This window comes from Numenius arquata, chromosome 4 (assembly GCF_964106895.1).
Source record: "Numenius arquata chromosome 4, bNumArq3.hap1.1, whole genome shotgun sequence".
NCBI classification, from domain to species: domain Eukaryota; kingdom Metazoa; phylum Chordata; class Aves; order Charadriiformes; family Scolopacidae; genus Numenius; species Numenius arquata.
The window spans coordinates 26,198,387-26,270,205 of NC_133579.1; the positions used below are offsets into that span (position 1 = coordinate 26,198,387).

At 40.4% G+C, this 71,819-nt stretch overlaps 2 protein-coding genes across 3 annotated transcripts; one reads left to right on the plus strand and one right to left on the minus strand.

Moving 5' to 3' along the window:
• Positions 1 to 7,693: 7,693 nt before the first annotated feature.
• Positions 7,694 to 16,144, minus strand: FAM210A (family with sequence similarity 210 member A). The gene is made up of 4 exons (XM_074146560.1): positions 16,037 to 16,144; positions 14,329 to 14,801; positions 12,047 to 12,158; positions 7,694 to 9,633 (listed from the first exon to the last, which is right to left on the minus strand). The coding sequence occupies exons 2-4, from the start codon at positions 14,775 to 14,777 to the stop codon at positions 9,367 to 9,369; spliced, it is 828 nt and encodes a 275-aa protein (XP_074002661.1). The 5' UTR covers positions 14,778 to 14,801; positions 16,037 to 16,144; the 3' UTR covers positions 7,694 to 9,366.
• Positions 16,145 to 28,203: 12,059 nt separating this feature from the next.
• On the plus strand, positions 28,204 to 45,792 carry RNMT (RNA guanine-7 methyltransferase). 2 transcript variants are annotated; one of them, XM_074146443.1, is made up of 11 exons: positions 28,204 to 28,254; positions 29,661 to 29,937; positions 32,221 to 32,353; positions 33,817 to 33,939; positions 35,183 to 35,298; positions 36,432 to 36,613; positions 37,221 to 37,385; positions 38,523 to 38,640; positions 40,727 to 40,828; positions 42,170 to 42,203; positions 44,069 to 45,792. In XM_074146443.1, exons 2-11 carry the CDS (start codon positions 29,704 to 29,706, stop codon positions 44,104 to 44,106), a joined length of 1,245 nt encoding a protein of 414 aa, XP_074002544.1. In that variant the 5' UTR covers positions 28,204 to 28,254; positions 29,661 to 29,703; the 3' UTR covers positions 44,107 to 45,792. The 2 variants fall into 2 exon arrangements, with proteins under 2 accessions (XP_074002544.1, XP_074002543.1); XM_074146442.1 differs by lacking the exon at positions 28,204 to 28,254 and having other exon boundaries at positions 29,704 to 29,943.
• The last annotated feature ends 26,027 nt before the right edge of the window (positions 45,793 to 71,819 follow it).

A 71,819-nucleotide genomic window follows, 5' to 3' on the forward strand; every position in this document is an offset into this window, starting at 1 on the left:
TCCCCCACTAAAATTCTTAAGTGTCTCCTTCCACACTGAAACATGGCTGCCTCACCTGGGAGGTGGCTGAAGGCCACCTGCTTTTGGGGGAAAGGTGCTCTGAGTCAGCTCTCGGGGAGTGCCTGGATAAAGAGCAGCGCTGTCGGTGCAAAGGTGCTGGTGGGAAGTGCTAGATGGTGCCAGCTGAGGGCACCTCCCACTGCTTACTGCAGAGCCTATTAAGCATGAAGGGCGAGTACAGCATTACTTCTTGTCTCTTAACTTCTCTTGTATTCTCTCAGCTCCACATCCTTATTAGCTCTCTGGCAACTCTTTTGGCATTAATAGGCAAATCCATGTGAAATAATAATTAAAAAACTCGTGTGGTAAACTTGCAGCTTGTGTATTTAGAGGCTAATGGTGGATCTGCATCTTGTCTCCATCTGCTTTGTGACTGCATTTGGGAAGACATCAGTAAGCACAAGGGCCGGGTGAACGCAGAGTTTGCAAGGAGCCCATGCTGTCTCCCAACGCCTGCTTTACCACAGAGGGGCTGCCCAAGCAGCGTTTTGTAGTTACAAATATTGGATCCGTTCCACTGCTGACTGTCCAGCAGTACAGTTTTGGTTTGGACTAGGTGTAGGATCACGACTGCATTTCAGATGAATCCAACACAGCACCTCATGTGGAAATTATGTCAGTTTTATGACTTTATTCTGATTGCAAGAGAATGTAAGGTCCTTGATTCAGCATGAGATTAAAAGGAGGAGGACACAGACTGTTTGATTCTGAAATGAGTCAGTCTGCCAATGGAGTTGACTCAAAAACTGTAACATGTGAGCAACATGAGATCACATGTGTCAGGAAGCCATGGGACATACAATCTGGCACTAAGTATGCTAAACCTGGGGTTAGCCCATAGGTGAACCAACATTATCGAAACAGTATTTGGCAGCAGCCCAACACTTCAGCCACTCCAGTATGAAGCTGCGTAACACCAATATTGCCACACGGTTCATGAGTTGCTCCTGGGGCGTGCTGAAGCCCAGAGGTTGCAAATGAAATCTTGCCAAGAGCACCGGTTGCTTTCTCCCTAAGCCCATCCATGTGCTGCTTTCTCAGAGCTGGGACATAGGAGTTGTGCCAGTGTGAACCTGTTTTCCCATGGAGGACAGTTCTTTAAGGTAATAAACAAGGTTTAGAGAAATGGGGCGTCACCTTCAGAGGTGGTCGCTATCATGACCACCATTACCCCACCCCCCCGGCTCCTGGCCAGAGATCTGTGTTCACTGCCGTGCCTGTGAGGAGCAAGTGCTCTCCGGGCACTCACGGAGCTGCCCCACATCATGAGGATGTCTCACGTCTGGCACCTGAAAAGAACTGAGCAGCTTTCAGTTGTACCAGTTCTGCGCACAAAACCCAACAGATTTACAGGCTACTTTTTTCTTTTTTTAAACACTACATTTAAAAAAAATAAGAAAAACTTTTAAAAACAGTACTGGAGAATTTATCTGAGGTAGGTTCTCCTCTGATTGTGGTTTAGTCTCTGGCCACTTGGCCAGACACAGAAGCAGTTAGAAATCTTTTTTTAATTATGTATTTTTATGAAGCCCTTTCCCTGTTGTATTGGAATTGGTTTCTTTTTTTATCTTTTTTCATTCCTAAGCAAGCCTGTGTAGCCTCCCCTGTGTTCCATCCTCTGTGATTGTCCAATCAATTAATCAAACTCAACCCCAAACTTAATGCTACATGTTGCCCTGCAGGCGTATGAAATGAAGACATATTCTTTCTATTTAAGAAGATCATCTTCATCAAAATAGCCAGATAATTGTCAGAGGATAATTATGATTCTCTAATTACTATTGTTGCTGACGGTAAGTGATGAATAAGGATGACTGCAGTGTGAATGCTCTAAGCTGACACCCTGAAGGGGAAACAATCAGAAAATGTGTTTTGCCTTTGGCTCCAGCTCCACCTTGGGCCACTGTTTTGTCTCTGGCCCATTATAGGGTCACAGCGTCGGCTGCAGCCCTGTTCTGGAGACTAGTGGGGTTCCAGCCCCTATCTGGGCTGCACCTTCAGCTCTGGCACTAACTTCAGCCACAACTGGCTCTGATCCGTTTAGGCCGTTATTTTGACTGGCCCCATTTTTTGGCCATTGCCTGGGCTCCAGCCAATTGCTCAGGCCATGATCGCAGCTCCAGCCTCATCTTGGGCTGAGGCTTTGGATCCAACCTGATGCCATGGCATGTCTTTGGCTCCAGCCAAAGGCTGGACAAAGTCAGGCTATGACTTTGGTTCTTGCTCCATCTTGGGCCATGATTTTGACTCTGGCCTCTGCTCAGGCTGTAACGTCAGCTGCAGCCCAATACTAGGCTGCAATTTTGGCTTGGCCCCATCTTGGTCTGCAACTTTACTCCAGCCCTAACTCAGGCTGATATTTGGACTCTGGCCCCATGTTGGTAACAACCTTGGCTCTGCTGTGAGTTTGGCTCCAGCCCCTACTTTGGCTGTGACTTCAGCACCAGTTCCATCTTGGATCACAACTTCAGCTCCAGGCTGGTATCAGGCCATGACGCCAGCTCTGGATCCTTACTGGGCTGCAATTTTGGATCTGGGCCCATCTTGGGCTGTGGCTTCAGCTCTGACCTCTGTTCAGGCTGTCAGTGAAGATCTGGAGCCATTTTGGGCCACTACCATGGCTCCTGCCTCATTTTGAGCAGTGACTTAGGCTCTGGCCCTATCTTGGGCCAAAATTTTGTCTCTGATCCCTGCTCTGATCATGCATCCCCATCTCAGACTGCAACTTTGGCTCTGGCCCCTGTTTCAGCTCTGGTTTCAGTTCCTTCCTCTATCTGTGCCACTGCTTTGGCTGCAGACCTATCTCAGGCTGTGACTTTGCCTCCAGTCCAATCTTGGGACATGGTCTCTGCTCTGACCCTGGGTTGGGCTGCCACTTCAGCTCATTCCAATCTCAGGTCGCAACTTCAGCTCTGGCCCCTTCTTGAGTCACAAATTTGCTTCTGACTCAGGCTCAGGGCATGACTTCAGCTCCAGACCTGTATGGGGGTGTGACTTCAGCTTCTGCCCTATCTTGGACTGCTGCTCTCCTCCAAGCCAAATTCAGCTCTGGTCCATGCTTAGGCAGCTACTGTTCAGGCAGCCTGAAATCAGAGTGTAACTGGCTCTGGCCCTGCTTGGGAGGCAGTTGCAGGTTCTGGGCCCATCTCTGTCCTCATCTTTGTCTCTGGTCCGATACGGGGCTGCAACTTTGGCTCTGGCCCTTGGTCAGTCCTTGACTTTTGCTCCAGCACTACTTCAGGCTGCAGCTTCAGCTTTTGCCTGGTATCAGGCTGTGATTTTGGCTCTGGTCCATTCTTGGGCAGTGATTTCAGCTCTAGCCTCTGCTTGGGATGCATCTTTAGCTCAGGCCCCATCTTGGGTCACAGATTTGGCTCTGGCCCCTTATGGGACTGTGATTTTTGGCTCTAGGCCCTTCTTGGGGAGTGATTTCAACCCTGTTCCATGTTTGGGTTGTAACTTCTGCTTTAGCCCCACCTTGAACCATGAGCGCAGTGGTGGCCTCATATTCAGCTCCTGTCCAATATCAGGCCATGACTTTGTCTCTGGCACAATATTGGGTTATGACTTCAGCTCTGGTCCCTGCTCAGGAGGCTACTGCGGCTCCTACTCCTATTTAGGTCATGACTTCAACTCCAGACCCATCTTGGGCTGCGACTTTGGCTCTGGCCCCATTTCAAGCCACAAGTTTGGCTCTAGCCCCATATTGGTCTGTGATTTCAACCCTAATGCCGTCTTGAGCCACATCTTTGGCTCTGGCCCAGTCTCAGGCCATATCTTTGGCTCCAGCCCCTGCTTGGCTTGTTAATTTGTGCCTGGCCACATCTTGGGCTATGATTTTCACTCCAGCCAAAATCTTGGGCCATGGCTTCAGCTCTGGCCCCAGCTCTAGATGTGACTTCAGCTCCATTCCAACTTCAGGTTGTGATTTCAGCTCCAGACCACCTCTAGCCCCTGACTCAGGTCTGCCTGATACTGGATTGCTACTTCAGCTCCAGTGCCTGCTCAATCTGCGACTTTGGCTAGGGCCTGCTAGCAGGTTGTGAGTTTGACTCCAACCCCCATGTCGGTCTGCAGCTTCATCTCCGATGCTGTCTCCAGTCATGATTTTGGCTCTAGCCCAATATTGGGCTGTGACTTCAGCTCCTGCCCCATCTTGGGCAGTAAACTTAGGGTCTGGCACCATCCCTGGCCATGGCTTTGGCTCCAGCCCATCTTGAGTCATGACTTTGGCTCCAGCTGCATATTAGCTTGTGATGTCGGCTCCGGCCCCTGCTTGAGCTGTGACACTGGATCCAGTCTCACATTGGTTTGCAACTTCCACTCCAGACCCATCTTGGGCTATGATTGCAGCTCCAGCCTCTGCTCACATCATGACATCCACTCCAATCCCATCTTGAAGCAACAATTTTGGCACTGATCCCTGCTCTGATCCCAACATGTAATACAGCCCCACCTTAGTCTATGACTTCATCTCTGGCCTCATCTCAGTCTGTGAATTTGGCTTTGGACCCGTATTGGGTGGTGAATTCAGCTCCTGCCTTAGCTTGGGCTTCTATTCACCTCCAACCCAAATTCAGCTCTGGTCCATGCTCAGGCAGCTACTGCAGCTCTGGCCACTATTTGGGCTGCGACTTTGCCTCTGGTCCCTGTTCGTACTATTGCTTTGACTCCATTCCCATCTCAGACTGCTACTTGGACTCCAGAAATATCTCAGGTCACAATTTAGCTCCAGCCTAATACTGGGCTGTGCCAGCTCCATCTTGGTCAGTGATTTCAGCTCTGGACCAACTTTGGGCGGTGACTTTGGCTCTAGCCCAATCAGGGGCCCTGCTTTTGGCTCTGGCCCTGCTTGGACTTCCACTTCAGTACTGTCCCAATTTCAGGTCCACTCCCATCTCAGGTTGCGACTTCAGCGCCATCCCCATCTGGTGCTGCACCTTCTGCTCTGGTGCCATCTTGGGCTGCTACTTTGGCTGCAATCAGGTATTGGGCTGTTACTTTGGCTCCAGGCTTCTACTCAGGAGGCTGCTGCAGCTCTGGCCCCTAATCTGGGTCGTGACTTTGGCTCCAGCTCCATCTTGAGCCATGACTTTTTTGCTCTGGCCTGATAATGGGTCTTAGTCTCCAGCCCAGCATTGGGCCGTGACTTCAGCTCCGGCCACATCCATGTCTGCAACATTGTCTCCAGCCTGATATTGGGCCATGATTTCTGCTCCAGCCTCTGCTTGGACTTGCGTAACTACTCTGGCTCCTGCTCGGCCCTTCACTTCTGCTCTGGTGCTATCTTGGGCTGTGACTTTGGGTCATGCCTGGTACCAGACAGCAACTTTGGCTCTGGCCCATGCTCAGGCTGCAGCTTTGGCACTGGTGCCAAATCAACAAAGTCAAGCTTTGTCAAAGCTCAACTTTGTCAAGCTATTGGGATGAGACTTCAGTTTCTGCCCCCTATTAGGGAGCAATTTCAGCTCTGGTCCCAACTCGGGTTGCTATCTGGGCTCCAGCCCCACCTTCAGCTGTGACTGGCTCTGAACAGTGCTTGGGCTGAAACTGGCTCCTACCCCTGATTGGACCTTATCTTTGGCTCCAGTCCTCATTTGGGCATTATTTTGCCTCCAGCCCCATCTCAGGCTCATAATTTGCCTCCAACAGACTTTGCCTCTAGCTCTTGTTCAGGCTGCTACTTCAGCTCTCACATCACCTTGGGCCATGACTTTGGCTTGAACTCCTACTTAAATAGTCGCTTGGCTTGGGCCCTTACACTGGCTGCATCTTCAGCCCCATCTTGGACCACTACTTCTGCTCTGGCTTGTTTTATGGCTACTACTTTGGCTCTGGCTCAATCCTAGGATGCAATTCTGGCTCTAGCCCCATCTCAGGCTGTAACGTTGGCTCCAGGTCCTGCTTGGGTGCTACTTCAGCTTCTGCTTGGACTGCAACTTCATTTCCAGCCTTTGCTCTGGCAGGCACTCAGTGCCTTCACGTACGTACCTACACCAGAGGCAGACAATGCGATGCCCTGCAGTGGTGTTACGTGTGAGTCAGGGAGCAGGCAGAAATGGGTAAGTCACCAAAGTGGCAATTTCTCTCCTGCTTGTGTGGTCGCAGATGTCTTAGTGCTGGTCTCACCAGATTTCTGAAGGTTTTGCAAAGAGGTGGAGGCACTCATGCCCTCGAGGGCCTAAAGGGCAGGTAGAGGCCCTTTCCAGGGCAGTCCTTTCCCGTGAGGATTCTGAGCTGCCAGGGGAAGAAGGCAGCCCCTGCTAGCATTGACTGGAAGGTGCTCCTGGTCTTCTGCCTGGGCTTTTCACCTCACCAAGGACTCTTGGCACTCTGCTGGGGAGAGCTCAGGGAGCTCTGCTAGGCACTTTGCTCAGGTCACTTGTAGTCTGCCTCAGTGCCAGCTCCAGGTGCTGTGGCCAAACCTGGGCTTTCCCAGGCTCCTGCTCCTCTGTCCCTTCTGTGCTGCCTAAGACACCTACTCATGCTGCTCCACCTTGAGGGACACTGCTGCAACACAGGAGTGTGCCAACTGTGCTGGCTTGGGCACCAGTAAGAAGAGACCACATGTTGACCCCAGGCATCCTTTTGCTTGACCTAAGTGTTCAGCCTATGAGCACAGTCCATGTGCTCTGCTTCACTGGAGAGGGATGGACACTGGCTTCCAGACACAGTGACCCATCAGTAATGAGAACTGCACCCTAGAATTGTGGCAAGTGTGGAAATTAAGTTGTAAGAGAGATACAAAGATGAAAGTTAACTTTATCCTATAGTTAAAATTGCAGTGTAGCTGGCTACATGCTGGGCACTCAGTGGACTGACGTTGTTCATTCCCTGGGCGGCCCAGGAAGACCCCTGCTGGTCTCTGCGCTAATGAGGCAATGCATTGATTCCAGATGAGGCTGACTTGAGACAAGGTCACCAGTGCAACAAAGCATTTGACTAATTGCCACAAAAGCTCACCAGGTCAGATTTTCAGTCTTGAAGATTGCCTTTCCTACTCCGTGTAGATCAATCCATATAATTGTGTGCTTTGTTAATTGACATCCTGGCTGGAGGATGTGGCTGTTCCAGAAACTCCTCGAGGTTGTTCATGCTGTAAAACTGAGCTAACAGTACATTGATGAGACACTCGCCAACAGTCACTATAAGCAGGTCCTGCAGCTGCTAAAATGGTCACCCAGGACAGTCTACTGCACATAGTTAAGACAGGAGATCTTTTGTACTTAGAATTGGTAAGCGATGCATCATTTAAGTGCTGGAGTGGTCAAAGGCCAGCTGAATATGGGGAAGGGCAAGAGGACAGGGGTACCAAGAGGGTGTGTCTGTGTAATGAACAAGTTCTAACATGCCTGGGGGCTGCAGGCACATCCTTGGACACCAAGGTGCCCCTGTGCACACCCAGGCATGTGCAAAGAAGAGATGAGATGGATCCTGCGAGCTGCACTAAGAGGTTCCCACATCTGGCCCCAGACTGAGAAGATAACCATGCAGTATTACTGGGGCAGACTTCAGGGTTTGCAGGGTACTGCAGGACACAGGCAACACTTCCCATAAAAATGGAAAACTGGAACAAATGCCAACATGCGCAGGGGAAGAACACGCGCAAGGGGACAATAAGGAAATGTACATTAAAATAGAAAAGCATCTATTAACTCAAATCCTACAGTAGTGCTCATCTCAGCAGAAGAGTTCACAGAATTATTTTTTAATATTTATCAGAAACATGGCACTTTTTACATCTTCAGGGCACTGAATATACAATGATTATTCCTCACAACATCCCTGTGAGGTAAGCATTAGACTGCAGTTACTATCTGACATGTGGACAGAGGCAGAGAAGTATGTGATCAATCCTGCACAATCAAGTTAATGAAGTTCAACTCACTTAAACATGGAGAGGCCCTCAGTGACTTGACTGAAAACATAAGTGAGGCAGAGCTGATAAAGTATCAGCTATATTCTTTTACTCCAGCCAATTAAAATGCTCCGTGTCCAACTCTGTTGCTTCCCCATATTCCTCTGCAAAAACACGCCTCCGTTAAACCAGATACATAAGCAGAGAGTTACTACAAAGTGAGATCTGTAATAGAAATAGGAAAAAAACCACTTCAATTTAGCCTACATTTGAGTAAAACTATGACAGAAGTTTACCTGCCCAGTCAAACAGAAGAGTTTCTACTGTAGTCCTTTATGACATCTCTGAGACGGCATTTCAGCCTTCAGCTATGAATAAGTATTTGCTTGACCTAAGAAAATCTAGGGGAAAAAAAGTCTGGTATACTGTGATCACTGTCTCAGAAATTATGCTTATTTTAGTTAAATTGTTCAACTGAAGTCTGAGGGATTCCTGAACAGGAGGAGGAACTTTTGGGTTTAACTCTAACTTCGCATGTATTTAAAAAGCCCCTTAGTATACCAATTTCTCAAGTAAACTTCTCTTTCAGAATTTTTTTGTTCCGAAAATGAAATAGAACAGTTTTGTAAACTTTAACATTATAAAAAAGTCCTAGTTTTTAATATACAATATTGATTAATTTCATTTAATAACTTTCTACTGTAAATCAACTTTAGGAAACAAAGTATACTTGGCCGTATGGCTACTGTAATTAAATCATCTTCCTATAGCTCTCAGTTGAGATTTCTGAAGAGATACACTGTCCAAGAAAGAAGATTCATAGTCTCAACCTGTAAACTATCACAGCTCAGCTGAAGTCAACGTAGCCATCATAATTCATTCAGACTAAGTAGCTAATCCATTGATTTCTTCATGTGCAGTATCAGTGATAACGGTCTGTCTCCAAGTTGAGAGATGATCACGACTGAAGAGGCCTGGGTCCACATACTCTGAAAATCAAAATACATTGCCTTTCCTAGTAGAGATATCTTCATTTTCATTTAATGGAAGATTCAGTCTAACGGAACAATGACTGTGCATTATGATGGAAGAAGAATAAAGTAGCAGTTTTTGGAAGAAATCATCTTCATTGGGGGGGGGAATTAAAAAAAAAAAAAAAGAAGGAAGAGTGACTGTTAGCACTAACACCAATGGACACACAAATTTCTAATCTGAGATTCAACTTTTCCTTCTGTAAATTGAAATTTTGTCATCACCTCTCCCTCAGGGAACTTTAACCTTGTTGAATGTACACAATTTTTAAATCCACAGAGCAATTGTAGTCTCCAGACAAGGGGGAAAAAAAAAAAAAAAAAGGAAAAACAAAGCTCAGAAGTGCACTTTGTATATCCTGCCTCACAAAGGGTTAAAGTGCTAAGTTTGATATACCCAAAAATCAAGCATCTTCCCTAGTCCTTTATTTTTTTAAATGAAACTTTATCTTTGGTTTCTTGTATCTTCTCTGTAATTTTATCCTTTGTTTCCTCCATCTTCTCTGTAATTTTATCTTTTGTTTCCTCCATCTTCCCTGTAATTTTATCCTTTGTTTCCTCCATCCTATCTTGTAGATATTCCTTTACTGGTGGTGGTGTGGACATGTAGCCATTCTTACGTAGATATTTAACAGTGATGGACGTTCCTCCCAAAGTCACAGTATATCTGGCAGGAGTTGCAATCTTAAAAGAAACCAAAGAACACACCATATCAATAAAACAGGACAATTTTACCTAGCAAATGTATTTTTAATATTGAGAAATTATTTTGGCCAGTGTCAGATACTAAAAAGATCTTCTATTTATATGGAAATAAGCCAATTTACAGTGCATCCCCCAGAAAAGCATACCTTCTGCCTAAAGTATCCTTTTGACAAAACCAGCACAGGCATTAGATTTCCATTTTAAAAAAGAAACCCTCCCTGTGCATCTTGTGGGATGAGCATTACGCATCTCAGAATGCAATTCAGAACAGACAGTATATGAACATTGAGCCATATAAGCAAAGAGGAAATACTGACAAGAAAATATGCCTTAAATTGCAACTGAAATCATCTACCTGGACTTATGCAAAGCATTTGACATTGTCCCACATGACATCTTTGTCTCTAAATTGGAGAGACAAGGATTTGACAGATGGACCACTTGGTGGACAGAGAATTGGGTGGACAGCCACACTCAAAGAGTTGTGGTCAACAGCTCGATGTCCAAGTGGCAACCAGTAATGAGTGGCATTCCTCAGGGGTCAGTACTGGGACCAGTGCTGTTTAACATCTCTGTCGGTGACATGGACAGTAGGACTGAGTGTACCCTCAGCAAGTTTGCCAACGACATCAAGCTGTGTGGGTAAAGCTGACACACTGGAGGGAAGGATGCCATCCAGAGGGACCTGAACAGGCTCGAGAAGTTGGCCTGTGCAAACCTCATGAAGTTCAACAAGGCCAAGTACAAGGTCCTGTGCATGGGTCCCAGCAATCTCAAGCACAAATACAGGCTGGATTGAGAGCAGTCCTGAGAAGAAGGACTTGGAGGTGTTGGTTGATGAGAAGCTCAACATGAGCCAGCAATGTGCGCTTGCAGCCCAGAAAGCCAACCACATCCTGGGCTACATGAAAAGAAGTGTGGCCAGCAGGTTGAGGGAGGTGATTCTGCCCCTCTACTCTGCCCTGGTGAGATCCCACCTGGAGTACTGCATTCAGCTATGGTGCCCCCAACATAAGGACATGGACTTGTTGGAGCGAGTCCAGAGGAGGGCTGGAGCACCTCTCCTATGAACACAGGCTGAGGGAGTCGGGGTTGTTCAGCCTGGAGAAGAGAAGGCTCCCGGGAGACCTTATAGCAGCCTTCCAGTACCTAAAAGGGGCCTACAGGAGAGATGGGGTGGGACTCTTTATCAGGGGGTGTAGTGATAGGATGAGGAGTAATGGTTTTAAATTGGAAGAGGGGAGATTTAGATTAGATACCAGAAAGAAATTCTTTACTGTGAGGGTGGTGAGACACTGGAACAGGTTGCCCAGGGAAGTTGTGGATGCCCCTTCCCAGAAGTGTTCAAGGCCAGGTTGAATGGGGCTTTGAGTAACCTGGTATAGTGGAAGGTGTCCCTGCCCATGGCAGGAGAGTTGGAACTAGATGATCTTTAAGCTCCCTTCTAACTCTAACCATTCTATGATTCTATGAAATTCTAAAATTCACAAGAGTATAGGCATCTTTCTGTCCAAAACTAGGACCCACACATAAAGAACTAGAGCTAAAAGAGACCTTAAGAGGTCAGCTAATCCAAGACACAAACCAAGTTCGTTATTCTCGATACACTAACCTGTTCTTTCAGAACTTTAAAGATGAAGTCTGCTCCATTTTCCCTTTGCAACCTACTCTAATGCTTCCACATCTTGAATGTTTCTTCCAACACTGCCAGATCTCCCAGCTATAATAAAATCTTTATATTTAACCACATTTGTTTATTGGTCTCTTTTAGGCACAGGAAAAATTGGTAAGAGTAGTGTGTTCACATTTTGTTTGAGAAAATAACCCCTTTAAATAACAGATAAGAAGCACATCACATTTGGAAACAAAACAGATGAGTGGCATTTGAAGTGAATACAGTACTTTGGTTTTACATGGTCTGACATGTTTCAGGTTTCCCAAGCAATAGAGAGACCCAAACCTGAATGTAAATAATTGATTCAAATGGACAACAAAAGTACTTGTCAATGATGGAGAAACTAAGGTAGGAAAATAAACTAGCAAATCCTCTGAGATCAAAATAACTGTACTTTTATCCAGAAATCAAGAAGTATTTAGACTTTGTCCCTGTTAATTATGTCAGGGATAGAGAGGCATAACTTAATCGCAATTAAATCTCTGAAGGCAGACAATAGTTTTGCACCAAACAAAGAAGTTATTTTAGAAATATAGATTCCTTAAAGGAACACAAAGCCCATGTCAACCTGCATGTCACTATTTTTACTACAAAAATGAATGTGTTAACTATCAAAGAGAGAAAACAGCATTAATTCTTTCTGATGTAAACAAATAGACCCTGTTTAGCTCACCAGGCAAGATTTAGAGCTTATTTACAAACTATAATTATACTTACTTTATACAATGCATATGCAGTTAGTGCATTTCCACTCTGGGAATTTTTCAGGATGCTTACTATGCTGTCTGGTAAACCAATCAATTCTAGGAATGGAACAACATTCACTCCTCTATAAAAGAGAAAAAATTTGCAACCTGAATTGGGATCTGAAACCTGAACAGTGATTTACAGTACCATTTCCATTCTTCAACTCTATTATACAAACTTTGTAATTTGATAGCAAAGTATTTTTTTTTTTTCATCTAAGCAATATACTTACAGGATTTATATTTCTGTACGTATAGGCAAATTAATGTTTTCAGCATTCCAAGAGCTGACCCATTTATATTATCCCTGTCCAGCTGAGTAGCTACTAACTTACCTGTGTCCCAGTTTATTATGTTTGAAGCTAAGTAGACATAATGGTGGTAAGACAGCTACTCAGGCTCCAGTTGTGCAGGTCCAACTTCATGTTCTGTTTTGCATAAAATTACTTTTCTTTCTTTTTAAAATTTCAGACTAATCTGCGGCATGTACAGAAGCACAGAATCCACACTTCAGTGTCCTCTGTTCACTTTTAAAATGTATTAAATAAATGGAATATGGTGTAAGAAAATGAAGCAACATGTTATATGGACAAGACTACAGGGGCTTTGTGTCCAGTTATTCTATCTTGTCGATATAAGGTGGCAAGATGGGTGGAGGGAGCTCCTATCACAATTTCTTTCTATTTGAAAACCAGGGAAGCTAACATCAGCAGCAAAGAAAAAAAAGACAGCCTATCTTTCCATTACAGTAGAAAACTACATGCAGTTATAGAAGACCTGACTTTCCAATATTTAGAAATTATGTATTATTAATATCATTATCCATTTCTATCTAATATTTTAAGCATTCTTCTGTGCATATAATAGCTCTAGCATCAGGAACAACAACAGGCAGTAATTCACTAATAGTTACCAGAGCCTACAATCTGAAGGCCTCTCCCCAGAACAGAACATGGAGACCTAGTAAGATCTGAAAGACAGCATTAACCATGTTATTTCATAAACCACCATTGTTTAGTCTCGTATCATAAGCAGTCATTCTGAAAGTTATTTTTCCACTTCAAGAGGGTGCTGCTCCTGTGGCATGATAAACTGAAGCTTTGTTATAATTAGTTTCTATTTAAATATTTCAGTTGTTTTAATCTGTCAAATACTTATTTTAGCAGCTAACTTAAGTGTTTCAAGAAAAGTAATCTTCACTCAATCTGAAATGTCTAGATGTAAGCATCAACCTGGATTCATCCAAAGCAAAATATTTTTATAGCTCAAGACCTTTATTCCTCTGACATGAGCTAAATTTAGAATGACATTTGGATCTATAGCTCCTAGAAAGGGCAATTATGCCAGCTGGTTAGAGTAACTAAAACAAACACTTGTGTGGTAAGGCATTCTGATGTCAAAGCGCCATCCTTGCTGCCACAAACTGTTGTTGTTTCATGCTTTCTATTACTAAATGTAGAACACTAGCAATCCAGAGATAAACATTTGCACACATTTAGCAAACCATCTGCAGATAGATAAAACCTCTCTCATCTGAACTAGCAGCTCATAACCAATATATTAGGTTTTTTTTCTAATGAATGCCATTTTCCAGAACAGTAACTGGCACATGCTACAGCTGAAAGAAACTAAAATTAGAATACTTTTTATCTTTTTTTTTTAGCCACACAAATATTTAATTTCCAATTAAAAAGTCTGGCCTACAGCAGCAATTTTTTTAGTGCAAGGCAGGAAAGACAGGAAACAAATACAAAAGGAAAAGATAAGACATAGATTGTGAGGAGCTCAGAGTGAGGTGAGCGGCATGAAAGTCTAATGATGAGGGAGGACTGGGGAAGAAAGGGGAGGAAGTGATGAAATATCCCTCAAGTCCAACGGCAAAAAAAGAACAAGCCTATTAAGATCTCACCTAGCAATTCATAATCAGGATTCAAAATGACTGTCTTTACCTTGTGAGAGGTTACTAATAATTTCAATGCTGTTTATATTTTGGGGACACAAGCGTTCCTTCAAATGTTAGCAACATATCTGGTACACAGCAATAACTGCATAACAGTACGTATGTGACACTCTAATGAATCCTATATACTTTCAATATAAATCTTATGCTTCAGTTAAAAATGTAGCCTCACTTACCTATTACATGTATAGGCACTTTTTAACATGTAATAATGATTTATATGTCCTTTCACCTGTGAAAGTCAGTCTCAATTGAACAGCAGTATTAGGCATTGCAACAAAGTATCAACTTACTTCATGGCTGCATAGTAAAAGGATCCAAACCATACAGTGGAAGTGAGAAGATGCACTGGAATCATGACTTTTCCATACTGTTTAAATGTTTTCTTGAATCTCTGAACGAGACTAATTGATTTGTCTTGTAATGGATCAGGATCTGAAGAATCTGACACTACAGGGCTCTGCTTGGGTGTATCAGTGGCCGAAGTCAAAGGATTTCTTTCTTCGGGTACTTTGTGAGGAGTGTCTGCTGGCTGTGATGAAAAAGCACTTTTCTTTGAGGCAAGGCGTGCTGCACCTGCATGAAGACATCGTTTAGGAGGGTCCAGTGCCAAAATCACTTTGCATCCAACATTTGACAACACTGATGGTCCATTTAAGCACTGAAAGATACTAGCATGAGGAAAAACCAAACACGTCCCATGTGCCAGCTGAGATGCAGTATGTAATAGACTCCGTTGCATTTTGATGAAGTGTGGCTGAGGTTTCTACAGAGGGGAAACAGAGCAGAGGAAACAAATCACATTTCTATAATCTGATTTCTATTTGCTCCAATGCCACTTGAAACTCTCAAATTTTAAATTGCCTTTCATTCTTCTACTTTAAAAGGTTTTCCTTATCTTTGCATGGCAGAAATTGTTACCTCCTAGAATTAAGCAAATAATTTTAGATCACACTTCTTTAGCATTCTGAACTAAAACAGCTCCTTCACTTAACAGACTCTGCTCCTCACAGCTAAAATGCTCATGCTACTCTTTAAAAACATTTTTAGATACTTAGTGCTATCTACTGCTATTATCTGCATGATCTGGTGCACTTACTGGAAAGTTACCCTTGAAACTTCACTTCTAGTAGCAACTAATAGTTTGAGTGATACTTTGAGCCTGCATAAATGTAGTATGAACTCACTTAAGTGCAATTAAAATAAATTTTTGATGTCAATACATTCTTAGTTTTGGGATAATTTTTTATGTTCTATACTACTTTGAACTAAAAGTTCATACAGTAAAAAAAAAATCAATAATAATTATTAATAATCAATAGCCTTAATAGTAACAAACCTAACCATAACAGCTTGACAGTATATATCTGTTAGTAAGGGGGATGGTACTGTTGAATGTCATGTATTAACAGAAGCAAAACGGAACTTCAATTTCAGAAATACTACAATGCAAAAAATATTTTACAACTTTAGATAACCCAGTTAACTGTATGATTATGAATACAGAACAGTTACTCCTGAAAGTTCAAAAGAACCACTGAGAGATTTCCCACAAAAGAAGAGAGAAATTTTGCGTGGCATGTACAGATGTCAAGAAGTCACCCCCCCCCCCAAAAAGCATGCTTTGAACTACTGAATGAAAAATACTAACTCTCTTTCCCTTTATACGATTGCAAGTTACAGAACTGATTTTCCTCCCCTCCAAGAAAAGTGCCACCAATTGACTTTATGTAACAAATGCCAGTTAAGTCAGTTATACTTTCAAGTCCTTCTGATGCTTTTACATTTTCAATATCATCACAATTCTTGATCCAAACTAGAAATCATTAAAGTTTAACTGAAACTCCACTGTCATCTTCATGTCTACTTCCCCTTCACCTATAGCTGTAGATGCATTTCAATCAGGTGTTTTGATCACGAATTTGTCTAGGCTGCTGAAAAGTATCAGTACTTCATTACATAGGAAGAAGTTAAAAAAAAAAAAAATGAAGCCATACATACCCTTTACTACTTTCCAGATCTGCAACAAGAAAAGAATTATACGGTTTGTATCTTCCACTAGTTCCCCGCCTTTCAAATATATGTCTTGAACATATTGATGACTCTGCTAAAGTAGAAAAAAGGCACATTGAGAGAAATAGCAAGAACAGCAAACCAATATTATTAGGATTTTTGGTCAGCCTGAAACCTTGCTTACTGAAGAAGTTACTGGTATAAATTCCCCTTTGGATACTGACACACTAATGGGAGATTTTTTCTGAGTAACTTAGAAGTCCTTCAACTCTGAATTAGTGTTCCCTTCCAAGAAAGAAAAGTTTCATAACCCAAATGCATGTGTTGGAACACTCCTGCCTGTATGTATTCTAGGCACTTCTATGTTAACATTGTGTCTGAATTAATTACAGTTACTAGAATTAAAGTCTGATGTGGGGAAAATATCGCAGAAATGCTTTTGCAGGTCCCTGGGAACCTCCATCTTGCACGTTAAGCACAGACACCCACTTTTGTTGGACTCATACAAACAGGAGGTATTGCATCAACAGGGGAAAAAGGAACTTCAGTCTCCATGTAAGCAAGCAGTTACTCACTCCTGTTGAGTTATGAACAGTGGGAGACAAGAAGTACTGCTGCTTACAGAGCAGTAAATCAGCTACAGGTATTGCTGCTCAATGAGTCCAGCTCCTGTAAGAATTCACTGGAAGTAGCAACTGTTTGTGATATCTCTGGTTCTACAAGAAGTGGAGATTCTCGCTGATGACTTAGGTCCAAATGCAATTGCTTCTCAAAACAAAAAGTAGTGAAAACACTCAGCAAAACTCAAGTGGCAAATGACAGAGTGCCTTCTTAACAAGTACCTTACTGATTTATAGAAATTGTAACAACAAATTGGAAGAAGACAACTACATTGCTTGCCTACTGCCACTTACACTCCTTTCCTGAGTGACAACACTCTCCACAGAGGACTGTTTTCCCCTCTCACTAATAGTACACAACACTGAGCATCTGTCTTAAGTAGATTTTCACAATATCCAGCCAGCAGACTCAGCAAACAATACCTATCCATCTGCGGGAATTTGGGAGCTCTTGAGCTGGACTTCCACAGTTCATCTGTTTTCAGTGGATGATACCCTATTGAGAAACACCTGTTCCAAACAACCTTTGAAAAATGCCACCATACAGCATGGGAGAAACCATGCTCAGCACTCTGATTTTGGTTCCTTAATGTTATTTACAGGACTCTGCATTCCAACAGCCTCAGAAGGAGACACTTGTTCAGTTTCTTCTTGCTTCTGTACAGAATTATTTTCTGAATTTTCCCATTCTATATAGTGTATTTATAGTAGCATTTCTAGGTTTTGCTGTCCAGCACCTACTGACAGCACAAAAGTAACACTGTACCACATCTCTGATTCATTGCAACGGCTGCAGAACACTGGGGTATGAAATGGCTTCCAGGGAGCGGGAATTATCCTTAATGTGAAGAAGCAATGGGGTCCCTACTACATGCTCAACGCTCATCAGTCAATAGGTACCAAAGTTGTGATTCATAAATGAATTTCAAGGCCTCTGCTCACAGTTAGGTGCACCATAAAGACTTAAAAATAGAATGTCACCGATGGCTTTAAAGCAGGGGAACCACCGGGGCCACTGACAAGACCTGCCACACCACTTTTTTTGTTCCTGTATCCTCAAATGTACTTGGAACCCTTCAACTAAAGGGTTTTTCTCCATGATGCAAAACCGGCTGGTCAAAGGGAAGGTTCTCTAACCCTCTACAGTAGATCCTGAAAAGGTCCTGAACCTTGTAAGCACAGATGATGGTATGGCTCTAGCTAATATTCTGTGAAACAGCTTACTTTTTGCTTTTCCACTTTTAAAAAAAGCTTTTCGCTAGATGCTTGATATATAAGAAAAGGCTTAGATATGATAATGCTTATATTTGAGACAATAAAAGAAAACAGGTTTGGAATAAGGTTGGAATCTTCCTAATGATCCTACTGTGTTTCATAGATAGGTGCTTTATTTTACTTATCTAAATGAACAAAGGAGAGACTTTTAAAGTGTCAGTAAGTTGGGGATTACACTACTATCCAGCAGCACTACAAGAATAAACGAGACAAGTATTATAATGGTAACAGCAGGATGTATAAAAGGCAATATAACAGATTAATATAGCATACACCTCGTAAATAGATTTTAAATAAATTAGTATTGTTAAAGGTGTGATGGGTGCAGCCGCTCAACTGTATTATTTCAGTTACTTGGCTCAGCATTGCAAACGTCTTAAGCAGGACCGACAACTCAAAGCACACAATAAATGTAGTTGGAGGTCCAAAGAAATAGGAAAGTAGTTGTTTCATCCCTCTAAAACACAAGATAAATACAGAGAAATCTGTCCTTTAATATGCAATTAGTGAAAGGAAGTTTCGTACCCTGTGCACTCAACAGGCAGCAGGAGAAAGTGTGTCAGCCTATGGATATGAGAGACAATTTTATTCTCCAAGTATAATACTTAAAGAAATTACTGGAGCTATATAACCACAATTGCCCTTGTAACTTTGGGTTGTTAAAACCACGCAGATCATAAGGAAGTCTGGACAGAAACCTAAATGTTATCCACAATTGCACCTAGTGACTTTTGAAAAGTTGTTTCTTCATTTTAGTGCATTTCATTTTTTTCACGCCGTTGCATGATGCTGCAAAAGCACAGAAAAGGACAGAAGCTAGAACCTTCAGATATCAATGTAGAAAAGCAGCTGGTCTGCAGCACAAGAATTTTGCGGCAGCTGGGGGCAGAAGGTGTTTTAAAGTATCTTCAATTTCTACATTAGCTTTCTCTTAAAAATGTCATGAGGAAAAAAATAAATATGGCGATGTCTAAGGACAAATATAGCTGTTCTCTGCTATAAGAATCTCATGTGGTCAGTGACTGAATAGAAGCTATACTATGAAATGACACACAAACACTTCTGGGATAAGGTCTCCTCTTCAGTGCTGTCATGTTCTGGCTAACTATTTAGTAGTATCTCCAGCTGGCTGTAAACTGAGCTGAAGAGATCTTGGCTGTTCAGGACATACTCCTGGTTGGGATTCTTGAATATCCATTTAGTTCCTGAAGGCACGTCTGTCTCATGGCAAGAGATTAACAAGCCCTCAGACATAAAGGGAGTGCTCTAGTGGCCTCTTGAGGAAAAACATAGATCAGCTTCTCATTACAATGTTAGAGGTTTTGTTTAGCAAGCTTTTGTACTTCTGTTATAATTAAGATCAGCTTTGGCATAAACCTGATGTACTGCAGGAGCACACTCTCTCTTGCATTTGTTCTGCTAAACATTTACCTTCCAGTGATTACTAGGAAGTAGAGATTAGACTTGCTTTTGTTACTGAGGACAACGAAAGTTCAGGATCTTTTAAGATCACAGAGTTGGTCTGTGTGACTACCCCAAATTCATGGGTTTGTGATAACACATGCAGAAAAGAAGGGGGAGATCATTGGAAAACACAGAAGTAGCAAGCCAGGCCAATATAGGTACAGCAAAGACTGCTGTGGATATCTGCTGTAGGAAAGAGAAATCATGCCAGAGATGCTGTTAGATGAAACTTTTCATCTGGATAATTTATATAAAAAGAGTTATCCTGTTACAACTAACTTTTTCTGAGCTACCAGAGAAATTAAAATACAAGAATGGGGATGGATATAAGATGGCAAAAGCTTTAGTGTAAGTTCTTTTGTAAAAGAGGTCAGAAAGCACTTGAGGGAATTGCGGGTATACTATACGTAGACTACACTGATCTATTTTCTCAGCTCTACCAGAAATGCTCCAAACACAATATGTAAATATGGATGAATTTAAAGCATTTTTTCTTGTTTTTTTAATGTTTAAAAAAACCACATTAATTATACCACAAGAGAGTTTCCAATGAAAATCCATGAGCTTTTTTTCTCCACTCCCGAGGCACCTTTCTATGAAACCAGAGAATTAATTTATATTCTTGTCACTTTCATTGTCAAATCAAGCAAACTTTGAGGGTTGTATTGTATATACAGAAGAATTTTAAAAGGACACAAACCAAACTTTCAGAAATCCTTTCCAGCTCACCTTTCAGATTGCTTAAAAAGCAAATGTACAGAGATGTCATCCAAACAGCTCAATTTAATATACTGCTTACATGTTTGCTAAACATAACTTAAAAAAAAACAAAAAAACCAAAACTTTTTCAGATTTAAATTGTTCTTTTAAAGAACATATTGATGGTTTTTTGTTGTTTTTTTTTTTTTTTTTTTAAAAAAAGCATCTAGCCAAGCTAATAAACCAAAATAAGAAAAACACAATGAAAGAGATAATATATATGGGTTGCCTAAAAAGCTGGGAACACATTTAAAATCATTGTAATAAGAATGCAATACATGTTTTTCCTAAACTCAACGTAAAATATAACTATAGACCTTTTGGCAACTGCAATGGTTCAGCATAGCATGCAGTCACTATCCATGGACACCAAAATGGCTGTGTATAGGGACCTTTTATTCTTTGTATTAGTACTTTTAGAGTGTATGAATGAGCATTTAGAATTTGTATTTTGACCTTTACTACTTTTGCAGTGTCCCTGACACAATCTGTTATTTATTCTAAACTAAGAAACTCCATTATAACTTGAAGCTTGGGCATCGCTAGCTGTTTAATCTTCTCTACCACTTAGGGCTGTCTAGAATATATATATATATATATATATAACACCACAGTTTAGGATAAAGGGAGGAATGCAAAATAAGTCATAGTGAAATTTATTAAGATCATGGTAAAAAAATCATCATGTTGAAACAAATGAAAAAGTAAACTCTTGTAGACAAATTACCTTAAAACCATAGCCCCCTCCAATCTCCATCATGTCTAATCTCTATAATATCTTCACTTCGTAAATGCTATGCTATAATTTTTAAATTGATCACATTACTACAGTTCAATACAGATATAAGTGGAGACAGTCACTTCTTAACCCTTATTTTATCTAAACTACTCTTGTTCTTGGTTAAACAAACTTAGTGTAAGTCCACAAAGTAGAATAAACCCTCACAGGTACTTACACAGCAGTCTTCACTACTACAATCCTCTGCGCCTTAAGTATTAGAAAGCACAACAAAAAGTAGCTTTAGGAAGAATAAAAGTTCTTGTACACATTTATAAAGTCTGAATATTGGATTCAGAAGGCAAATAAAGCAGGAGAACCTAATGCAATGACTATGTGTTGAGTTCTGGAATGCTAAACAGGAGGCTCAACAGCAGATCTGCATCCAGTCAATATGACAGTGGTATCCTGATTTTGCCTCCGTGTTGTAAGGCATTAGATCTTAAGCTTGCATGCAGCTAAGCATTATATAGAAGTGTGAATGTCCTCTCTCTAATTCTTCTAAAAGAAAGTATCACAATCATTTGTAGTACCTTTCTGCTGTTCAGAACTATGTTTTTAATAACTGGTGTCATTCCATCTTTTAACTCCGTTTTCCTGCTTCACAGTGCTGAACAGCTACATTGGGTTCCTTTGTTCAGAAGTTCCATTCTGCCCTCTACTGAATTTTTACATAAGTACAGCTCTTATACTACGAAAGTCCCTACTCTCCACGATTCCTTCCAACAAGTATAAATTTGCTGGATCACCTTCTGTGTTGGTTCCAGAGCCTCACAAAATAACAGACCCATGTAAAGGGAAGGGGGAACTGCCCTGCCTTTTAAAGTGCCATCAGATTTGATTTTTTTGGTCCATTTGTCACTCTACAGACACATCTCTGCAATAAGCAAGTTAGAGATGCTATGCTTTAAGATGTTAACTAAGCTTAAAAATAGGTACATACATCTATGCTAAAAATGTTAAAAAGCCCTTTGTTAGTTCAAAGTAGGGATTGTACTCATCTGCTTATCATTTTGCCCTTTGGCATATTGCTTGTCACTTTAAGCTGATGATCAAAATAAGATCTAATTCTCTCTCCTTTCTATTCCACTCTTAGGTAGTAACTTTCCCAAGCAACCCCAATAGCCTCTTTTGCCCTTGTATCTCCCAATATATCATTAGTTCATTCCCCTCAAAACACTTGAGTTTTTCTGTCAAAGGGCTTTCAACCAGAGGGCCATTATCATGGAGGGGTGTGTGTGCACACATGGTGATGCAGTTTACAAAGCACTGAGAAGTTTCTACTAAATAACTAAAAGGGGCTGCAAAAGGTAATTCACATAAGCAAGCCTCACGTCAGCAGTTTCCTGCATATGGTTTTGAACTCCCTCAGTACAAAACCCACAAATGAACTGCTGAGGGGTTAGATGTTAGAACCCAACCAAATAAATACACAGATCAGTTTTCTACACTTCACTGAAACACTGCTTGAGAACCTTTTAGGATCTCCCCTCTTGACAGTTCACTTAACTTTTAATTGGCAGATACCTCGCTTCTTTCAACTTTCACTGAGCATCTCAAGAGTTCTGACTCTACATTTTAACATGCACTGTTAAAATGCATGTTAACATTTCTAATGTTAACATGACTATTAGGTCTATATTCAGGGTTCAGGTATTTTTTTTATGAATTTCTGCTATCTCTCTTTAGAGTTCAGAGCTGCTGTGCACATCTCTCTTCACTAAAAGAGTCATCAATAACGGTCAAAAGGTTGCAGACAACACTGAACTCCAGCTTGCTTAAGACTTCCTGCTATTGGCTAGTAGCCAAGCTCAATTTGTAATTCATAATCTTTCTGGTCACTCAGGACTTAGCTGAGTGACATATAAAATTTATATTGTAATAATTAATAATATTATAAAATATTATAACACTTAATCTAAACAGCCCTTGGAGTTATAATCCAATATTTATTCCTGAAAGGTTTAATAAAACAACTGGAGACATGCTACAGATACTGTTACTTTCACCAAAGCAAATGGTGCCAACCCAAATAAAGTTCAGGCTTTTTGAACAGACCATAGAATAAGAGCTTTGAATACAAATACTTTCTCCTGACTAATTATAAGAGGCATTTATTAGGAATACGCTTAAACTTAGTTCTTAGCATCAACTTTGTACAGCCTTCTGCCTCATCTTGCATCGTGACTACCAGAACTGTCTCTTTTTTAGCCTTGATAAATGCCATTTTTTTGCCACCTTGGACGTTTGCAGGTCTTGTCTCATTATTCTGTGCCTCTTCGCTCCAAAACCCAATCATCATCAAAACCATTGCCTGTAATAATATTTTAAATGCAAGTCATATTATGTAACAATTTTACAAAACACTTAAAACAACAACCTGTAACAAGTCTTCTAGCCATCAAATTCACCCAAAGTGCTTCTAAGACTTTCAAAAAAACATGAAGGAAAAACTCTGAAGCCTTACAATTAGAAACCAAGTAGGAATACATGTAAACCAGCCCTAAACTGGAAAAAAAAAACCCCAAACTCAGCTTCAAATTCAAGAACAGAATTCACAGCCAAAGCATTATGTTCAAGATTTTTTTCTTTTATTCTCTCACCACATTTATTTCACAAACACTGAAAAGCTGTTATTTTTCCCAACAAAAAATACAGAGCGTTCATCTTTCAGCCGATTACTGTTGGCAGACATTCACTTCCAGTATAAATCTTTTCTAAAATATTCGAAGTAAGTGTTGAATTCTCCGTTGTGAATTCAAACTTGTCCATATGGGGAAATATGTGTAGTATCAATCAGAATATCTTGAAAAATTATGTGTGAAGAGGCTGATCATAACATTTACAGAACACACACATGCTCAAAACCACACTCTTCATCTAATTTTTAGTAAATGCTATTCCCCACATCTCTGCAAATGAGTGTGAACTGTTCTTATGAAAGAAGTATTATTTTTATTAAGGTCTTGATACTTTCTTTCCCACTATTCAATTTAATGCCTTACACATTACCTTCTGCATAGACAACATAACTACTAAAGTTTCCAGCCATGCAAACAACAAAATTACACTAGCTACAAGTGTCAAAAGGGGCATCAGACTCACAGAGCTGCATTTTTACACCAGAAGGAACTCTGATGGGACTTCAGCAATAGGACCCAAATAATGCTCCTGCTCACAGTCTGAAGTAGCAGATTTGCTACATTGATGTGTTCAGAGTGAGAAAGGAATCCTGTGACTGCAACACTGCAACCTTTGAAAGCACACTGCATTCTATGAGATGTGATCAACGAAGCCCAACGCTTGTGTTTCAGCACAGAAACATCCCTCCATCAGGAAGTACTATCCTATGGCCTGAGACAGCAGGAAGCAAAAGAGACCACCTAAATTTAACATCAGCAAAATTGGCTTTTAAATCCACAAAATGTTAAGAGCAAATAGTTAACTGACCGGCAAACATTGGGGCTAAGCACTACCCGTTACAGTTAAAAGGTAAGTGCCCTCACGTTCTATTCCACTCTTCCATCAGCCAGTTTTGGAAGAGACTTCTAGAACTGTGGTAAAGCCACTCACGTATTTTTATTTAGTACCAACAAAATCCATCCATTTGAAAAAACTACTGCTGTATTTTATAATTTCTTCATGAGCACCTGACTCTATTAACCCCCAGTCCCTTCCCTCATGCCGCTCCACAGGGACAGACCCACACAAGCCCTAGAGAGCTGTAGGGATCATCTGCTACAATGCTCTACAAAGCCACAACCACAGCCACGCAACCTCTTGTTTTGTTTATGTAAGAACTGTTACACATGGTCAAGGTCAGTTTTTGCACAAGATCAAATAGTAAATCCATGGAATTAAAATTTAGAGCCCAGCTAAGTGGCACTATCATTTTCTGATGTGCACAGAGTAAGACGTAGTTTTACCATTCAGATGTCTTTGTTTAGAAGGAGCAGTGTCATGTCTGGAAACATAACAAGAAATTTTCATTTTTTTGTTGACTCATAGAACGGGTAGATAGTTTGAAGATGAAGCGGGGAGAACTGAGTGATGGAAGGCACTGGGGTAGAAAGGATTGGAGCTATTTGGAGGAAACATAAAGTTCATGAGAACATAGATCATTACCATTTTTGCTGCAGAAGTCTAGATACCAACCAGGGTAAAGACCTATTGTATAATCCCAGTGCTTTAAAGGAGAAATTACTTCTGTCCTTAACTACTTACTTACTAAGACAGACAGAAGGTGGCAGGACTGACATACTAGACACACCAAACTGGCCTACTAACACCTAGTTAAATCACAATTTTCCTGACAGTTTAAAGCTTAAATTCTTGACTTCATATGCACAAAGTATGTTGGATTTAACACACCTGTACTGGTACCTTCAAGTTCAACAAAACTTAGGAAGGTATCATCACAATAGATCATAAGGATTTTTTACCTGAATAACTTTCTACTCATACTGTAATTTTACTATAACAACAGGGACATGAAGAATTATCTGTGGTTTTCAGAGGTATCCAAGACTTAAAAATTAAGGAAAAGTCCCATACCTTGATCAGTAGTATTTTTTTGTTGTTGTTATTACCATACTGCACAAGCCATTTGTCTCAAGTCAAAGAATCTACTAGAGGTACCTTATAGTCATTAAAAATCCCTGACCCTGAGGTTGATCCTTGCTCTAAAGTGATGGAACTAGGTAGTTACCTATCAGAATATCAACGTAAAATACTTAAGATCTATTGTGAGGATACCTTACTGTCTAGGAAGACTTCAATCATGTTTTGGTCCCAGACCTCAGTTCTTCTAGTGGTTTTATTCCAGTCTTAATACTGAAATATTGCTGACTGATGTTGAATCTGCTTCAGCATCTAATTTGCAAAAGAAGTTCAGCTTCAACTATCTGGGTTCACAGTTTATCAACATCAACAAGAACTATGTTGGATCTTCTTCCCAATCTGCAAAACTAACTGACTGCAAGGAATGTTACAGATTCAACTAGCAGTTTTACGTTTTAAAAAATGGCACTTTTTCTGCTTTTGTCATTGAATTTGTTGTGGCCTTATCCTCAAGACCAGTCAGAACTCCCTACATATCCAGAAATGTGTCAAGATGCAAACTGAGGGCTGTTATCTGAGATAAGGGGACATCAAGAACTCCCTGTCCTGCAAAACCAGACTTCAAGCTTCTTAGTGATGCCTATAAGCATACACACAGAGCTAGGTCAGTTTATCTGGAAAAAAAGATCACCTACAGCAGGAGAATTACACAGATTCCTTTAAAAACCAAAACCAGATCAAACCTTTTCTTATCAGCTGCTATAGTCTGCGAAGCAGATCTGTAGACAGTCATACCAGACAAATCTTTAACTTTTTACATTCCTTACATATTCTTTAACAGTCTGGATTTGCCTACTCAGTTTTTGCCATGTGCAAGCCACCTGATATCCACCTACCCAAATCATCAAATGATTTTTTTTTTCCTCCCAGATGGAAGTGCTTCTCAAGCAGCAAGTGCAATTCAATAATGCTGCCACAGAGGCCAGTCATATCCCTTTTACCTCAAAAAGCCCTTGAACAGAAAAGGAGATAAACACCTGCTGTCAGGCCCATAGGAGGAGATGGACGGTGGGGACACATTATCCTCTCTGTGCATGCATTTCCCACACAGAAGCAGCTGCAAGTCATATAAGTTAGCTGCGCAGGCGGCAAGATGCATTCCAAATGAGGAACCTGTTCCTCATCTCCCCCTAAAGCAGCAAAACTTTGGCAAATCATTTTCTGTTTATACTTGTAACAGCAATAACATCTTGGGGTTTAGGTAAATTGAGGAACACTTTCAGTTTAAGAATTAGTTTTGGTGAGGAATTCTAGGACACTTCACGTACTATTGTCCAAATGAGTATTTTCTCTTTTGGGTCAGCTTGTAGAAGGCATTTCAGAAATGGACATAAGTGAGGCTGAACATGCAGTTCATAATACCTGACATAAATCCACATTTGATTTAACAGCCTAAAAAATCTTATGACTTCTCAGTCTGACTCACTGGATAACTCCCATAGTTAATTACCAGAGGCAGATTACAAACGAAATCTATAACTCTATGCAACTTTGCCAAGAGTGTTGTCTTCTTCAGCCAGCCACTGCCTCCAATGGATTCAGAGATCTCCAAAGCTTGTACGTACAAAATGTAAGAGAAAAAAGTGCTGAAAGCTCAACATGAGCAAGAAAACATAGTTTTACCAGTGAACAGGTAAGAGGAGAAAAAAACCAGATTTCTCAGTTTTGAGATTCTCCTTCTGAAGGAACCCAGCCCTTTGCTCATGTTTGTCACGTGCCACAAGCGAGCGACCAAAAACCGTGCAAAACATTTATCAGACAAGAAAATATTTCTACAGCCACTTTAAGTAGTCTACAAAGTCAAGACGCGTGGAATCGGTTGTCTCGGCAGAGAAACACCCTTAGGAGCAGAACCTAACTGCGGTCTTTGAACGGTACAACTGTCAGACGCTCGCGGCCGACATTTTTCACGCCAGACAAAACGGCCCGGGAGTTTGCAAAAGAGAGAGCAACCTGGAGGAAGGCACGGAGCCCCGAGCAGGCATTCCGCTCCGGCGCCTCTGAGAGGACCGTCCTCCCCAGCCACCAGCGGCCACGGGTCCGTTAGCCCGATCCTCTGGGACTGCAAGAGCAAGAAAACCAGCCAGGGCAGGGGACACCCCTGCGTGGCGGGGGAACCTGCCCGCCGCTTCTGACGATCCCCACCAGCCGCCACCGCCCCCCCAAAGCACAGCGGCTCCACTCCTCCCGCCTCGGGGGGGCTCCGGGAGAGGCCGCACCCTCCTTCTCCCCCTGCGAGGCGGCAGCCCCTACCTCCCAGCCTCACCGAGCGGGTACCTTGTGGCTGAGCCACCGCTCCTCCTCACGAGCCCCGAGCCATGCAGGCGCACCGGGCGCCGGTTGACCGGCGGCAGTTGACCAACGGCCGCTGCTGCGCGCGCCCCCGCCCCCCCCTCACCTCCCCTTCACCCGCCCCGCGCGCGCAGCAGGGTAACGTGCAGCAACGCCCGTCCCCACCATCACCTTGAGGCCCCAGAGGCCCGACTGCACAGGCGCGAGCCCCGCCCCCTCGCGAGGCCCTTCTGGGGCACGTAGTCCTCTCCCTCAGGCAGCCGAGACCGCGCGCGGAGCCTTGGTGCGTTTTACGCGTGCGCGGCTCCGCGTTCCCTCCCGGAGGTGACGCTACCATTCCTGCCGCCGCGCTGCGGGGGCGTCACTTCCGCAAACAGGATGGCGGAGGCCTGGGCCGGGTGAGTGCTGCGCGCCATCCATCCCGGGCGGCCCGGCGGCAGCGCGAGGTGCGGGTGGGGCGCGTGAGGCGGCGGGGCGCGGCGTGGTGAGGCCGGGGGCGCGCCCCGGTCCCCTCTAGCCGCGAGCGGGGTCGGGGACAGCCGTTGCCGCGCCACTAGCCGTCGCCAATCGGGTGCGGGCCGCGCCGGGACTCTTGGGGTGGCGGCGAGGCGGCGCGCGCGTTTCGTCTGTTGCTTCGGTGGGCCCGGCCTGGGCAGGCTCCCGGGGCCTTCGGAAGCCACCTCGGCCTGCCCCGCTGGGGGAAGGGGTGGGGGAGTTCCCGTCCGTGCCTGCCGGCGTCGGGACGGGCGTCCTCCTTCTGCGCAGCCCCCCGTGTAGCCCCCCCTACAAGTTTTCAGGGCCCAGACGGGTAACCGAGGGGGGGAGTGGGAGGGGACTGGCGGGTGGCGCTACGGCCCCCGTCACTTCTTTGCGCATCCTGGCCCGCGAGCGCAGTCCCGTCCCGTTCCCCGGGAGTTCCGAACTTCCCAGCTTTTCTTCTCAAGGAGCTCCCCCTTTGGTTGTCCTCGCTGGTTCCGAAGTTCCGATCCTTTCTAAATTTCGTTCTTAAAAGCGGCTGGGACGCTGCTTAGGGCCGGCGGGTGAAGAGAGGAAAGGACGTGCTTCTTTGGAAGCGTGAGTTGGATGCTGTACCGGCGTGGAAAAATTGTTGCCATAAGTCATACTTGGAGGCCATCCCGTGAGGGTGTAAAGAAGGTTGGGATGTGCTGGAGACTACGTGAGCTTTGTAGCGGTGATTTGCAGTCCTACGTACTGCATAGATAGTTTTGAAGTGGAGATACGGAAACACAGTTGCATCTGAAGATTCCTATATGCATGATGTTTGAGGCGCAGTGGATAGTTTTGGCAAACTCAAAAATTCACAACTGATAGGAAGTTTGCTCTTAAAAAGCACTTTTTTTTTTCTTTGAGGACATCCATTTAAAAACAAGTTAAATAATAAATTTACTAATTTGAGGCACTCTGTCAGCTTGTGTTTCTAAATATAAAGCGATTTGTAGGTTACTTACTGTGGGGAGGGGAAAAGGGAGATTCCAGGCCCACAAGCAGTAACACATTGCAGTTGAATCAGTAAAAATAGCTAAGGAAGACTCAAAACATGAAGGGTAAAGATTTATTGTAATTTGTTCTTGTTATAATGAGAGTACTTTGAAATGCCACATATTTTATTGTGCTATCTTTATTAAATAACTAGTCAAATTTGAAGTCTATATATTGCCTAGAGCAAAGGCATGTTATTTTTTTTTATAATGCCAGCATTATGATTGAAAATCATGACCATAACTGCAAGTAAGTGAAATTACACAGTAAATGGTGTGGGTTTGGTTTTTCTTTCCCTTTGTAGATTTCCATTCTGATCAAAGGACAAGAAGACTAACCTGTCAAAAATGGCTGATTTAACCAAGGCAGAAGAACAGGAAGTAAAGAAGAGTTTGGATGAAGAAGTAGAGGAAACACCTCATACTTTAGAGGCAGATTCAGGTATAGGTTGTGAAGGCGATAGTTCAACTTCAGGTACAGTGCACTCCACTGAAAATGAAAAAGAAGTTGACAGTGGTAATCAGGACGACAGAGCAAAAAGGAAGAATTTAGATCCTGAAGATGAACCTCCTAAGAAAGTGGTGAGTGTCATTTTATTTTGAGCTGCGTTGAAATCTTTGTTTCAAAGCCTTAACTCAAGAAAAAATTGAAAATATTTATGCTAAACATATGTGAACCAGCATGAACCACCAAATGTCAAAGTTTGAGGGTGGCTTCCTAGCAAAATAACAGGTGCAGAAGTTGCAGTTGAGCTTAACGGAAGAAAAAGAGGGCTAGTAATTAGAATGTTAAGAAAACTGATCTCAGCCCATGCTTAGTCTAAGATTATCTTTCCATTGTCTGTGGGAGCAGGCTGGTAGTGTAGTGGCAGGGTTTACTGGCATTAGTCCAAGTTGTGTGTCTTGAATTGCTGTGTTTTGTATGTTGATATCCTGTGTGTTAGTACAGTTATCTGTTCATGGGAGGTTCTTCCATAAGATAATTTTGTCCTTTAATTTTCTCAGTAAGTTATTGTATAAGTTAGAAAGTTCTACAAACTACGCCCTCTGTGATATGATTTCAGTATAATCTATTAGCAAGATGAAGTACTGAAAGGTTTACAGATGTGTTGGTTTTTGGTTTGGTTTTTTTTTGTTTTTTTTTTTTTTTTTTTGTCAGACTGGAAGATTAGTAGAAAATATTTGTCCTTTTAACTAGAAGGGTGAAAAGGGTAATGGTTGATATGATGCTGTCCTTTATTGTGTATGTGCTTGTAGAAACTGATGCTTTAATATCCAGTCTAATTTTGACCTTTTGGGATATTTAAGTATAATTTGAAAATGTCTTTGACCTAATGTTTTGTTTCTCTGTTCAGAATTTTTCCAGGAGGTTAATTTATGGCTAAGCGATTGGGTTAAAATAAAAGGTGCTCTTTGTTGTGATAGAAACATCATTAACCCTTTAATCTTTTTAATAAGGTGGTTCTGGGATAAGGTTTAGATGGACAAAAAAGACATTGTTTTTGTGTAGCTTAAGGGTGATTGCATTGAACACAGCTGCCAGCATCTAGATGTTATTGCTGATGGCTCTTTGCAACTGTGCTTGCAGCAGCTGAGACGCGTTAATGGATTGTATGAGTATGTCCCCCGCACTTGTCAGAGTCAGCTATTCTAGCTTACGTCACCTTCAGCGGCCATTCAGGGAGCCATCTGTGCTTACCCTAAAAAAGACTAGAAACGGTCAAAATATTTGTTAGTATCAGCAAGCCTAGTGTGGTAATAAACAGATGATGAGGTCATAGAGATTCCAAACAAGTATGTCTGTGTTTATTGTGAAGTTTAACAAAATTATATGAAACACTGCAGAATTAATGTAGTATATTGAAATCAGTCAAACCTCCTTTTCCCTTGAGGAACTGCTATTTGAATAATAAGATATTGGGATGTTGACTTGTAGTCAGCTGTTGGGAATGCTTTTAATTGCTGTGTGAATTCATGGTGGCCGGGGCCTTGTAGTGTGTTTGTGGGTTTTAACTGAGAATCCTTCATTCTAGTTTGTACTGTTATTTTGAACAGTTCCATGCCTCACAGAATTGCTGTTGCTTCTCCATGTTCTGTTACTTCGTATTTTATTTATAATTTATTTTAATTTCATGTATATAATTGAAGATTATTTTCAAGGTGAAGAAATGTTAGGAACATAATATCTGGATGTAGACTGCTCCTCTGTGTCACATGAGACAAAAATCTCTTGGAGGATTTACGGTTTAGGTTAAAACAGAGACATTTCTACAGCTAACTGTTAAGCATTAAAACGGGATACGTTGTCAAGTCATTACTCTCATTGTCTTACCATGGTCTGTTTAAAGCTCTGCTGGTCAAATCATCCACTTAGGGCTTTATGCAACATCAGCTAGTGGGCATTTTGGTTAAATTGGCAGTTTATACACTTCTGTTAGATGTAAATACTGAATTTCTGAAACAGGGTTTTTGAAGAAGCTTAAAGTTCCTCAAGAAGGAACATCCCCTTCTTCAGTCTAAGGCTTAAGGGGAATGAAATTGATTCTTTGAGACTGGTGAGAGTATTAGAGAACTGAAAGGTAAGTATTTCTGGGGAGGAAAGACGCTGGGCATCATCCATCAGAAACTACTTGGACCAACTGAAAAGGGGATTAAATTTTTAAGGGGGTTGTCTCTGTGATAATTGAAGTACTGATGTCAGTAGAGGGATGGATATGGGAAGTGTTTTTATATATATAATGATGGTGCTCTTCACAGTATTACTTGTTTACTTTCTTAAATGCTTCAAGTCAGGTCTTTTGATTAAATAAAAAAGTAATAAAAAGAATTCACTGCTTGAGTCTATTCCTTCCTTCATTTCTACAGCGTGAGATGGGCCATGGGCAAACTGTAGCTGCACATTATAATGAACTTCAAGAAGTTGGATTGGAAAAACGTAGCCAGTCTCGCATATTCTACCTCCGAAACTTTAATAATTGGACAAAGAGTGTCCTCATTGGTAAGGTTCCTTAATTGATTACTTAAACTTTAATAAAATGTAACTAATTTTTGTATCAACATCTAACTTTTTTTCCTGCTTTCTAATGTTGGTTATGGCACTGTCTCTTAATACATAGTAAGACTTTTCAAGTACAATAAAATATCTGTATTTATTTTTATTTTGAATCTTTATGGTAGTGTTTTATGTTGTTGGAGTACTAAATACATGCTAAAGTTTTAAATATAACTGACCTAAGAAATAGAGAAGGTTCATACTAGAAACTGTTCTTCATGGCATTTTTAAAGAAAAAGGTACAGCTTTAAATCATCATTCTATCTGTTCATGTTAGATTGAGCTGCTCTTGTTTTTTAAATATATCTCAAATATTTTCATAGCTATTTTCTCAAAGTAGTTGGTCCTCAGGTCTAGATTAAGCATTTCTGTAGGAAACTTGAAAACATAAATATTTTCTGTGTTACCCATAGTCAGTGATTTAAAAACATGAAAAACTAGAGGATGTAGCCCTTAAAGAATCAGCAGCCTTTTTATAAAAGGCCAAGTCTGCTATCCCACAACTTAATTCCAAAGCGAGGAAACAAAACCATTGGATATCTCCAAAGATTTGCTGGCAGACTCATGAAGAGGGATCCATGCCAGGAGGTGTTGGCACCATTTATTTTAGCATGTGGCTTTTTGTTGTCTTTTATCAGAGCAGTTAGAATCAATATTTCAGTTCATATAAAGCCATTCCTGGAGCCTGTGTTGAAGCCTCTCAGTCATGATGAATTTCAGTAGTCTGGTGTTAAAGCAGTTGTATCCAAACATATTTTGTGTCTCTTACTGTGACCAGAAGTTGCTAGCATGCTGATATGTTTTGCATAATATGCCAACATCAGTCAGAGCAGAGATAATCTAGACAGAGTGGATATAGATGAGAAAATGAAATTGGTGTATGTAGGGTAAAAAGACAGCAAACAAGTAGCTAATGTTATTGCAAGTCCTAGGAGAGTGATTGGAGAACATTATACATTTTTGTAATGTGGCCGCAATGAAAAGTTGTGGCTGATGCTTTTAATTGGCTTTTACTCTTTTGCAAAAGGCTTTCCCATACTTGCAAATAACATCTGCCTTCATTGTAGTGGTAATGAAAGGGAATCCTGTTTCCCCACTCACATGCGGCGTGGTTGTTTAGCGATGTGCAGTTTTGCCTTTATCTGCCAGGATACAATTCAGAGCTCCAGTCATTAAGCACAGAAAATAATCATTATCTGCTCCATAATATTAAAAGTTTGCAGTTGCTTTCATCATTAGTGGTTTCTAGAAAAAGAGATTGACGTCTGTAATGTTAAGAAGACTTACAGGCAAAGTAAGTTCTGAGATCTTTTAAAATTCTCAAACCCTTTTGGTCCCTTAGGGACCTGTGTACAATACAAGTGAATTAGGGAGACCTGTATATGCATTCTCTCTTTTTGTTTTTCTAGGTGAATTTATAGACCGAGTACGACGGAAAAAGAATGATATAACTGTTTTGGATCTAGGATGTGGCAAAGGTGGAGATTTACTGAAATGGAAAAAAGGCAGAATTAAAAAACTTGTCTGTACTGGTAAGAAGACACAGTAACTTTCTAGGGAAAGTACACCAGTGTTTTATGGGAAAAACAGGCACATCTCCAGTCTTAATTATTATTTCCTTTTTCGGTAAGCCAAAGGATGCAATGATACACCTTCTGTCAAAAAGTTGTCTTTTAACCTGAAGATATCAACTTGATGCATAATATATAAGAACCATTGACTTCCTATGTAACAAGCTTTCAATTCAACTCATAAATAAAAACTATAATGAGTAAAGAAATGCACAGTTATCACAGATTGTCTTAGGCAAAGTGTGACGCTGGGAGAAGACTGACATTTTGTATTTTATGTATTTTCTCCCACATCTAATCTCTTGTAGTGTTTTTAATTGTTCTGAAAATACACATGTAAGAGTTACATTTAAAAAAAATCAAACAAACCCCACAGTGATTTGACAAAAAATGAACTGATTAAATACTTTTTAATTTAAATAGTTTGCTTAGATGTTGGGAAGGAGATACCTTCTTCCCTTCTCCCAAAAATGCCAAGGATAATCAGGGGAAGCATTGCTTAACTTCAAAATTAAGAGATACTAAAATGTCATAAAATTCCTTTAGTGGGAATTTTTCTGGGTATTCTACATTTTACAGTTCTTTCTTGTCGTTCTTTTTCAGTTGGCAGTCTTCAAATACAGTAAATGAATTTTCTTACAGTTCTTATGTAAAATTATTGCATATTGTTAGTTTTAATATTCACTGTTGGAGAGGAACAGTCTTAAAATAAAAAATTCCCATGATGCAACATACCAGCATATATCACAAATAATTGCATTTCAACATCTTGTGTATTTGTAAGTTGATGAAGAGCTTTCAGTACTGTTGGAGAAAACTCTGGGAGCTGAACTGTTTTAGCTAATGCATACTAGACATTGCTAACAGCATTTAGTATCAATCACTTGGTATCTGTCACTTGACGTTTTGGAGGCTTGCTTTGCACTTTTGGGTATGGGAGTTTTCTAAAATCTTCAGATTTTAGAAACTTTTGCCTGAAGTAAAGACTGAAAATGACAGAGGGTTATAATGCCAAACACCTCCTGCAAATTAAATTCCTTTTCTACAAATTCTTGTCGAGAAATTTGTTTGGTCCCATCAAAGCGTAACTGAAGATCAACTTCTGTCTGTGCCATAATGGGTCTGCTATGTTTCAGTAATCATTCCGGTTTTCTGTGGAGCAGTTTACGCATTTATTTTTTTTAATTTCTCTCTCTATATATAGATATTGCTGACATTTCTGTGCAACAGTGCAAGCAGCGATATGAAGACATGAAAGCTCGATGTCGTTATAATGAACATATTTTTGATGCAGAATTTATACAAGCAGATAGTACCAAGGTACAGTTCCTATGCTTTATAGTATTTTGGAAATTTAACATTCTTGGGAAGTGATGCTGGTGCTGTAATATTTAGGGCGTGTATATTCTTGAGAACAGATTGTTGTACTATCAAGAGAATAAACCACACAGGTTACTGAGACATAGATAAATGTGTTTTGTTTACTGTTTTACAGTGTAATATTCTTGAAGCCCGAATGTCTTCTTCAGATAGTAAATATTGTGCTTTCAGTTTCTTTAACTTGGCAAGGGGAAGGGAACAACTACTTATTTCTGGAGTTCTGGGAGCCAAGTATGAGATGTTGGAAACCATCTTGGTGAATGTGTGTTTTATGCTGGAATGAATAAAGGATGTTTTCTGATTTGATTTTTACATTTTGCTTATCTCAGATTTTTTTTTCTAGCAGCATTTTAATTACTATAATAAATATATTCAAAACTGGTGTGATACAGCAGATTTCTTAGACTGTCTGGAAGTGATATTGAATACATTGCTGAGGCTTATGAGACAGTCTTGTAACCAGCATTGCTTTTACTTCTTGGAAATGTGTGCTGACAGTGCCCTGCTGATGCAGGCTGAGGGACAAGAGCCTACCTGGTTCCAGAGTATCTGTGGAAAGGCTGAAACTGTTCTTCCCAGCCTTGCAGGGCTGGGTTGTTGGCTTGAATTCTTGGTTGCCTCTCCTTGGTTGCCTCTCAGACTATACCTTCTGCGGTGTAGTCTGTTGCAGGTTCCAGGTCATCTCTCTCAGCTCAAAATTACAGTCAGGGTAAACCCTCAGCAGTTAAAATATCTCTGGAAACTCTTAGATAACTAACCTTGGGTTTTGGCCTTTCAGGTGTAGTGGTGTTACTTGACAACATGAAAAGAATTTGAGGACATGATAACTTTGAAATGTGCGTGTGCATTCTTGTTGTTCCCAAATGTTGTGTATGGTTTTCTGTGTAGCAGAGGACTTTTTGCCTTTTACTTCTTACCTTTTTCATCTTGTTCTCATTGAACTTGTGAAGAAATGGGCTGAAAGGGAAAACATCAAAGCATTATGGGAGTAGTGTATTTGTTGGAAGATTTAAGTGAATCATTCTTGTTTCTGTAGCTTTTATTAAATTTTTTTTCTTTTTAATCTATTTCAGGATCTCTTGTCTTCCAAATACAATGATCCAGATATGCGCTTTGACATTTGCAGCTGTCAATTTGTTTACCATTACTCATTTGAGACATACGAGCAGGCTGACATGATGCTTAAAAATGCCTGTGGGAACCTCTCTCCTGGAGGGTATTTCATTGGCACAACTCCAAATAGCTTTGAACTTGTGTAAGTACTTTTATATTCTGTTAGTCTTTCAAAAGTCAGTGAAGCGTTGTTAAGTGATAGTTGTTCTTCCAGTGCACTGATATGGTTGTGCAAATGAAAGCAAGTTTTTTTGCAGCAATTTTGAATTCTGGTCAGGAAAATCTCACTCATGACTGACTCAAGCAAGTAAATCTGTACTAGTCCTTGTTGCTTGCACCCATGGCTCTTCTGGTATAGAGAATAGCTCTTCATACATAAATCCTCTGTAGTGATTTAAATACCGGCAAAATAGCCACAGCCTAGGGAATAACTGTCAGAGTTTTGCTGTGGTAGTTCCAAGAAGCCAGACTTGTCCATGTTGACTTTGTCTGGGCTAAAGGTTAATTTTCTAGGTCCATTTAGTCCTTGGTATGTTGTATAGGAATGATAAACTGTTACAACCTAGTATGCTGCTTCTCTTCAATTTAATTGTTTCGTTGCCTTATTAGATAAGGGAGAGGGGAAATTACAGAGATCACTGAACGCTGTAGTACTGGGAGAAACACTTTCATGCCTCTTACGCGTAGTTTTATCTGCCTGTTAAATTAAAAGCTGTTTAATTAATGTTTGTTTTTATCTCATTTTATAGAAAGCGACTTGAAGCTTCAGAAACAAATTCATTTGGGAATGATGTGTACAGTGTAAAATTTGAAAAGAAGGGAGAATATCCCTTGTTTGGCTGCAAGTATGATTTCCACTTGGAAGAAGTGGTTGATGTCCCTGAGTTCTTGGTTTACTTTCCATTACTGGAAGAGTAAGTTATACATTATACAATGAAAACTGTGAAACAATAAGCATTTGTTTAGCTCCTGTGTCATTGCATAGTAGTTGCAGAAAACTGTATTTTGCCTTTCTTATATTTTACAGTTCTTCATTTTTTGTTGTTGCTCCAAATGAAGAGGGTTCTTGCATTTGCATCCACGACTGTAATCTGTCCATTGCACTCAATTGAAGGTGCTCTGGTCAGAAGCTGTGAAGACTTGAACTAGGTCTCACACGAGAATGTCTGTATCTGTTAATTGGATCTGGCAGCAAGCCTTCAGTGCTGTCAACTTTTTCTTCTTTAATCTTAACCTTTTGGGGGGGTTTCATTCTACCTTTCTTTAGTCCTTCAGCAAGCCTTCTTGTATATCCTTTTCACCTGGTGCCTCTTTGTTGTCTTCTCCAACTTTCTTTTGATGTTTGTAGGATTTTTCCTACAACTTATTTTTTCTTCCTCTAAATCTTCTTCATCTGTGAGCATGTTTTGCTGTTATCTCTGTGTGAATTTAGATTTGCCTTTCCCAGCCTGTCTCCTGATGTACAGATGTTTCCATGTTGGTATTTTTCCTGCCATTCAAGCTCAGTGTAGTTGTTTAGAGTATTAAGCTTTCCCTTCAAACCTGTATGTTTTCCCACACTTCATTTGTAGTTCTTCATGAAAAATACCAGCATCTGTCAGTGACATCTGTAACTTCAGTGTTGTATGACCACAATGTCTACATATAATTGAGGTGTAAGGCACTAGATCTGGTAGGAACAGGTTCTCTAAATATATTCATAATATCTGACGTGACAGGGTGATGATACTGCAGGGAAAATAGCATAGTCTATTTGGAAGTTCAAATGAAACTTACTTCTGTGTGTTGGGAAAAGAGACATTTTTCTATTAAAATGTTTGTAAATTACTTCTGTGTAGATTTTTGTTGTCCTAATTAAAAAAAAAGAGTACAGTTTGTGATGTTAGTGCTTTTTTTTCTTTTCACCTAAATGTGTTTACTACAAAAACCTAATTCTAGAAAGAGTGTAATCCTAATGAATACCATAAGATGTCACTGTGGCTTAGAATTGTTCCTTTGAAAACAAATCTACAATTTTTTGGTTTCCCTAATTCAGCTTATTATTTTGACAGAATGGCAAAGAAGCATGGTATGAAATTAGTCTACAAAATGACATTTCGGGAATTCTATGAAGAAAAAGTCAAGAACGAGGAGCATAAAATGCTGTTAAGGAGAATGCAGGCCTTGGAGGTAAATATGGAGTTAACTTGTTTGATTTAAATAGCATTTTACATCTTGTTAATTATTTATGCAATAATTGAAATTCCTGTTGTGAACACTGTGCAATTAATTAAGGGCTACCAGTAGAAGAACTAAACTCCTGTGGCTGCAAGTGTGACTGTAGTGAGTTGACCTTGACTAGCTGCCAGACACCACCAATCTGCTTTCCTTCTCCCTCTTCCCAACAGGGCGGGGGAGAAAAAAACACTTGTGGGTCAAGATAAAGACAAGGAGATGGCTTAGCAATTACCACCATGGGTAAAACAGGCTAAACTTGGAGAAGATTAATTTAATTTATTATGGGGAGGAAAAAAAAAAAAGACAAATCTTAAAACTCCTTCACCCTGCCCACTGCTTGTTCACAGGCTCAACTTCACTCCTTCACTCCTGACCTTTCTAGCTCCGCTCCCCACCCTGCAGCGCAGGGGAATAGGGAATGGGATTTGTGGTCAGTCTGTAACACTTTGTCTCTGCCACTCCTTCCTCCTCACACATTCCCCCTGCTCCAGCATGGGTCCCTCCCATGGCATACAGTCCTTAACAGACTGCTCCAGCGTGCATTCTCTCCATGGGATACAGTCCTTCAGGAACTGCCCCAGTGTGGGTTGGTTCCTCACAGGGTTGCAACTCCAGCCAGAAAACCTGCCCCTTGTTGGGCTCTTCTCCATGGGCCACAGCTCCTGCTAGGAGCTTGCTCCGATGTCGGCTCTCCACAGGCTGCAGCTTCCTTCAGGGCATGTCCACCTGCTGCAGCGTGGGGTCCTCCAAGGGGTGTAGTGTGGGTATCTGCTCTACTGTGGTCCAGGGGCACAAGCTACATCACCATGGTCTTCCCCAGGAGTTGCAGGGGAGTCTCTTCTCTGGTGCCTGGAACACCTCTTCTTCCCTCCTCCTTCTCTGGCCTTGGTGTCTGTAGGGTAGTTTCACATTTTTCTCACTCCTCTCTCACAGCTGTTGCGCAGGTTTTTTTTGTGCTTTCTTAAATAGACTTTCCCAGAGGCACTCCGCTTGTGGCTGAGGGGCTCAGCTGTGCCCTGCGGTGGCTCTATTGGCTGTGTCTGGCATGGTAGAGCCTTGGCCTCTTCTCCCAGAAGCCACCTCTGCAGCCTCTTGCTGCCATCACCCAGGCACCAGCACCCACTAGAGTGATTCAGTTCAGATCCATTCAAAGGTGGATCTTGTGCAAGGAATATCGATTGAAAAGACAGAAAGTAATCTTTGTAGGAATAAAAGGACAGTCTGTGTTTGTAGAAAAAATGGTACTTAACTCTGACCTTATGTTTTTGCTCAATTTTTTTTAAATTTTTTTTTTTCTCAAGCTCTTACGCTGAATGACTTTGGTGCCTTCAGAGAAGCTTTTCAGTGCCATCTCTGAGGCTTTGGTTTTGCTCACAGTTCTCTGTGCTTCCCTCCTTCTTTGCACAGTAGAATTTTTCTGCATAAAACTATCAAGTCAAGTATCTGGTGGCTTATTAAACTGAGTCACACGGGCTGCAAGTGGACTTGACTGTCCTTGTTGACTCTGAAAGGGACAGTGCTTTGTATGGGCTCATATTGCCAGAGGCATGGTGACACAGCCTTTGACATATCAGCTTTGTTCTTAGAAAAGTGAGAGTTGTCTTAAATTAGTGACCACTTACAATTGAGGGCTGCATTGTTAAGTACAGAGCATTATGCAGTAACTGGGATCCTTTATAAGTTTTATATTAGTTTTGAAGAATCAGTTGTATGTTTCTGTTACAACTCCTGTGTGTTAATAAAGCGTTTTAAGCATTCTGCTTGAAATCTTACAGTTGCTTATTTCTTAGTACTGTTCTCCTGTTTTGGGACATAAGGATAAAAGTTCATTTATAAATCCTGGGTGTCAGATTTTCTGGGAATTAGGGAATATCAGACCTGATCTTGTAGGTTCTATAATGGGGAGATTTATTTTAATATCCTCTTAATAATTACTGACCTCCCTTCTGTGCTATATTGTGACAAACTCTTGACTGATGTGATTAATCTATCTTATTAGGCAATTAATATTTTTTCTTAATTTTTCTATGTTCTCCAGCCATATTCTACATTTGGTGATTCCAGGCTTGTTTCTGATAAACCTGATGATTATGAGCATGCAAAAGAGTTCATCAAAGATGGTAAAGCGAAGTTACCATTGGTAAGTTCCTTCTTGTTTCACTAGAGCAAATGGTGTCTCAAACTGAGGTCCTGATCTTTTGGACATGTGGTGCTTTCTTCATTTCAACTGCAATGAAATTGGTATGAATGTCTGTGCATGTGAAAAATTGTAGACCTGCAGGCCTGAGGAGTTCATCTAATCTATACCCCATCCTCAAAGAAGCAAATTGACTTAATTTGGTAGCTTTTAAGGAATTTGTAGCAGTGCAAAAGGGAAAAGCTATTTTGCCATCTTCCTTGGCAGCTGTTCTAACACAACTTTTCTTAATTTGAAGAATTTTCTTATGTTTCTGGATCTTCACACTACCGATTTAAAGCTTTAGTTTTCTTCTTTTAGTCTTCTGACAAGTGAGTTGAAAAGTTTCTTCCTAATACTTGTATGTATTTGAAATCTTGAACATTGTTTTTCTATTGTCTTTTTGGGTGAAGAAGATCCAGCTCCCTTCCTGGCTGATTTTATTAAAGTTCTTTAAATGCTATTTTTCTTTAAACTTGCTGTGCTTTCATTTTTATTTTTTAATAGAGCTTCTAGAATTAGACTAGTCCTACATGCGTAAAACTAAATCCATATATTTCTGACTTCAATTTTATTAAATATTGTATTCTGTTCACATTCTGGAATGAAAAGAAACTTTCTTTGTGATGATCATAATCTTACCTTGTACAAAACTTAGTCTGCTATCCTGGCATATATTTTTCTGCATTTCTCCTGTTTTGCAACTTGATTTATGACTTCAGAAATAAAAGAATAATGAACCATCTTTAATGGAGGTCATATTAGATCAGTGGTCCAATTAAATATTTTTCTGTGTCTAGTCCTGTCTTCTAATGCACATGCTGGTTTTCTGAGCTTGACGTCTTGCTCATGTTTTTATAAAGGGATGGAGTTGGAGGCAGGTAGTATTCCTGGGGAAGGTGGCAGCACCTGATACAGGGCCTTTTCTGGACTTCTGCACAAGTGTTGGGCATCTCGGGCTGAGAGCAGCTTGAGCAAGGTCGGGTCACGCTGTTGTGTGGTAATGGGACCTGGTGTGCCTCTGCATTGCAGGGGCATTCAGCCCAACAGACTGTTGGCCTGTTCTCTTATACCTGTGTAATTCAGGTGCGTTCCATTATCGAGGGTGTTCCAATTCCCTACCATCCTAGTTACTGGAGTTAGAAGTATCTGTGCTCTTCTTGTCCCTAAGTAGCCAGCCAGTGTGGGTGGTTAGAAGTGGGTCTGTGAAAGATTGATAATCCTGAGTTAAACTGGTGTTTTATCGATTCCTCATTTATTGTTGAAAATGGATTTTTATTTTTTTTTCTTTTTGTCCTCTTCTAGGGAACCTTGAGTAAATCTGAATGGGAAGCAACAAGTAAGTATTGTTTTGACAACTCAGTGTTGACCGAATGACTGCTATGGAAAGTGTGTAAAATAGCCTGTTGGTTATGGAAGAAAATCCAGATGTTAAATATAACAAGATTTTATTATTTGTGTTTTTCAAATGCCTGTTATTTAAATTATATAGTGCATATCTCAAGAAATTGAGAGGGAAATGCATAAAATAGGTTGAAATTTTGCTTTATTTAAGTAGCTTCTAGGACACAAACTTTTGGGTTAAAGTAGTCTGGGGAAGCCTTACTTAGGATGTATGAAAAGAGGATGCCAATGTTAAAGGATTATTTTGCTAGTGTTAGAGAATTAAATACTGTACTTCTTTTTGGTACACTTGCATATTATACTGTTATCAGTCAGCTAGAAACCAAACTCCAGTTGGGACATACTTTCATCAAAAATAATACAAATCTGTTTTGGGAAGGGAGGGACCAAAACTTTACTCTTTGCCTGTAGTGATATGTGTTTCAGGAAGAAGCAATTAAAGCATGGATGGTGAAGAGGTATTTGTTTTATAAAGGGAGGGGAAAAAAGTCAGTGCCTCAGACACTGAAAAGGATACAGTACTGTTAAATATAGTTTGAAATTTTGTGGGCACGTGCCATTCAAAACTTCTGACATCCTTTTGTTCCAATGTTGAGTTTAATAAAACTCAGATACAAGGGACTGAGAATTCTAAGGATAAAAATTGACTCCCAGAGAGATTATTGCTAACTTCTGTGTAACTGCAGGCAACTAGCACTTGCATTTTTGCAGATTGTTATACTTGTCGTGTTAGTGTGTTAAAAACAAACAAAAAATGCTGTTCGATTCGTGAATGAAAAAAATCTTAAGGGTGTTTGCTGTCTCAAATTGTTACCTGTTTTTTAAAGGTATGAATCATAAGGTAGACATTTATTCCAGCAATGTAAAAGTTTTGTGTAAACTATTAATCTACTTGAGAGGGGCTTTAAAATTTCAGTGATGACTCTATTTTCTAAGTAGTCTCTTTTTTCAGAGAGATTTGGAGTACAAAGCTTCTAATAGAGTATAAGCACAAGTTGCTTGTTACATGGGACTTCGCTTTGCTTTCTCTTTGAGGCTTGTATTGGAAGACTTGCAATGTAGCTCTGGCACCTCATCCATTAAAATGAAAGCTGAGTTCAAGTGGAAATCCATAAATGTTTAATTAGAGTCACGGTCTTAAGAAACTTGTTTAACTTATCTGTCTGGTATGAAGCATGGCTGATGTTGATTGTACGCCAAATCAGTATTTCCCAAGGGTGCTGGTGTGGGCTGTATGAGTATCCATTCCTAGTGTGGTACTGTTCTGGAGTTGAGAAAATGCCATCTAGCATTTGTAAATATTTCTTCTTTGTCTGTGGTATTTTAAAAGAGAAAATTAATAATTTGTACCATGAGTTTATTCACTTTTTAATTAAAAATTAACTTGATCATTTCACCCCTAATTATCCATTAGTGTGTGTATGAAAGTCTTTAAACTTAGTTGCATGTGACTTTTTATGCACCAGTGAATGTTAATTATGTGTAGAATGGCATAGTAATTTATGAATTACATTCATGTTTCAGTAATATCATTAACTGAAGTTTATGTTGCATTAACCATATCAACAGTATTTAAAATAATTTATTTTTGTGCATTCTTAGCTTTATTGTGAAAACATGTCTAAACCATGCTGGAGTTGAATACTAGGGTTACTCATTGGGAAACCATAGCAGTTTTTATAATTTCAGTAACCTGCTAACAGGTTGCTTGGGCAGAGTGTGAACCTGTTTACGTTTTGAAAACTCAATCAAGTGGCAGAGGAAGCTGAAACTTTAAATACTCCATTTTCTTTTTTTTAGGTATTTACTTGGTATTTGCATTTGAGAAGCAACTGTGAAACTTCACGTACTGGATGCAGCAAGAAGAGATCATATCCATGTGCAAGTTGGAATGGTCAGAAATCCATTGTGGCAACTATTTTTTTATTTTTTATTTTTTAATTATCAGAAGTGTGCAGGACACTACCGAAAACAAGAGCAAGCTCGTGATTCTGAGTTACATTGCCTGTCTGTGACAGATGGACTTGTGTGTGTATATATAAGAAAGATTCTGAACCAGTCTTTTTAAGCATTTGTAAGCAATCTGCATGCTCTCAAAACTCATGTTTGAACTTGACACAACTTTTATGTTAGAAACAAATGTTTTGTTAGTAGAAGTACGTTTGTGATTACAAGCCTGACCCTGCACTTTCTGAAATGGATGGAAAAATGACTGTTGACTTTGATGGTGCAGAATGAGGGCCTAAATATTGTGCTGCAGAGCTCAGTTAATTCATAGTAAGATATATTCAGACATATAGGGTATGTCTACATTGCATGCAGAGCTAAGTGGCAAATAATACCTGAGTCAGTTTGAGTACCTCTGTGCTGTGGTCAAGCCTGCAGTGTAAATCTACCTTAGTGGTATTCAAGTTTATGTGGTTAAGTCCCATGATGTTCCTGTTTTTCATGCTTGCTGATATGTAGTGTCACTTCATGGTGCTTTCAACATTAAACGAGTTTGTTCTGTATGAAACTGCTCTGAAAGTGAATTTCTAAAGTTTTAAGTCTCTACGTTGTTTTTCCAAGTATGACTGTGATAATCAATAACAGCTGCTGAACTTAGATTACTGAACGTTTTTATTGTATTAAAGACTCTCCTGACTTTTTGCTAGTTTTAATGTCTCCTGAAACTTATTAGACAGATCTTAGGATGTGTTGCTTGTTTCATAAAATTCCAAATAGGCTTGGCAGAAGGATGAGCTGGTGGTGGTGATGGGGAACAAAGGGGAGCCTGCATAACGCTTGAGGATACTAGAAGTTCACTCTGGGAGGGAGGGCTGTGTATATTATACACACCCCAATGCATGTGGATAACAATCCCCAAATTAGAGTCAAATACTTTGTTAGTAAAATCTAATGATATCAATAGGCAGGACTGTGCCTAACTACCATCTTAGCTGCCTGTCAGTCTCTTAGAGCTGGCTTAGGGATTTCTGACATGCTGTTGGTCTGCTTTCCCTGTGCTTGTAGCCATCCACTACTGAGAGGGTGTGAGTACTTCTTTTCTCTCCCTTCTTGGGCTAACAGTAGCTGTTGGCTAGTATAGTTTACATAGAGATGAAAAGGTGATATAGTAAACCTAGGAAAGAACATTTCTGTTACAGAGTTAGTCTTTCGGGTTATTTTAGTTTGTAGTTGTATTGCCTTCCCCCTGTAATTAGGTCATGCCCTTTCCTCCGTGACTCCTGACTTATTATTTTTTTTTTACTGTATAGAAGAACACCTATAACCTTCACCAAGGCAGTAGAATCACAGTCAGTTCTGCTGCTGAAACTAAGAAAACAACTCTTTCTTGTCTGTTAGAATTAGTACTCATGAAACTAGCTGAAAAATGCTGACACTTTAGAAATGCTGAAATGTTTTACTGAAATTTGTGTGTGTCAAAGCTAGTTTTGTTAGATTTCTTGTATCAATTTTCATTTGAAAGTGCATTGTTATGCTATTTTTGGAAGAAATCGGAATAATAAAAAGAGGGGAAATCCAGTGGAGTGTCTTTCCTCTTTTAGGCAAATCTCAACATATCACAGAGTCACCTAATGGTTGAGGGTTGGAAGGGACCTCTGGAGATCATCTGGTCAAGCCCCCATGCTCATGCACCTGGAGCTGGTTGCCCAGGATTGTGTCTGCAGAGCTTTTGAATATCTCCAAAGAGGGAGACTCCACAGTCTCCCTGGGCAACCTGTGCCAGCGCTTGGTCATCCTCACAGTACAAAAGTGTTTCCTGATGTTCAGAGGGATCCTCCTGTGTTTCAGTGTGTGCCCATTGCCTCTGGTCCTGTCACTGGGCACCACTGAAAAGAGTCACAGAATCATAGAATGGTTTCGGTTGGAACGGACCTTAAAGATCATGTCGTTCCAACCCCCCTGCCATGGGCAGGGACGCTTCCCACTACAGCAGGTTGCTCAAAGCCCCATCCAGCCTGGTCTTTAACACTCACAGGGATGGGGCATCCACAGCTTTCCTGGGCAACTTGTTCCAGTGCCTCACCACCCTCACAGTAAAGAATTTCTTCCTGATATCTAATCTAAATCTCCCCTCTTCCAGTCCGAAGCTATTAACCCTTGTCCTATCACTACATGTGCTGAGGACTCCAAAGCTGGGCACAGTACTTCAGGTGGGATCTCACCAGAGTAGAGGGGGAGGATAACTTCTTTCTGGTGAGGTGGCCTATAGCTGACATCCACTATAATGTCACCCATACCTGTTATCTCTGTAGTCCTTACCCATCACCTCTCAGTTGGCTCATTGTCCACCCCAAGGCAGACCTCCGTGCATTCCAGCCGTGTTCTCATGCAAATGGCAACTCTACCACTTCACCTTGTTTTTTTGGCCTGTCTTTCCTAAAGAGCCTGTATCCCTTAATTGCAGAACTCCAGTGATGCAGGCCATCCTACCATGTCTCCATGTTTCTAACAAGATCGTAGCCCTGCAACATTTCCTGATCAATACCTATCTTCCCAGTAGAACTGAATGACTTCAGAGAAGCAATGAAAGTGTGGAGCATCGAGGCCCACAGGATTAGTAATGAACAATTGAAGGTGGGGGAGTGCCAAGGTCATCTGAGCTGGGTGATTTTTGCAATAGAAGGAGTTTTGGCAATCCCTTGAATTAAGAAAGGATGGAGGGGTGATACATGAAGGGTGCTACCCCAAGTCAGTGGTTAGTTCAGTTTTCAAATTCACTTTATGCAGTCAAGGAATTCAGATTAGAAATGGCAACTTAACTTTGTAGTTTCAGTTTATCCTCTCTCACCTATGTGTTGAGACATAGGAGTTGGGAACAGGAGCTAGAAAATGCGTAACCTTTTCCTCTGGTTCCTTCTGTGGTGGCAGACAGTTGAGAACTGTGGTGGAACCCAGTTGCTTGGCATGTAGTTGCTGTGGAGAACCAGTGCAGCTGAAAAACTGTTTTGCACTTACATTAAATGTATTTCCTTGCCTCAGGAAACACCTCAGTTTGCCATGAAAGTGGATGTGTGAAGATCCTGTTTTAACTAATTGATTAATTATGTTCAAAAGTACAATGATTTATATGTATAAATTTGTGTTGACGAGTCAAGTCAAACACCAGCCCTTTCTATTTAAGATGGATTCAGTGCTCGTGAAAGATGTATTTGCCAAGGTGAGGATGGAAAACTTGTTAAAAAAAACCTAAGCAGTACTTGGCTGCCAGTGGCAATTGGTCATAACATTTTCTCCCGTAAGTTTCCTCACTTTTGAAAGAAGCAGCTGTGTATTTTGTTTCCTTGTCCTGTAGCTGAGGTTATAAGGCAATGAAGTTGCACCAGTGCTGTCAGTATAGGTAATTGTTCCTTGTGGGGTTTAGGGTATTCTACAACCTTACAGCAACAATAACAAAATGAAATATTGTATTGGTGCAGGAAATTTGTCATGCTCCAGGTACGTTACTGTTCTATCAGCGCTATATATTATGAGCTTGCTTTTGTGAATTACACACCAGTGTGATAGAAATTGCTGCAAAGCACTTAAGTATGTGGGGTGTTTTGTGCTTAAGTTTTAAGTGAATACTTAAGGAGGCATGTTGCCTGGTGGAATGTATTTGATGAAGAAGCTAGACTTGATACAAATCTTACAGGTACTCCTGTTACAATATTTGAATAGTTTAATTTACGTAATGAACATCTCAGTCCTTTGATTAAAAGTGTTTTCCTTTTGAGTCATAGTCAATTTAATAAAACGTGCTGTCTTCTAATATCTATTTTTATTAAAAAGAGTAATTATATGCTGTGTTCTAATTGCTAAACTGTGTTTGTAAAGAGTTTGAAAACAGTTAAGTTAGGGAACATTAAGCTGGGTAGCAATAAATTTAAAACATCTGCAGAATAATCAAGGGTCTGATAACAAATCCACTTTTGCAATCCACTTATTGCCATGGTAATAATGCTTCTGGGTGCAGAAATGGCTTGCCTAAAATCAAGCAGGACTAACAGTAGTCTTGTGATCTCAGTCCCCATTCTTCCTTGTGTGCTACAAATGAGAGCCTCTGTCTGTAGGGAAGTGAGGGAACGGACATCTGTATTCTTACTCAGGAATGCAAATAAGCGTCCTGATTTTTCAGAAGTGTGAAGCACAAAAATCAGGTCATTTAAGTGCCAAAAGACACAGAGGCAAGTGTTTGAGTGGTTTTTTGAACAAGAAACCTCATTTGAGGTTTGAAGAAAAAAGTCTGAGATCTGAATCCTTGTGCTGATGACATTATGAATACTTTGTACCGAAGTAAAAACTGTTCATATAGTTTAGATTTTTGCAGCTTCAGTGTGTAGCGTTTTACATGGATGTGCTAGTGCTGGTGAAATGGCTTTCCCGTAACCTCCCTTATAGCATGCTGCTTTAATACATCACCATCATAGATTTATGTGCTGCCTTGAATGTTTCTGTTACTTAGAGAATAGATGTAAGGCAGAACAAAGCTAACTTGATAAATTAGGTTTTGATAAGGCTTTTCTGATGGTGCATAAATGCTATTTTGATAGAAGCTGTCATCCTTTCTTCATTTCATTAAAGCTGGTTCTCAACATTGTCATCTTTTTATTCACTTTAACATGTCTCCCAGAAACTGAAATTTACTTTCAGGGTAAGGTGTTTAAACATTTAAGGTCTGACTGATCTGTGCTGTTAATAGTTGAAGCCCACGGAAAGGATATTATTCTAGTTCATAGGCCATATTGTTTCAATAGCAGAGCTTCATAAGAGTTGTACTCGCTCTCTGAGTCTCACAGTCTTGTCTGAATTCATGCAATGCTTCTGAAACAGTCTGATAGAAGGGTGTGCTTTTGGTCACCCTTAGTTAGTCTCTAATTGTGATTAAACTGGGTATTTGCTGCACTTAGTGGAGGAGTGAACATTACCATGGGGTTCAGTGTAACAATATTCACATTTTCTGCAGTGATACTTTCTCACTCCCACCTAGGTGCTTGGCTCTTCATCTGTTCAGGCTTTTTATAGTCTTGGAATAAGACTACTCAGCTGGTGACTTGCTCGCTCCCAATCAGTAACAACTTCCTTCTCGGTTTGTACTCACTTCTTCTAACTTGGCAGTGATGGAATTGTTCTGGCTTTAGGCACAAAACTGGTCTTTGTTTGTTGTTTTAAAACTACAAAAAAAGGTACATGAAATAATAAACACAAAGATCACCTTGGTTTATAAATAAAAGACAGCTTTTAAGTCTCTAATTTTTATAGTCCAAGGAAACTGCCCATGAAGTAGTAATTTTCTGGTAGTAGAATTATTCTGAATTGTTTGGTCCATGTAGCCCTTTTCTTTCTTCAGTTCCTTTGCTTTTGACACCTGCCAGTGTACATCTGTACAACAGTTCCAGACAGCTGGAACTGAAGCATGCTACTTTATAAAAGAGCTGTAAGCTGAACAAATAACAATAATTACAGGGTGGAAAATTATTGGCTTCCTTGCATAATTAATAAAAGATTCAATTAAATGTTTCTTCAGCTAGATGCAGATCACTACTTCTCCTTAACAACAGCCTCAAGGAAAAATTGGGCTGCCTTAAGAGCGTGTAGGGCTCCCTGCATCTTGAGGATAATGGTATGGACTGTTTGACCTCTTAGAAACTGGAGAATCTGGGCTGGTTACTGTGAGTCTGAGCCCACAGGAGACTTTTGGGCAAAACCATGGAACCCCAACTGTGATAATCAAGGGGCTGATTACACAGTGTACAGTTTGTCTAATACCTGTTTAAGGTGAAGCTTTTATAAAATGGAACACAATCTGAAAGGAAGACATAGTCCTAAGGCTGCCCTGAAGATGTACCTGACAATGATTAGGTTAAATTTGTCTTTTTGCTTGTGGGTTGTATCACTTTGTGTTGTGATAGCAGTTGCATGCTTGATGCTGTCCAGATAAGCGAAAAAACAGTTTCTCTTCTAAAGAACAGTTTTAAATCAGAAGACAATGGTTTTCTAAGTTACCCTGCCTAGGTGAAACTTTGCCTTCAATAGTACTATGGATTTGTGCCTGAATAGAGATTAATTGATGTTTTATTGTAATTTTGTAAGAACATTTTGGCTATTTCCCAGAATCAGAGAATGGTTTGGGTTGGGAGGGACCTTTAAAGACCACAGAAACATCTTCCACTAGACCACGTTGCTCAAAGACCTGTCCCTCCTGGCCTTGAACACTTCCAGGGATGGGGCATCCACAACTTCTCTGAGCAACCTGTTCCAGTGCCTCACAGTAAAGAATTTCTTCTTAATATCTACTCTAAATCTACCCTTTCTTAATTCAAAATGGTTGCACCTTGTTCTATCACTACCAGCCCTGGTAAAAAGTCTGTCCCCATCTTTCTTCTAATCCCCTTTTAAAGATTGAAAGGCCACAATAAGGTCTCCCTGGTGCCTTCTCTTGTCCAGTGTTGTGGTTTGAGCTGGGTTGGCCACTAACCGAATGACAGATGCTCTCTTCAACCTATCTCCCTTCAGAGGAGAGGAGAGAATAGAGTGAGAGAAAAAAAACTTAAGGTTTGAAAAAGAAACTAAACTATTTTAATTAAATATTAATAATAAAAAACCCCTATAATAATATTAATACAAAAATAATGAAATATATACGACACATTCAAAACCATAACAAACTTCCAGGATGATGATCACCAGCAGGCACTGGGAAAATCCCAGGCTGGACTCAGTGATGGATGGGAGCTGGATTCTGGAACTGGATTCCGGAATGCATGGATTGGAATCAAAGGGAGATGAACAAACAGAGTCCTCCTCAGACACTGGCCATTGAAAACAGACACTGACCCCTTTGATCCCACAGCTTTTATACTGAGCATGATGCAGATGGGATGGGATACCCCGTTGGTCAGGTTTGGGTCACCTGTCCTGTCCACTCCTCCCCACAGGTGTGACCCCTCTATGCTCTTCTGCTTCTGACTCTCCAACGTGGCACACAACAAAGTGAGCTGACCTTGTTTTTTATAGGAATAAGGATAAGCAAGAGCCTCTCTGCATACCATTCCTTGGTATTCACTATAAGCATCAGGCCTTATCACTTTGGAAGCAGACACTGTCTGAAGAATATGCTGTTAATTTCAGAGAGTGCAGTTAGTTAGAAGAGACTTAACTGAAAAGTACAATTGCTGAAGAGAAAATTGGTTCCATTTTGCTTCAAACCAAGGCATCCAGGCTAAAGAATTTTGATCAAAGCAGCAATGTTTTATAGTATGTTGGTATTTAAGAACATCCAAAATTCGTGTACCAAAACCTGGCACTTCATCTTAATTCTTGACACCAGATGACTACATCATTGTCCAGCAATAAATAAATAAATACCTGCATTAGCCCTTGAGACCAGTATTTTAAATACCTGTGCAGCAGCTGTTAGCCCAACTTCTCAGAGAGGAGGGTGCACAGAAGGCAAAGAGACCCTACCAAATGGTTTAAGACTACCTAGGACACTTAATGGATGCAATAACCCATTTATTTCTGGAATATAATTTTTTTTATAAAGTGCATGTTACTTATACCTGTTTTGATATCTTTCAGATATTTTTCTTGTGCTTGCCATACTTTCATCCCTTCCAGAATACAAATTATAAAATAAATGTTGTTTTATGAAATTAATTTGCAAATAGAGTTGGGGTTACTGTTTTACTAATCACTAGCAAAATATTAGAAAGAGGCAAAAAGTAAATATTATGTTTTTCCTTTTCAGAGGTTTCTATTGACTCCTGGGGGAAATGAAAATTAAATGTGCAATTTGGCTGCTGCTTTCAGTGTTTTCATATGCCAAGCAAAATTGTGCCCCTCTTTTCTGAAGAGAGAAGAAAGGATGTCCTGCTGGTAGAAGTCCATTAATTCTGCAGCATTGTAACCTGTCATTCTCACAACACTATTTAGAAATCTCAAGAGGAAGCAATGGAGTTTTATAGAGAAATCACTTCTAAAAGAGTGGCTAAAGTGTTATTTTGTTAGCTGACTTTCACCTACAGCTGGTCTGACAGATGTCAGTGTATGAAACTACTTTCTTCAAGTCTGACATTACTTTTGTAATACAATCTTTAATTTTAGTCATCATTCCTGTTTTCAATTTGTGCTAATGCCAAAGATGACTTACGTACATTAACCAAGAACATCTGCAGTGTCTGTGCATCTGTGCATGAGTCACAGCTGGAGCATGCTGTAGAATTTTTTGGCTCAGAAACTAATTTCATTGTTTTTTGCTTTAAAAATGGTTTGTACAGAGTAGGGTAACACACCCCAAAATAAACCAAAGAGCAGATAGAAGGATTAAGGATTTTTTTTTTTTTTTAATTTCCTATATTTCCTTTTCCCCTCATTCTGTATTCCTTTATCAAATGCTGTGCTGAAAGGGTGTTTTTCATGTTTCCTGTTGGAGTTGATCAGTTCAATTATCATAACTGAGAGTTTTATAGTGAGAATAGTTTGGGGAGAAGAATATTTATCAGTAAAATGCATTATTCAGCTTTGCAGGATTTCCTTCAGACTAGCATAGAATAATCACTGCCCATTTCTTTGTTTTACTTGAAATGAATCTCAGTAAATGCTGGTCACTGCTTTAAATAACCAGTTCCTATTAGCTGTGTGAAATACTTCCATTTCATGTGTGAAAAGGCCAGGGGTCTTCCAGTACAAATAAGATTTTGATGGAAATATGGATTGCAAAGCAACGTAAACATTCTGGGTCTAGCAGGCAAGGAGTTTTCCGTAAGTTGCCCACAGTGGGGAAAATACAACATTCTGCTGGTGGATTCAAGGCCAGAAGTGTTTCATGTAACAGAGAAGATGCTCATTGTGCTTTGCTTAGCAATTTCTACTTAAATTAATGGCTTAAATCAGGTGAATATTTTCTTTAATCCTTTCTTGAAGATGTGCTTGTCTCCAGACAGTATCTGTGGTTTTGCTTATTATGTTTTTCCCTCTCACAGCTGCCCTTTCTAGCAGCAATCTAGCTGTTATACATTGAAACATGTCTTATAAAAAAAATAATTAATCTTTCACAGATGTGGGACCTTTCGGTCATTTAGTATGCTGAGCTTCCTGTGTGGGCATGAAACTAAATCCTGATCGATTTAGGGTGTTGACATTGCTCACTTCGTCCAGTATAAAGATGACTGTGTTCAGTGTGGTGGAGAAAAAGTAATTCATAGGCAGGATTTCTGTATTCAACTACTGGGGCTAACTGCATTTCCCTTCAGCCTAAATGGGAAACAGCATATACTCCCTACAGAACGTAGTACTTTTTCTTTCTTGCAGTAATAAATCAGCCTGGGTAATCTTGACTTTGCACATACATAGTAAAGTATTTGTTTTCCTTCTGTAACCTTGAAACTCTTTTTGGACTTAAGCTTGTTAGATCTAAAAACACATGGTGATGACATTTATGTAGAGAGCAATGACAGGGTTCCTTATACATCATTTACTAGGACCACAGGCTTTATGCAACTCAGTCTTGTGCTGTGTGGCAAAACTATATTCTGTTGTCTGGCTTGCTTGACATAGAATTCTACAAAGGGCTTATAATACAAAAGGTCTCAGATCTCAAAAAACAGACTGAAGAGGAGTGTTAAGTATTTGGATTTGAAATCATTATTCCCCCATTCCTACTTACCAGATTCCAAATTCCTGTAGAAACTTCTTCCTCGTTTTCCCTCCTCCTGTTTTTCTTGCTTTCCCCAAGTTTAAGTGCAGTTTTGCCTCTTCTATGGTGGAGTCCTTGAGAATGCTGATCCAGGCAGCTTGCTCAGACTGTGTTGAGTAAAGTATTGCCTAGAAAAGTCTGTTTTCAGATGGACTTAATTGCCATCACTTTGCAAAGAAAAGGGAAGGCAAAAGAGCTAGGGTAGATGGGCCAATATGGAGGCAAAGTGTGTTAGTTTGTATTTGTACTACAAAACTTACGTAAGTCCAGCTGAAATGCAGTTTTTTTCTTTTAGTCACTGGAATCAGCAAGTAGGAGCTAAGAGGGAGAATAGCTCAAATTAGTGTGAACATTTGCTAACAAGTCAAATAAGAAGTAAAAGAATTTCCCAGACTCTTGTTTACCTATGCTTAATAAAGTGTGAGATAATGAATTAGGATAGATTGCTTATTAATAGGCAACAGCTTAGTCAAGGAGATACGCTGTCATGAACACCAGAATGAAGTATAGATGTCTATAAAAATGTCAGGTCCAAGCTGAAGCCAAAGCTTAGAGATTAGTTAATAATCACTTTTGTAATACACAGTGAATAGTTTTTACAAGTAAAAGACATGCCATTCAGTCCTGCTGTAATTAAAGAACGCTAATGAGACATGCCAGGCAGTACTCTGCTGGGCAATTATACTAATTCATATAATGGTGTAAGTCAGGCAGCAGAATGAATGCAGGGTAGACCTGCAGACTACCAGGAAAATCTCAGGGTCTGGGAAATGCTGATCTAGTGCAACTACATGAATAAGTAATTGAATTTTTATCTATTAATATGCTGATAGTCACAGAAAAATGTTAAGTGACTCAGCAAAGGCTCTGGGCGATATTGCACACAAAAATATTTCTGGTCTCCTGGCTAGATGACTGATTTGGCTGGAAACTGGTTTGTAGAAAGCAACAGGGATGTTTTGCACCATTTTAGTACTGTCAGAGAATCACTTAGAAGCCATTTGGTTCACTTTCAGCTGATGGTTTTCTGCTTTAACATATATAACATAGGATTTTTTCTGCTTGTACCCAACATCAGTAGTTGGTAGATCCATGTTGGCGCTCTTGTCTTTCTGTTCCTATGCATTCAGTTGCATTCACATACAGTATTGATGCAATACTGTATATGTAAAATTTCATGTTAGCTTTTGCTAGAGTTTCTTTCAGATCTAGTTCTCCATGGAATATAATTAAAGCATGCCTTTGTTTTCGTTTTCCCAAGGCCGTAGGTTTCTGGCTCAGTTCTTTGGACAATGCCTATACAGAGAGGCCAAGAAGGTTCTTCTTTAGCCCAAGCTGTCATAGCCTTTGACCAGAGCCTTCCTTGCTCAAATCTGCATTAAAAATTGCTGGCAAACCATATTCTGTGTAGGTAGTCAGGAATAGAAGCACAGCAGGAAAGGGAAAAATGAAGTCACCAAAAATTTAATTCATACTTTCCACTAAATTTTATTCCCAATCCTTCTCTAATTTCTGTTATTTATTCCCAGAGGCCAGAAAGGTAAAGAGGAAATTATCAGTAATTTTCAATGAAATTTGATTATGAATTATGAATCAATTTAGTTGATGCACCTTTTTATTAAATGAAGGACATAAGCTACTATAATTGTTACTCTGGTTGGGAAAAATTAAATCTAGGGGACATGCGTCAGGGAGCAAATGTACTCCAGGTGCAGCTCAATCTTACATGCAGATTTCCAGCTTGTTGCTGAAAAGTGGAGTAACTGCAACAGAGCAATCCTCTTTGACTGGAGGCTTGCTGATACTCTGGAAGGCAACACCTTATTTAGGCAAGACAACCTCAAATGGCAGAAGTGAAGGCAGCAGGATCATCTTGAAATAAGGGAAGAGAGTTTTTCCCTGACATTTGGTATGTGACTATCTCTGTAGTCTCAGATTTGGAGGTAGCATTTCACAGGCCAGATAGTGACAGTCACGACGGTTGTGTGGAGCAGAAAAAAACATGCACTGTTGTGCTTGGTACTCAACACCGTAGAAAAATATAGTCAAGCTATTTTTTTCTTGAGGGAAGGGGTGTAAGTCCGTAGGTATTTTTGCTGTAGATCTATGCCAAAATAGAAGTCCATTTACTTTCAGTCTTAGAAGTATTACAGTTGTGAACTTCTTACTTTTCTTAAACTTTGCTCGTCCGTTTATGCTTGAGCCTCCTCACAGTTGCTGAACACCTTTGGCTCCCGCGTGCTATTGGGATGAAAAGCCACATGAAACTAAGATCAAGCTTCAGTATGACTTCCACTGTGGTCAGAGGGAGTTTTCCCAGTCTTCGATAACTTGCCCCTATTTTACTGAGGATGTCCCACAGCTATGCAGGAGAATCTGGATATATTCACATCTGGATGCATTGTGCCTGAATCCAAAATAAAAACATACTTTGAAGGGTTCATTTTATGCTGTTAGCCATCTTCTTTCAAAAGTCAGTTGCTCCCTTGCCTTGCTGATTTCAGCACTGACTTTCCTTTCAGTTGCTAGAAACCAAATGATACCTCAACACTTGGAAACTGTTTCCACGTGGAAACTTCAGGCACATTCAGAGGCAGAATTTTCCAGGAGCTGTAATTCAGAGACAAACCTGTTAGTGACAAACATAAATTGCAGCCTGACAGAGGAGAAGAAGTCAAGCTTAAAATAACTGAGATAGGTCCTTGATCACATCAGAGCATTGTCATAACTGGAAGGATACAGAAACAACATGGTAGCAGATTTTATTAGTAGACGAAATGTTTGGCTGGTGCAGCCTTTAAAGTCGCTTCCGATGTGTCTTTAAGTTCTGCTTTTTGCATTAACCATCTACATCTGGTGATACGGTTATTTTTGGCGATCCTCATTGAAAACTTTTTAGCATTTTTCAAGTGTAAATCGTGAGGGTAATCCAGGATTCATATAGTGTCTGTTCTGGAGGGTATTTCATTCAAAAGGCTGCAGGTACTTGCATTTGGAGTTTTCCCTTTCCCTTGCAGAGCAACAGCAGCACTGCACATACTATATATTTAGGCTTATGTATGTCTACCATGTTGCATTGTGAGTATAGTAGTTTTCAATGTAATAATGCAAGGACCCTTTAAAGCAAGAATCCTCTATCTTCTTTAACATCTCCCTTAAGCTCCCATAATAGCAGGGGCTGGGAATTTCCTAGGAGGCTACAAGGAGCTGGGATCTGGCTTTGGTCCAAAAAAAATTATGGTTTTTTTTTGTCCCTAGCCTTTCTAGGCTCCTTTTAAAATTTTAACTTCTGACTGTTTCAGTAAGGGCCAGGGTGAAAAATACTATGAAAAGAGTAAAGTTGAGTTACAGACTTCTGGGAAGCAGGAGTAGATGGCAACTGGGACTCATTTGTATGCTAAGTTTAGAGGTGTCATTGCCTTTTCCAGTTTCCTCTGGTGCTACCAAAGAAACGCATGGGAAATACTGCTGCAATCAAGGCATCTTGTGCTGGAGGTGGCCTATTTTTGCTACCCTAAGTGTGTTTGTCTCATTAATGGAACTGCTATACCTTCTTTCTGGAGGGAGCTTGGCAATCCAAGGAAGTGGTTTGTAGTTGTCATCTTATTTTCATCAGCCTTCACAATTATTTCTTCAAGCTAGTTCACAGTTCGACTTGTTCCTTGGTGTTGATTTTGCACAGATGGGCTGTAATCAGAATGCAGGCTCATCATATGGTCATATTAATCCTGAGTAGCCTGGTGGTTATGCAGAAGTGAATGTTGAACACACTTTTTGTCCTTTCTTGACACTTGCCTTTGTCCCTTTGCTGAGTAGTATCATGTGTCCAAAAGGCATTTTGTCAGTTTCTTACCGGAGGAAAAACCAGTGGTGTTTAATCTGGGAGTGCCATGATGTACTGCGTTCTTTTTTTATTCAGCCCCCTCTTTGTCAGCCCAAGACCAAGGTCGGGTTTCCTCATCGCAGCTTTGCATTAAAGATTTACACTGCCTAAGTCCAAGGCAGTGGCTGTATTCTCCTAAGGCAGGGTAACTTCTTCTTGTCTCCAGGGTCACTGACAAAAATTGCTGAGCAATCCAGAGCACTATCAGGGGCAGCATACTTTTCCAAGAGTCAAGATAGCTCATTAAGTGAGGGGGAAAAAGTGCTTGCAAACTTGTGTATAGCCTTGCAAGGTGATAATGCCCACCCTAGCAAAAATTATCATTCACACAATTTAATGCTTTCTTTGCCTTTTTTTCATACAGGATGTGTTTTCTGAGACTGACTGCATATCCACATGCAGAGTTTTAGACATTTATCTGCAGGCCCCCTATTAAACCTGAATTACTGCTGAGGAGTAGCTACAAGAGTGTAGCTGTCCCTTGATATCAGAAAGAGGAAAGGGTCAGGATGGTGGAGAAAGGATATGCACACAAAGAGCAACACCTGGTTTGCCTCCCCACTTTCCCTTTGGGACGATGCAAAAATGGAGTAGAAGCTGAGGCTTTTGTTTTGTGCTGGTACAGAAGATGGTGGTCAAAAGGCAACAGTGGGGTGTGAAAACAGTAAATACAGACAGGAAAAGTAGAAATTGGCTTTCCAGCACAGGGTATTTCTGCCAGGCTCCTGTATTTTTGCAGAGATAGAGGTAATTTTTGGACTGCCCTGTGTCACAGTGAACACCAGTGCTCTGGCTGAATATACCTGAATAAATGTAGGAAAAGGGACTCCTTTCCTTACTGCCCAGGAAATATCTTCTGCTTCAATTATTATGGCATAATTGTATACCAGCTGTGGTGATTGTTTTTCTGAAGCAAGTAGTGGCTCTGCAGCAGTATCCATATTACTCAGCATAGCCTTATATTTTCTTCTGCTTTACTGCAAATCTCAAACTTCATGCATTTCCTTGCCTGCTTCTCATTTTAAAGTACTGCAATAGAAAGCAGATTAACTTCAGAGTAAACATGACAAGAATCTGCAGCTGATTGGCTGTACCAGGACAAGTTGGAATGTATATTCTTCTGAAGTAGTAGCATCATAATATTTAGCAGTTTCTTTGGTTTACCCTGCCTGACAGGGGCTGCTTATTGCCACGTGACTTTTGGTAATACAAGCCACCTCACCCTTTCTGAGTGGCTTTCCTAGGGAGAGCTGTTGTAGCTGATAAGTCACCCTGTGAATAACCTCAGTCATCACAAATAAAAGACAACGCTTTCCTTGGAAGAGAAGGATCAGGAGACGAGACCACTAGTCCAGAAATCTAAGATGGTTTTCTGAGTTGAGAAAGCTTTTTCTGCATCTCACACACTGCAGTAGGGAGCAGAACACATGTGAAAGTTCTCCCTTTTTCATCTGTATGGCAGGACTTTGCATCATAAACACTCATAAATATTTATCATGAAAAAACTCAGTCATTTTGTTCTTCCTAAGAGAAGTAAAAGAAAAAAGTAAAAGCAGATAGGCATACATTTGTTATGATCAACTGATCAATTGTAGAACAAGGAGACACGTTAGGTGGTTTTGTCACTGGTCTTTTGTCCAACAACTAATCCCAGTCTAGAAGTGAAGATATTCTGCAGACCTGGGCATAATGGGACTTTTACTGGTGCAAAAAATACCACCTTTAAAGCTTTATATGTTGGTGGAAACTATAAAAATCATATTATTGCAGTGTACACTTAGCTTTTAATCTGACATTTTGTGTAGTTACTGAGTTGGATTTAGCATAGGATTGCTACTGAAGGAATAACGAATGACTGAGATTGGCTTCTGCAGCAATTTGGTCCATTAAACCCTCTCTACTACTCATTACTGCCCAGGAAATATCTTCTGCTTCAATTAGTATGACATAATTATATACCGGCTGTGGTGATTGTTTTTCTGCAGAAAGCAGTGGCCCTGCAACATATATTGCAGCCCTTGGAACTCTGTCAGATATAATTAGAACAAAGAAACAATACTACCTGCACAGCCTGAAGGCAAATTGCTCTTATTCTCTTCCTGAATAAAGGCAAAAAGTAGCCCATAATTGCACACAAATTTTACAATTTTTATCACAACAGGTGAGCATGTAGGCTTTTACATTAATGAGAGGATGTATATGAAGTAAGAGGTGCTATTCAGTGTGCCTGAAGATTTGACTACAAACAGACTAAAACTGTTAGGTGAAGGTATAGTACTAAGGTTACCCACTGCTTTGAGTTTCCTTATGAAAAGTCCTCATATACCTCACAGACATTGGAATGATTTACCAGGAAATACAACTGGAGGGTGGTGGGTGGCATCCAGCTGCACAAGAATGTGAAGAGGTGAAATGTAAAGACCTATGGAAATTGCAGAGAGTATACTGTTGCCCCTCCACTTTGAGAAAAGAATCATGGAGAGAGCAGAGGAGCTGTGATTTTTTTGTGTGTGTTCATTACTTCTATGTTAAGACTGCTTTATTCACGTGTGATAAATTGGATACCTCAGATGCCAGCGTTACAATGCCAGTAATGGAAGCCACATTGTCTTACAGACTCTTGACATCTCTCAAGAGGTAGTGAAAATTACATAAGACAAATTAGCTGACCTGTGCTTTTACCTCATCTTCAGAGTATGTCCTCAATTATACCATACAGAGGTAAAAATTGCATTGCAAAGGTATAGTTGAAGCCATCTTCAAGATCTTAGGTTATGATGTAGAAAACCAATGCTTCAGTGTAAGAAGGCTCAATATATTTTCTGGACTTCAGGATGAGTTTCCAGGTAAGTAAGCTGACAGTGGAATCGGTAAAGCACAATGCAGAAGAAAGCTGTTCTTCCTATTTGTCCAGTCTTGAGGGAGGAGCTTATAAGACTTGTTCTATGCTGCCAGGATCCTAACACTGAACAAGTCCTCCTTATTCACTGAAAAGGCCCAGAATGTCCTATTTCCTTGAAAGAGGTTGTAGCAACCAGATAGGGATAGCTTCTTTGTCTTAAATATCTTCCAAGCCAGCACTTTAATAGAAAGCTCTTTCTTGGCTCATTTTCAGGTATTTTTGCATGTCTAATATATAATTGTTCCCACTTTGTGTTGTCTGTGTATGTGTTTCTGCCTCAGAGCAGACACGCAGCTGCAATCCAGATCTGTCTGCATATCGTCACAAGCAACCTGTCTTGGAATAGAAGCTAGATTTAAACACAGGACGTGTACTGGGTGCTTTGTTTAACCTAAACAAAGAGTTCTTCTTTTGAGATGCAGCCCATCCATCAAGAGATTTCTTTCAAGCATTGCAAAAGAGTTCTGTAAGTCTATGACTGCTTGCTCAACTCTAGGAATTTTACTTAAAGAAGACCATCACAGAGACGGTAAAGTTTGTTGTCTTTGCCTCTTCACGTAATACATTTTAATCTCTGAATTAAAGTGTAATAAAACCTAGTAATTTTGATTTTTCTTAAAGGTAGAAATGCAGTGTCTGAAGGTACAATTGGGCTGCAGTATTAAAGCATTATAATACATATTCTAGACTTGTATTAAGGTCTTTTCCAAGGACAATGCTGTAATGCTTTAAGTATTCTAAATTTTTTTACGATATTCCCTCTTTTACATAGGCTGAACTCTGAAGGCATTAGCTTACTATTCTTTATAAAAGAGTTAGCTTCATTGCCCAGTGGGCTTGCAATCAGCATATACGCCAAAAATAATAGATGGAGTAGCACAAATAGTACCTAGACAAACCACTACTGTCAAATTCTCCAGAAACCCTGGAGAAATCAAATATGGAAACTACTTGTATGGGGTCTGGCTGGGATGGAATTCATATCAGCCCATAAGGTGCTGTGCTGCGCATTTATTGCTCAAAGTGCTGATAACACCAGTGTTTTGGCTACTGCTGAGCAGTGCTTGAGCAGCATTAAGGCTGTCTCTTCGAAACACTCCTCCAAAGGCCAGTAGGCTGGGGGTGGTCCCCTTGAGAGGGAACACGGCTGGGACAGCTGACTCCCAACAGACCAAATGGATATTCTGTACCATATGACATCGTGCTCAGCACTAAAAGCTGGGGGAAAGGAGGAGGAAGGGAGGACAATTGTGGTTATGATGTTTGTCTTCCCAAGTAATCGTTAAGCATGCTGGTGCCCTGCTTTCCTGGAAGAGGCTGAACATCTGCCTGTTAATGGGAAGCAGTAGATGAATTCTTTTTGCTTTGCCTGTGTGCAATACTTTTGCTTTCCTTATTAAACTATCATTATCTTGATCCATGAGTCTTTTCACCTTCCTTATATTTTCTCCTGATCCCATGGCAGAGGGGAGTGTGAGCAGCAGGGTGGGTGTTTGGTTGCTGGCTGGGTTCAATCCACCACAACAAAGTACAACAAAGCTAAATTTTAAAAGATTACTGATTTTAGAAATTATGTTTTAAGGCACCTTACTGGAAATAATACAAAAAGGTCTGATTTTTTAAGGATGACCTGTTCAGCAGTCCTCGAAAATCAGTCCCCTTGCAGCTGGGCATGCAAAGTCTTTCTTATAATATCCTGCATGTAATAATAAGCACATAAAGCCACTCTCATTACCTGCTAAAATGGTTTGTGTTCACTGATATTTGAACACCAGCGTGTACCATACAACAAAAGTAACATGGCAGTAAGACAAGCAAGTTTAGAGGTCTATGATCCTCTTCCTCCTGATGGCAAAACAATGTTACAGGGCTATATGAAGGATTATTACTGGTGGCAACCTCTGTGTTATGTATTTGTGCTCCCTCTACTGAACAGCAATACAATGTGATCTTTCACAACTTCTGCAATCTTGTTTTCTCTCAAGTACACATAATCATTACAGTGGTATACTTCATCACAAATGCATAGCATAATTTTTCACCTCCTTGAGACCCAATTAAACACTTGAGTTGAATAGTAAAGATCCTGGTTATCACTGCATTGTTTTAAGTTTCAGAATTTGGTGGCTGCACAATTTGTGTAACCAAGTGACAGAGCTGGAGTGCAGCATGATTATGACTTTTGGTTTTGTGCAGGCAATTAACAGTAGATGGGGAAGGTGCTAATTACTGTAGCTGGTTGCAATGCACTACCTAGTTGCTTCCCTTTGCTAAGCTGGAGCAGTGTAGGGGGTCTTCAGAGAAGAACCTAGATGTTATTTGGCAATTTAGCAATGTGAGTTCAGTGCCAGCTTCAGTGGAGTAGGCAGCTTTGTAGCAAACTTGTCCTTGATACCACTTTACTCACTGCTCTTCCAGCTTCAGCAATATAAGTGCAATATTTAGTATTCTTTATTCACTGCTGACTTTGTAAGAAGCAGCTTTTTGGCCAGGCTGGGATCACTTTTTGTTTAATTTTGCATTTATTACTTGTCCAGAAAGAAAAAAACAACTAAGAGGAAAAAGGAACAGCCGTGATTTTTTCTCTCACATTCATATATTCATTAGAAAATATTGTGCAGAAAATAATTGAATTCTATAATCTGCGAAGGACATGAGAAGGAAAATCTATATTACCTCTGGAACATCAGTAAAACAAGCTACCGTTGATGTGAATATCTGATTTTACACTTCCACACTGCAATAATGGCAGCCACTCAAGGATATCAAACCCTAACTTTCCACAACTGACTGCTAAGGAGACATCTGGTAACTTCTGTGAGTAAAATGCTGTGGTGGTGACCTTTAATAATACCAAAGGAATGGGGTGACACAAAGGGGTGAACTTCTGGACAAGGCTTCGTTCACACCTGAAAGTCACACTGGCCTGTTCAGTGCAACATTCAGCTCTCATCTGTTTGAATCTGTTCCTTGAAACTTTCACAATTTCCTAATCTGTGGTCAAAATGCCCTCAAAGAGAAAAAATTGTATTAGAAAACAAATTGTTTTGAACTACTTATGGCCAAATTTATCATTATGTGCTTTAAGGATTAGGTAGACTGCTCTTGTGAAAAGCTGGAGGCTGGAATTTTCATTAAAGCTGTGCCCTATTGATATTCTGAGAGGTCCCAATGCTTTCTCTGAAATCAGTCAGTGTTTCTGTGTGTGAGAATAGGTCACTGTGCCTTCTCTGTCAGTAACAGTTGAACTAGACATGCTATTAAGTCATAATTTAAGGTAAATGTATTCAGAAGGTTGTCTATTTTACATTGCTCCTCAAAGTTTCCCTGAAAGACTTCTAAAATTTTTGACTCGATTTTAATGGTAAAATCCCAACATGACCTTTATGGCTTTAAAAGAAAAAATTACTTTGATTTTAAATAAGATAGTTAAATATAATATTTTATCTCCTGACTGAAAGCAAAGGGCAGAGTTTCATCTAATTGGAAACTTGGAATTTGCAAAATACTATTAGTTTATTGATCTTATTATTCAGAAAAAAGCCCACCCATCTTATGGACAAGCAGAGTGCCCTCAAGCAGAGGGCACTGGCTTCCCAAATGCTATATGAAAAAGAAATGATTCATAAAGTAACTTTTTAAAATTGGACCAATGAAGGAGAACTAGGGATAATGGAATGTATTTAAATAGCTTCCTTTAACTTCTTGCCCCTGCCAGAGAAAGGCAACTGACCCTCTTAGTGATCACGTACCAGCTGGGGTTTCCTGCCTTCTGCTCCTGCTCCGCTGTCTGGGAGTTGCCTACAGCCCACCATGATGATCAGTCCTCAACATGTGTATCTACTGCTGACACAGATATAACACTTTACCCCTTTATCACCTTACATTTCCTACCTGCAGAATAAACTGCTGCTGAACTGAAAACACAGTGTATGTGATTGAAGCCCCCCGGAGCATGTGCCACTACCTGTGCCACTGCTGCCCAAGAGGAGCAGTGGATGCTGTTGGGTGGGCACAGTCAGTCACTGTGATGGGGAAAATGAAATCTGAATTGAAAAGTGTCTGCATTAAAGAATTCTAACTGAAAATGGAGGCATCCTGCAGCTTTGCAGAGGACCATGTGACCTGAGGTTGTGTACTGTCCAAGTCATAAATTTGTGGGTATATATGGGAGGAAGCTGGGGAGGAAAGCAGTTTTCTTATCAGAAGGGCTCAGTAAACACACAATTTGAAAACCCAAATACCATATCTTTAAAGGTTTGTCTACATTAAAAGATTACTCTGAAAAGAGTTAGGGGGCTAATTTGTACTACAGTTATGCTAGTAGAGCTTATTCCACAGAGGCTTTCATTCTGCAGTCAGATTCATCAATCAGAGATTTATAACATAATAGCTGAGGTATTAAGAACATCAGAAGTTAATATTTTCTGTGGCAGACAAAATCTAATATAACAATAATCAGAGACTAGAGAAAAACTGTTGTCATTAACTCCAGAAATCTGACTTTCAAAACCAGTGGCAACATTTGACTGCTTTTTTTCCAGACAAATCCCTGTGCTGTATCATAATGGAATCTTTTCCCCACAGCTTTCCCCCTGCTGCTCTGGACCACAGAATGATGTACATAGCATCAGATGGTATAGGGGGAAGTATAGCCTTGCTGTACCTCTGCCCTGCCCTGTTCTTGAGCAGGCCCTGAGATGAAAATCCACTCCTCATTGAGCTTCAACTCCTGCAGGTCTCTTGCACAGCAACCTAACCTCCTGTGAATAAATCTAGTCCTACAGGAGGACACTTGGGGATGTCAAAACCTTTGGCTGTCAGGAAGAAGCATTTGAAAGTATTCGCTATCCAAGATAGGAGGAGACTCACACTACTGCCATCACCTACTCCTGTGCATCCAAACCTGGCAGCATGTCTCATGTCTTCACACTTACTGCTGTAGAGCTGGATCATGCAGGGCATCCTGTGCTAGCAAAAGAGGCAGTGGAATTTCCTCCTGCCTGGATAGCATTGCAAAGATGGAAGGCTGGTCCTTGTGCCAAAAGCTAATCTTCAGACTCTATTTGTCTGAAGTCCGTTATCTGGCTGTCATCAGTGTGACTGCAGCTATACCACTGCTTCAGAACAATACCCATCCTTTAATCAAAAGAAAAGAGTTTCAACAAGGGCAAGTGCAAGGTTCTGCACTTGGGCCACAGTAACCCCAAGCAGCGCTACAGGCTTGGGGAAATGTGGCTGGAAAGCTGCCTGGAAGAAAGAGACCTGGGGGTTCTAATTGACAAGCGGCTGAATATGAGCCGGCAGTGTGCCCAGGCGGCCAAGAAAGCCAACGGCATCCTGGCTTGTATTAGGAATAGCGTGACTAGCAGAAGGAGGGAGGTGATTGTGCCCCTGTACTCAGCACTGGTGAGGCCACACCTCGAGTATTGTGTCCAGTTTTGGACGCCTCAATACAAGAGAGATATCGAGGTGCTGGAGCGAGTGCAGAGGAGGGCAACGAAGCTGGTGAAGGGCCTAGAAAACAAATCATATGAAGAGCGGTTGAAAGAGCTGGGACTATTTAGTTTGAGGAAGAGGAAGCTGAGGGGAGACCTCATCACTCTCTACAGCTACTTGAAAGGACACTGAGACTGGTGCTGGTCTCTTCTCACAGGTAATTAATGACAGAATGAAAGGGAACGGCTTCAAGCTCCAACAGGGTAGGTTTAGACTGAACACTAGGAAAGAATTTTTCACAGAAAGAGTGGTCGGGCATTGGAATAGGCTGCCCAGGGAGGTGGTTGAGTTACCATCCCTGGATGTGTTTAAGAGACATTTAGATGTGGTGTTGGGGGATATGGTATAGGGGAGAACTTTGTAGAGTAGGGTAGATGGTTTGACTCAATGATCCCAAGGGTCTCTTCCAACCTTGACGATTCTATGATTCTATGATTCTATGATTCTAAAACTGCAAAAAATGCAATCTTTTCCTCATCTTCTTTAGTCTGCTGAGAATAGAATTCTATAAATCTGAAAAAGCAAACTGTGTCTTTAAGTTTTGTTTTCTTATTGTTATTGTCATTGCATTAGTAGCAGTTAACTTTATCTCAGTGCCAAAACCAGCACTTGGTTGCAAACTTCAAATTAACTGAACATTCTCAATGAGATAACTGATCTTCTCTAGTTTACTTCTCACTACGTATTATGAGAAAGCTCCAACTGTCCTACATTATCTGACTGTCATCAGTGTGACTGTTTCAGAACAATACCCATCCTTTAATCAAAGAAAATTTGCTAGTGTCCTTTAAAGTAAAAACATTAAAACAAGTCTGAAACAAATAAAGGTTTTCCTTTTCAAAGCTAAGCAAGGGAGGCATGTGGGGCAGAAAACTTGGAATAAAACCACAGTCATGAACGCATGGATTATTGTATGTTGTTGATAGTAATATTGGGGTTTTTTGTAAACAGCAAATCAAGTGCCGTTACTACTAAAAGGAAAAGCGCATGTAAAAAGGTATTTAGATATAACATTTGATTTCAGAGGAAAATGCCAGAGCACAGCTTGTCAAAAAAAGCACAAGGATGGTGTGTTTAAATCAAGATTTCAGCATCAGACCTAAAAGAAAGTTTCTGTGCCCTTTAACAAGGGCATAGAGTACCTTGCTGACATAGTTGCTTTGGCTTTTTTCAGGTAGAAAATAGAAATAGGTTGAACAAATTGTCATTTCTCGTCTAAGTGGTTTTGTGCGAGAATCCAAATGCTCAGTTTCATCCAGGGCTTCCCTATAGACAGAAGCTGTTTTGCATTAGTGCCACCAGTTATGTGGAAGTGGTACAACTTCTTGCTGCAGGTGTAGTTGTGTTACAGCCCATTTAGAGTCGCAAAGAGGCAGATGTTATATGCAGAAACCTCTTTACCCCTTGAAGTACAACAAGGTGCGCCAGGTGAAACTATCCTAGTAGAGATATAGCACCTCTCTACCTGACATATCTTTTCTAAACTAGATGAAGAAAGTTAAATCGGAATTTGATCTTCCTGTCATGACTGTGTGCATTTCCAGCCATCAAGGCAGAGCTGTGAAAAGATAACGGTGCGTTGGTATGGTATTTACAGCTTGGTGTTCCTGGTTTCACTCCTGTTCTGCCAGCATCACTCACTTGGCGAGTGATGCCCTGTGTCCTGTTATGGGAAAGGAAGTTAGAGCATGTCTTTTTAACCATTGCAGCCTGTCTGACATATTCTCTATCATGGTTACAGTGAACTTGGCATTGCTGTAGGTGAAATAAATATTACATCAGGCTGAATTTGACCCCCATAACTATAGCATTGAGCAATATGTTCGAAGAAATGCCTACCACTTTTTGAACAGTTTTGGGCCCCAAGATCCTTCAGGGCAGCGGTGCTCCACCACAGGCCCCCTCAGAGGCAGGGGCTTCAACCCTAAGCCTCCCAGTTCCCAAGGAAAAGGACTTGATTGTCTGACTACAGGACTGCTGTCAGAGGCAATGTTTTGTTGAAGCTAAAACAGAGTGAGCTCTCTGGAGCTGAGAAAGGATCAAACAAGAGGAAGCCATGATCTCTGAATAGCATCTGGTCAATAGGACTCTCATCTGGGAAAGGAGAAGCTGGTATTTTTGAATTTGTTCCCTGGACAAAATGTTTTATCGTTATTGGATTAAAAAAAGCCACAAACCTCAGAGCACCCAACTCTTCTTCCTCTCAAATGAGTGTGTAGTCTTTCAGGCAGCTAAAGCCTGTGATTGGGTCTGGGTCAGGAGAGGAAGAATAGGCAGGTATCACTACCATCCTTCTGCTGAGAGAGGCTACTTCATGCCCTTCATCTACTAATTGTCTTCCTCAGCTAAGTAAGTTTTTTCTGAGCAAGCTCACCCCCTTGTTAATGGTGCTGTGTTTCAGTAAACACAAAACCTATTTGCTATGCATCTGTATTCCTATTAACAGATTTAGTTTGTTAGCAGACACACATCACCAAGTAAAGTCAGTGGTATCTGTTTTGTTTGTATGTGATAAACATTTAAGCTAGCAGAACTGTTTTGGTTTCCAAGGCGGTGTTTGGGCACAGATTCCCTTTGGCAGCTCCACTGGCTGCAACAGTTTCTGCCTCCAGTTGGCCATTTTTACCTCCCACTTGTATTGTACAGATCTATATGTGTATATATAGACCAGAGCCCAAATTTAGCAGAAGAGATTACTTTTTTTCCAACTCAAAACTGTTCCCTGATCCTGTTTGCCATATGACTTCCAAGTGTTCCTGCTGGCACAGCTGGTGTGGAGGCCAGGATGGGAAGCGAGTGCCATAGTTGTGGAAATACATGGATTTCCACTCATGCCGTACTGTGTGGATGCTTCTTTCATGCTTTCATTTTCCAGTGTTTATTTGCAAACAATAATTTTCAGATACATCAGGTAACTTTAGTTATACCAAAAAAATAGGAAGATGTAAACCCTCCCCCCAACCCAAACAAAGAACCAAACCTCCAAATTTCAAAGCCCCCAGTATATTTTCATAACTCTAGGATGGAAACTGTAGGTCAAGGTTTTCTAAAACCTGTGCCTGGAGTTAGCCTTTAAATCAATTATTGATGACCCAAACATATGTCCTGAATTTCAAAAGTAATGATCATTCTGCCGTGAATGAAAATCTATTCTGGAATGTATTTTGGAAAAAAACCCAATTCAATGTTTCCATAGGACAACCTCAAAAAACACAAATAATGAAAAGTTAAGAATAAAATAAAAATTAAAAATGACCTGAGAGAATAGGAAGAAAAATTTCTAGACAGGGCTAAAGGATTAATATCCAATGTATTTTGATTTTATTCACTGTGTGTAGTGGATGCATATTCACATAGAAAAACCTTATTATTGCAATTGGAAGTAGGTGGCATGTTAGCCCGCAATATTAAAATTGGCAAGGGATCCCTCAACTGTAAGGGACGTAGAAGGGAATGTGGTGTGACATGGCAGTAAGGTTAATGTTCTGATCCTCTGTTAGAAATGTGGCTGTGATGTAAAGCTCTGATACAATACAGACTCATTCAGCTGACTCAAATTTTTTTAAAGAATTTTGATGGGTTGACTTGATAATGCCATCCTTTATGGCAGTACTTGAGTTGCCTGTCCACCCCATTCAAACTCTATGTCAGGTCAGGCCTTGATCATCCCATTGCAGGGCATACACTCTACATTGTGTGCTGAATCCAGTACAAACTTTTAGGATAAAAATATCACTTCCACTGAATCAGGTGTCCCAAACTTTTTCTCACTGCATCCTCTAACTCACAGGAGCATGTCTTTGTAAGAAATTCCTGTGGCCTTTCTGTTCTTCTCAGGCACTTTACAAGCCCGCTGTGTTAATCTCAAAATAGTGTAAGAAGACGACATTAAAAAGAAGCATCTAGTTACTGACAAATTTACTGTCTTTTAGGAAGACTCTAATGAAGATGAAGAGGTGGAAATTTCATTTGTTGATTAAATTATCTCTCTTATATTATCAATTCTATAATAATATTAAACTTTCATTTGCCTTTGTATTTTAATCAATTGTATTATTTATAACTGAGAAGCACTGAAATTTTGTCCTAGTCTTTTTAAGTCTGCTGAAAATAGACTTCCATAAATCTGAAAAAGCAAACTGTATCTTACTTTAAGTTTTGTTTTCTCATTATTATTGTCATCACATTTGCAGTTAATTTTAACTCTCAGTGAAAACCAGTACTTGGTTGCAAACTTCAAATTAACTGAACATTCTCAATGAGATAATTGATTTTATCTAGTTTGCTTCTCATTATGTATTAAGACAAAGCTGCAACTCTCCCACAGCTAAGGCTGAAAACAGGCTGTATTGGAAAGTGTACTTTGTGTTTCCTGGTTTTCAGAAGTGTTGGTATTGTTGAACTTGATCCAGGTCAATATTAATTCTGTTACTAAAATTGAGTTGTATGCTAACCAAGTGCATTTATTTCTTGTTACTGGAAATTAGGCTCTTTTTGTTTCATCCTATTCTTTGAACAGATGCCTGTGAACTTTCTCCGCCTGCAAATTTATTCTCTGGAGAAAAGTTGGGAGACTTGCAATTTCTCTTTGTCCTGATTCTTCTAACTGATCTGAAACTTTGGATTAACTTGTTTGTCCCCTTCTATTGTATAAAAATATTTGCATATATATAAGCTGACTCTACTACTATTACTTCCCTGAAGCCAAAGTTAATTCTTTGCTATTCCTTTGCATGCTAGTTAGTAGGTGTTCAGACCTTAGTTGTTCCCTGCTGGCATTCAGGGAATTTTTCATACGAGCTAGTCATTGACAAACCAGGACTTCTCAACAAAAATATACTTGGTTTTACCAAACAGAGCCATGTTCTGTAGCTGCGTGACATTGCTAACATTAATGGAGTTATACTAATTAGTGCAATCCTTGCTGTTTAAACTTCTGTGACAACATTGGTTGTGGCTCTATATGCCCATGGGAGAGTACAAGGAGTACAAGCATAGTCACTGAAACTAGAAGGCCATGGAGTTTTTGTGGTATCAAACTGATGTTCCGTCAATCTGTCTTATATGGACATGTGGAATAAGAACTCCTGTCATATTGTTGTTCTGCTGTAAGGTCTACACAACTGCATATTCCCTCCTGACTCTCCAGTGATTTCCTTGAAGAGCGCTCGAGCTTTCTACCTGTCAGCCCTGGAGACCATGAAGGCTGGCAACTCAAATACAGATTCACAGGAAAAATTTAGTTTGATTTTTCCTTAAGATTAAAGTTTCATTTTTTTCCCCAGAATTTTGAAGTGTCTGTCTTTCATCCCCCAAATGGACATATTTCAATCCCAGGTTTCAACTAGCCATAGAGTCTGAGGTGCGTTTTAGGCATTCAGCATCTTTGATAAGCACAAAGGTCACTTTTTCAAAGGTGCAGCTTTTCACCACTTTGAAGGCTGTGATGTTTAGCCAGCTTTGACCTCCACGCTGCTATGATTACAGAGTTCAGCAAGAGGAAGTAAGAAAGATTGTAGTTGCCAAGCAATTTTTTTCATTTTATTTATCAGCAATTAGACATGGCATGAAGAAATGTAATTCAATT

Coding starts and splice junctions, on each gene's coding strand:
- FAM210A (XM_074146560.1), bottom strand. CDS start 14,777: ATGCAACGGAGTCTATTACATACTGCATCTCAGCTGGCACATGGGACG. Junction 12,159..14,328: donor TTTTACTATGCAGCCATGAA/GTAAGTTGATAC, acceptor TCTCTTTTATAG/AGGAGTGAATGTTGTTCCAT. Junction 9,634..12,046: donor CTGCATATGCATTGTATAAA/GTAAGTATAATT, acceptor GTTTCTTTTAAG/ATTGCAACTCCTGCCAGATA.
- RNMT (XM_074146442.1), top strand. CDS start 29,704: ATGGCTGATTTAACCAAGGCAGAAGAACAGGAAGTAAAGAAGAGTTTG. Junction 32,354..33,816: donor GACAAAGAGTGTCCTCATTG/GTAAGGTTCCTT, acceptor TTGTTTTTCTAG/GTGAATTTATAGACCGAGTA. Junction 35,299..36,431: donor TACAAGCAGATAGTACCAAG/GTACAGTTCCTA, acceptor AATCTATTTCAG/GATCTCTTGTCTTCCAAATA.